The sequence below is a fragment of the Marmota flaviventris genome, chromosome 9 (assembly GCF_047511675.1).
Source record: "Marmota flaviventris isolate mMarFla1 chromosome 9, mMarFla1.hap1, whole genome shotgun sequence".
NCBI lineage: Eukaryota > Metazoa > Chordata > Mammalia > Rodentia > Sciuridae > Marmota > Marmota flaviventris.
Genome location: NC_092506.1, coordinates 17,605,977 through 17,678,065, shown reverse-complemented (window position 1 = coordinate 17,678,065; position 72,089 = coordinate 17,605,977). Strand labels below are relative to the sequence as shown.

The 72,089-nt window shown below is 35.2% G+C and overlaps 2 protein-coding genes and 3 pseudogenes across 2 annotated transcripts; 4 read left to right on the top strand and 1 right to left on the bottom strand.

Annotated features, from left to right (window-relative positions):
- Positions 1-1,123: 1,123 nt before the first annotated feature.
- LOC114084370 (olfactory receptor 4P4-like) lies at positions 1,124-2,040 on the top strand (annotated as a pseudogene).
- Positions 2,041-17,634: 15,594 nt separating this feature from the next.
- LOC139706971 (olfactory receptor 4P4-like) lies at positions 17,635-18,571 on the top strand (annotated as a pseudogene).
- Positions 18,572-31,178: 12,607 nt separating this feature from the next.
- LOC114093677 (olfactory receptor 4C11-like) lies at positions 31,179-32,111 on the top strand (annotated as a pseudogene).
- A 9,433-nt stretch (positions 32,112-41,544) lies between these two features.
- On the top strand, positions 41,545-42,477 carry LOC114093676 (olfactory receptor 4C16-like). Its single transcript, XM_027936548.2, has one exon. The coding sequence runs from the start codon at positions 41,545-41,547 to the stop codon at positions 42,475-42,477; it is 933 nt and encodes a 310-aa protein (XP_027792349.2).
- Positions 42,478-49,466: 6,989 nt separating this feature from the next.
- On the bottom strand, positions 49,467-50,402 carry LOC139706970 (olfactory receptor 4P4-like). Its single transcript, XM_071616952.1, has one exon. The coding sequence runs from the start codon at positions 50,400-50,402 to the stop codon at positions 49,467-49,469; it is 936 nt and encodes a 311-aa protein (XP_071473053.1).
- Between the last annotated feature and the right edge of the window lie 21,687 nt (positions 50,403-72,089).

Sequence of the window (72,089 nt, the reverse complement as noted above, 5' to 3'; positions counted from 1 at the left end):
GTACAGATGCCATATTTAATTTAGGAGTAAAGTAGAAAGACCACTTGGAAGCCATTTTATTCCTCTCCACTGAGGTGAGAAGGCAGAAGAAGCACATGCTATCTATAGTTCACTTTTCCATTGACTTTGTGATTCCAACCCTGATGTTACAGGGAATAAAATATGTGAATCCAATGAGTAAGCCAGGAAACACATAATAGCTGAGAACTTCCTGAACACAACTTGCATGAATATTGTGTAAAATATTTTATTAACTCTTTATGTCCAAAATTCATTATAGTAAAACAAATGAAATGTACAGACGTCAAATTACCTGTGAATTTAAAATAGCCTTTCTTGTGTATTTGCAGCATTAATATTAATAATGCTACAATTTAACTTAAGATATCTTGTTTTATACTAAATTTTAAATAAGGTATAAATTTTCTTATGATTTCTAAAAATGCAAGTCATTGAAAAAACCATATATCTTTGCTCTATTTTTATCTATTTGTTGTTGCTTTATATTTAGCAAATATTGCTATCTTATGTTTAATATACAGTGTCCCCAATCCCTAAGTCTTCATGGAGGATTCCAGAAATATTATCCATCAATCAAACAGCTCACAATTAAGGCAATTTTTACAATAAATGAAAATGTATTCCTTGATCATGTGTCTGTAGACAATTCAGAGAGCTGCTAGGGAAAGGGAATATTACCTAAAATGAAAACACAATCATGACTAAAGAACATAGTTAAAATTATACAACAGTTTTTTTTGTATTATACTAAATTCTTCTTTCCTGATTATAAATATTGTGAATGATTACAACTAAACATTTTATTATTCACAAAATAATATTATTCATCACAATTCAAAAACCAATAAAATATGTTCTTAGTATTACCAATATGACAAAATACTGAAAATATTTTTAGAAACTATTAGAGAAATAAGTTATAAAGACCAAGAAAAAATATAATTAATACATTGGTTTATGAATTAACTAACTTATGTAATTTGTTAGACTGGATCCCAGGACTTGATGATAGTGTTTACATGATTGTGATCCTATTGCAAAGGCTTTTCTCCAAATTCATTTTGCCACAGGTACTCAGATGTTTGCACAAAGCATGAAATATATGGAAAGTCAGAGAAACGTATCAGAATTCATTCTCATGGGCCTTTCTTTTGACCATAACATACAAATATTTTGTCTCGTGTTCTTCTTATTTTGTTATATTGCCATCTTGGTGGGAAACCTTCTGATCCTCATCTCTATTGGCTGCAGTTCTCTTTTTCACCAACCCATGTACTATTTCTTCAGTCACCTATCTTCTATGGACATCTACTATACGTCCTGTAGACACGCAAACTGATTGGTGACTAGCTAGTGGGAAGAAACACCATCTCCTATGGCAACTGCATGTTGCAGGTCTTTGCCATGCACTTCTTTGGACTGATTGAAATAGTCATCCTGACAGCCATGGCCTTTGATCGCTATGTTGCCATCTGCAAACCTCTGCACTACATGACTGTCATGAGAAGAACTAAGTGCAATTTCTTGATCTTGGCTGCTTGGGCTGGTAGAGCTGCCCACTCCTTTCCCCAGTTCTCTATGATAATTAGGTTACCCTTCTGTGGCCCCAATAAAATTGATCACTACTATTGTGACATTTTTCCTTTGCTGCGAGTTGCCTGTACTGACACCTACATCACTGGTGTTCTTATGGTTGCCAATTCAGGACTGATTCCCTTGGTAGTATTTGTTCTCTTGTTTGGGTCTTATATCATTATTTTATTAACACTAAGAAATCACTCAGCAGAGGGGAGACACAAAGCCCTCTCTACTTGTGGGTCTCATATCACTGTGGTTACTTTATTTTTTGGACCTTCTATATTTGCCTACCTTAGACCTCCTACCACTTTCCCTGCTCTGTTTTATACCACTATTGCTCCTATGTTCAATCCCCTCATCTAAACCTTGTGGAACACAGAGATGAAAAAGGTCATGAGAAAAGTTTGGTGTCAAAAGGCATTTTTAGAAGAAAACAATTGATTTGTACTATTTAATGTGCAACCAAATGTATGCAACCATAAACTTTTACTGTATTCAAGGGGCACTATTGGTTTTCAAATTATTGAAGAAAAAATCATTTGTTGATAAATGTCAAGAGATTAGAATCTGAAGTGATACCAACAAAAGGACAATTCTACCTGTAAGACTGAAATCAAGTAAGGAAATATATATACATACATATAGGTACACCTGCATGATATTCTAGTTTAAAGGAAGGGAGACTTTGTCATATAATCAATTCTGTTATCATTTTTTATATTTTGAGGTTAAAAGTGTTTTCAGAAATTAAAATAATTCTTATTATTGATTTATTATCTGATACAATGCCAATGCAATATTCCATGATGGCATTCTGAAATCAATTATGTAATGAAAGATACCAGAAAATTTCATATGAAATGTAAATAAGAAACAGTGGTTTGTGTTTCTCTTAAGTTACAATGCCTCTACTACAACCAAATATCATAGGCAGGGAAACATTTTAAAGAGTTAAATTTAGCACACATTAGAGATACATGCATATTCATGTTTATTCCATAACAATTGTCAATAGCCAAACTATGGAACCAGCCTAGGTGTCCATAAATTGATGAATGCCTAAAGAACATATGGTATGTACGTACAACAGAGTCTTACTGAACCATAAAGAAGACAAATTTGTGTAATATTCAGGAAAATTAATGGAATTGGAGACCATAATTTTGAGCAAAATATGCCAGACTCAGGAGAAAATTGTTGTGTGTTCCTTCATACGTATAGGTTGGAGGGAAAAAAACTGGAAGGAGAGTACTGTGAGAATAGATGTATGACCAGTATGGTGGAGTGAGGGGATTAGAAGAGGGAGGTCAAGATTATAGGGACAACAAATGGGCTTGAAATTGATTTAATTTTGTTTTATATATATGTTAACATGACACATGAAAACCATCATTCTGTATAATTGAGATGCACCAATTTAAAAAAAATCAGACCGATGAGCAGTAATTTTTACTTTATGTTGTTTACTAAATTAAATGTAGTTGAATATAGAAGGACAAGATGAATAATTAATAGATATTATCCCTTTCCAGTAGAGCTGCATTATTGAGTGGCTCCAAGACTCTTCATTTGGGGGAAGACTGCATGTCAGCTTCTCCTTATACAGAGACAAGAAACAAGAGAAATGGACTCAATTGCCATTGTAGATAAATAAAGACAAATGATATCAAATAAATTTTTCTGGAGCATAATTCTTTTTTGTATGTGTTTTTTCTTTCCTTTATATTTTAGAAAACCAATAACAAAAATACTGGGATATGAGACAGTAAAAACCTACCAATATGGATAAGGAGAAAAGATAACAATTGTAAATATTGTGAAAGGTAGACTTTGAAGAGAGATTTCCAAAAGAACCAGAGAAAAAGTAAAAATAATTTTTAAACTATCATAGAGAAAATATCTCTAAGTGAAATAGGAGAAGGTAAATAGCCAAAATATTAACAATTTATTTTTAAAATGTAATGATTATTTTAACATGTAAATGCAGTAAAATTTCAAAATATGATCAACAGTAATGCAGTTTAGAAGGAGAGGCAATGAAATAAACATGATATGGAAGGCACACTGTACCAATTTATATTGGAAAATAATTATATAAATTATATTTTTTCATAAATCATAAATAAAAATTTATATTTTCCAGATTAGATCATTCTCTAATACCAAACAGTAGAAGACAATATAACAATGCCTACAGGTTTCAGGATAAAAAGGCTGACAGCAAAATGTATTATTCTTAGTCCTTGTCTTATCTTTTATGAATTCAGAAAATGACACCTTCATATTCATTTTACTTCATAATTTACCCAACTCCATGTTCTTTTTGATCATAAATTCTCCATATTTTTCTCCTAAAAGCAATTTCAAAATAAATATGATGAATCTCTGTAAAATCTGAAGGGTCAGTTGAAACCCAGATGAATGAAACATTTCTTATTCATAATTATTTCTAAAGTGATATTTTTGGATATTGATCAACACAACTAGACATAATACTGTATTTATAGACATACTGTTTTGTGATTTTTCTTTTCAAAGTTCTTCTTCATCTATTTTTAAATTTGAAACCTAGAACTCTATGGAGGACAGTTATGTGTCACATTTTGGAGTGTGGAAGGAAAAAATAAAATGATGAGTTCCCATTTAAACTTGTCAGCTGAATCAGCTATAGAAACCTGTCATCTTCTCAAACTCCAGACTTTAGAAGGTCAGGAAATCATTCACAGTTTATACATGATCAACCACATGTGCGCAAAGAAAATGAAATGAAAAGTGAGGCCTGCATAGGAGCACAGTAAAGCCTTATGCTTGGTCTGGCAAACAAAGACAACTGGAGGTCCAAACCTGTGGTCAGGAAGGGTGTTTGTTTAGAAATCCTCCTGTTGAGAAGCAGGGGATTTGACTAGCAAATCTCAAAACTTCCTCCGACTTAAAAAAAAAATATTACAGTTCCAAAATTTCATTTTTTCTTGGAGTTAAATTTGCTGGACTGTGATTTTGATAACTTTTAAGAGTACTGATTTGCTAACACTAGCATTTAAATCAATTCAGGCATTAAAAACCTCTGGTTAAGGAAACACTGGGCATTTATTGATTTACTTGAGTTTCCCTAACAATTTTGTGACCCAGTTCAGGTTAGCTTCCCATTTTATCAGTGAGAAACTTTTATGCAAAAAATAAAGTAGTTTCTACACAAAAACACATTCTTTTAGTTTATTTATATACAACAGCAGAATGCATTACAATTCTTATTATAAATATAGAGCACAATTTTTCATATCTCAGGCTGTAATCATAGTAAACTCACACCAAATCATGTCTTCACACATGTACTTTGGATAATAATGACCATCACTTTCAACCATCATTAATTACCCCCTGCCCCCTCCCTTCCACTCCAACCCCCTCTACCCTATCTAGAGTTCCTCTATTCCTCCCATGCTCTCTCTCCATATCCCACTATAAATCAGCCTCCTTATATCAAAGGAGAAGATAATGCTAAGTGAAGTTAGTCAATCTCCAAAGACCAAAAGCACATTCTTAACATTATATAATAGAGCACAGGTGGCACTTAGCTTTCCTCACATAAACCTTTTTCCATATTAAAGGCATCAAAATAGGAAAAGAAGAATTTAAATTATCACTATTTGCAGATGACATGATTCTATAAATGCAGACCCAAAAGGGTCTACAAAGAAACTATTAGAGCTAATAAATGAATTCAGCAAAGTGGCAGGTTATAAAATCAACACGCATAAATCAAAGGCATTCCTGTATATCAGCGACAAATCCTCTGAAATGGAAATGAGGACAACCACTCCATTCACAATATCTTTAAAAAAAATAAAATACTTGGGAATCAACCTAACAAAAGAGGTGAAAGACTTATACAATGAAAACTACAGAACCCTAAAGAGAGAAATAGAAGAAGATCTTAGAAGATGGAAAAATATACCCTATTCATGGAGAGGCAGAACTAACATCATCAAAATGGCGATATTACCAAAAGTTCTCTATAGGTTTAATGCAATGCCAATCAAAATCCCAACGGCATTTCTTGTAGAAATAGAGAAAGCAATCATGAAATTCATATGGAAAAATAAAAGACCCAGAATAGCAAAAACAATGCTAAGCAGGAAGTGTGAATCAGGCGGTATAGCGATACCAGACTTCAAGCTATACTACAGAGCAATAGTAACAAAAACAGCATGGTACTGGTACCAAAACAGGCGGGTGGACCAATGGTACAGAATAGAGGACACAGAAACCAATCCACAAAACTACAACTATCTTATATTTGATAAAGGGGCTAAAAGCATGCAATGGAGGAAGGATAGCATCTTCAACAAATGGTGCTGGGAAAACTGGAAATCCATATGCAACAAAATGAAACTGAATCCCTTTCTCTCGCCATGCACAAAAGTGAATTCAAAATGGATCAAGGAGCTTGATATCAAATCAGAGACACGCCGTCTGATAGAAGTAAAAGTTGGCTATGATCTACATACTGTGGGGTCGGGCTCCAAATTCCTCAATAGGACAACCATAGCACAAAATTTAATAACTAGAATCAACAAATGGGACTTACTCAAACTAAAAAGTTTTTTTCTCAGCAAAAGAAACAATAAGAGAGGTAAATAGAGAGCCTACATCCTGGGAACAAATCTTTACTCCTCACACTTCAGATAGAGCCCTAATATCCAGAGTATACAAAGAACTCCAAAAATTAGACAATAAGAGAACAAACAACCCAATCAACAAATGGGCCAAGGACCTGAACAGACACTTCTCAGAGGAGGACATACAATCAATCAACAAGTACATGAAAAAATGCTCACCATCTCTAGCAGTCAGAGAAATGCAAATCAAAACCACCCTAAGATACCATCTCACTCCAGTTAGATTGGCAGTCATTATGAAGTCAAACAACAACAAGTGCTGGCGAGGATGTGGGGAAAAGGGTACACTTGTACATTGCTGGTGGGACTGCAAATTGGTGCAGCCAATTTGGAAAGCAGTATGGAGATTTCTTGGAAAGCTGGGAATGGAGCCACCATTTGACCCAGCTATTCCCCTTCTCGGTCTATTCCCTAAAGACCTAAAAAGAGCATGCTACAGGGACACTGCTACATCGATGTTCATAGCAGCACAATTCACAATAGCAAGACTGTGGAACCAACCTAGATGCCCTTCAATAGATGAATGGATAAAAAAAAATGTGGCATTTATACACAATGGAGTATTACTCTGCATTAAAAAATGACAAAATCATAGAATTGACAGGGAAATGGATGGCATTAGAGCAGATTATGCTAAGTGAAGCTAGCCAATCCCTAAAAAACAAATGCCAAATGTCTTCTTTGATATAAGAAGAGTAACTAAGAACAGAGTAGGGTCGAAGAGCATGAGAAGAAGATTAACATTAAACAGGGATGAGAGGTGGGAGAGAAAGGGAGAGAGAAGGGAAATTGCATGGAAATGGAAGGAGACCCTCAGAGTTATACAAAAGTACATACAAGAGGAAGTGAGGGGAAAGGGAAAAATAATACAAAGGGGACAAATGAATGTCAGTAGAGGGGGCAGAGAGAGAAGAGGGGAGGGGAGTGGAGGGGAGGGGGGATAGTAGAGGATAGGAAAGGCAGCAGAACACAACAGACACTAGTATGGCAATATGTAAATCAATGGATGTGTAACTGATGTGATTCTGCAATCTGTATATGGGGTAAAAATGGGAGCTCATAACCCACTTGAATCAAAGTGTGAAATATGATATATCAAGAACTATGTAATGTTTTGAACAGCCAACAATAAAAAATTTAAAAAAATAAAATATCAAAAATCTTGTTAACTGAAATATCAGGATTCATCATGAGGTTCAACAGGAGCAATAATGTGTACACATAGAAAGCAGAAATTCTGACTCTACTTTCAAATGGAGAAAAACTGAATTTTCTCAAAATCTTGTACTGTGTGAAGAACAAAACTATCCAGGTGAAACTGCATTTTGTTCCTTTCCTTTAGTTTTAATTATTGTTGTGTGGTTAATTTAACTATGCAATTGTCATTGAAGTGCCTGCAGAGGTAAACATATTTATGTTATAAATTTCTATCATTATTATCAAACATTTACTATAAAAACAAGAAAAAAAGTGAGAAAAAAATAAATTGCATGGACCTCTTACTGAAAGAATGAAGAGTATTTAACTTCTACTTCCATAAAGACTTATGCCTGTGTTTATATATATGTGTATATATAATATATACATGACATTAACTTTAAATTTTTATGTCTACATCACTGTAAAGTGATTTTTGAGGTAGAATATCTCCTTAAATTTTGGACCAGTATTGAAGTTTGCTTATGAAAAAAAGAATTGTGTCTGAGAAGTATTTTATTTTGACTTACGCTTGAATTATACTTTAATATTTAACAATATTTGAGTTTGTAAGGCTCAAAACTATTTCCTATGTAAGGACTCATTTGCATGATGGGAGATATTTGGCCAACTAATAATAATTTTCAATAACAATATTTGTATTGGTGCATTCTAATTATACCTAGTGTAGGATTGATTTTGCCATATTGGTACATGCACGTGACATAATTTGCTCAATCTCCTTCCTCAGTAACTTGCTTTTTTCTCCTTTCATGACCTACAGATCTACTCCATTGATCTCAACTCTCTATTATTTGTATTCTTGATGATTGCCATTCTGACTGAGTTGAGATGAAATTTCAGTGTTTTTTATTTATTTGTATTCCCCTGTTTACTAAGGATGTTGCACATTTTCTTAAACATATTTCATATGTTGCCATTTGCATTTCTTTTTTATTAGTTAACTTTAGTTATACATGCCAGTAGAATCCATTTGACCTGTTGGTAAAAGCAGGGAATATATCTTGTTCTTATTCAGTTCACAGTACCTCTGAATTCACCATTCAAAAAAAAAAAAATCAATTAAAAAAATAACTATGGGTAAATGGCCATTTGTGTTTCTTCTTTTGAGAAATGTCAGTGTAGTTCATTTGCTCATTTATTTATTTTTTGGGGTTAATTATGTTTAGTTCTTTATATATTCTGTATATTGATCCCTTGTTGGAAGAGTATCTGCAAAGATTTTCTCCCATTCTGTAAGCTCTCTTTTCATGCTCATAACTGCTTCCTTTTCTATGCAGAAGCTTTTTAAATCCGATGCCATATCACTTATTGATTCTTTAATTCTTGAGCTTTAGTCCTTTTATTAATGAAGATCAGTATGTTGGAGTGTTGACCCTAGTTTTGTTCTAGTAGTTGCAGTAGTTCTGGTTCAATTCCTAGGTTTTTGAACCACTTTGGGTTGATTTCTTTGCAGGGTTAGCGAGATCTACTTTGATTTTTATAATATGATTATCCAGTTTTCCTGCCCCATTTGTTAAAAAGTGTATCTTTTCTCCAACATATGCTTTTGACAATTTTAAATATCATTTTAATTTTTTGACTGTATGTATTTCTTTTTATCTGTGTCAAGATTTAAATGATGTTCCTGAAAGACAACCTTCTGAACTCATCCTAAGAATTATCCAAAATAAAAATGTAATAACACACTTTTATTAAAAATAAAATTTTCATTTTTTGAAACTTTGGAATCTTCTAAAGAAGGTTCCTTTCCTGATGTTAGTGTTATCATCCATACTCTCCTTGAAATTTCAGATATTGACTTATGTACTGTGTCTTTTCAGGTAGCTGTTATGTATTTTTCCTGATCTGGACCATGACTTATAGGAATAATGACATTGTTATTCTCCTGGGACTTTATCAAAATAGGAAAGTTGAGGTTCTCTGCTTTGTATTATTTTTATTTTGCTACCTTGCTATTTGGATGGGAAATGTGCTCAGAATGATTTCTATCTTATGCACTTAGCTCATCAACCCAATCCATGTGTTTTTTCCTTTATTACCTCTCACTCTCTGATCTTTGTTACATGCCCACAGTGACACCCAAACTAATGGCTGACTTACTTGCAGAAAGGAAGATGGTTCCCTATAATAACTGCATGATACAGCTCCTCATCATTCACTTCCCTGGAGGCATGGAGATTTTCATCCTGATGAGGATGGCCTATGACTGCTATATGGCCGTCTGCAAGTGCCTGCATTACGCTGCCATCACGAAATCATGGAAGGGAAGTAATTTTTATGAAAGACATTTTATAATTTTACTTTAGAGCTCAACTCTGAATCAGAAACATTATGGAATAAAAGCAAAATTACATGTAAATAGGAGGAATAAATTGTAGTGTACAATGATACAGTACAGTGACCATAATTTACAATTATTTACAGTACATTTTTAAATAACTAAAAGTGAGAATTTGATAACAAACATTCTAGGCATCGGATGTGTTAAGTACTCGTATTTAAACATCCCACATTGCATACATGTATTAAATCATTACACTGTACCCCAAAAATATGATTATATATACATATCAATTTTTAAAAAATCATTCTCATACAGTACATGCAAAACATGAGTCAAATTCAATCTTTACATAGTGTGCTCACACTTTTCTTTGTTGGACAATATTATATATATTTTGTGTGTTGCTTTTGCTCTATTTCCACATACTTGCTTTAAGTCCTCCTTAATGTGACATTTTATTTTGAATGCTTAATTATGTCTTTCCTCCTCTCCTCTTGGTTTCTAATAGATAGAAATGGCCTTTAGAAAAGTGGAGCAAGTGGCAGAGGCAAGAGAAGATGATGCTAATGTGGATCAACTAGGAAGCACTATTGGCAGAATGTAAACTGGTACAACCAACAACGAACTACTCTGAAACACTGCATGAAGGAACATGGCTGCACATGATAAATGACACTAATATACTGATTAATAAAAGACTGACAGAAAGAGTAAATAAAATATAACTGCATTTATACCAATTGAAAATATGTACAACTGATCTATGGTAACAGAAGTCAGGGTGGTGATTACCTCTGGAACCGAAAAGAAGGTAACCTCTGGGTGACTGCTGATATGCCCTGTCATAATCTGGATGGTAGTTTCATGGGAATGTTCCATTCTTGAAAACTCAGAGTATAATTTATTATTGTTCAATAAATTTAATAAAGTAATTGATCATCTGAAGAAAAATTCAAAGTTCTAAGTAGCTATGTTAAAATCAGTGTATGAAGTTAGAAGATGACCAATAGATTGTACAAAAGCAAGAAACAAATGAGTAAATGAACAAAATAGAAGAGAAACATTTAATGTTACTTTTCAGTGTAAAATACGAACAAATGCTGCAGATTCTTGTGTATAGAATTTCATACTGGCCATTCTGACCTATCATTAAGAAAAAAAACCTATCTGAAAATCATTATATCCATGTTGGTGGGAACACTTCACTAAAATAAACAAATGCTACTTACAAAATGTATGCATCTCTCTGAATGTGAATGTTCATGTATTTTGCTGTAGAAAATTTGCATGTGCGATTATAGAGGATTACTTAAGATTTTACTGGGGAATAATGCAAAATATACTCTATGTAACTCATAACATTATAAAATATGAAAAATTCTGTATTTATGACTATTTCAGGAACAATATGTATCATGAAAGAAATTAACAGATTTACAAGTAAAATTACAAGTACAACTAATGAAAATATTCAGATTCATACAAAATGAGGGAGAGTTACAAAGACACATAAAGTGATATTAAGGATTTAAGGTAGACATTAAAGATGCACAAACAAATGGAATAAGAAATCATATTGAAAATAAATCTATGAGCTTGTAAATAATATAAATTAAAACATATAATCAAAATATGAACCAAAATTTAAAAGAAACAAGAATGGTTCTGTCCATTTAAAATAAAATTAATTAGTTATTTAATATAAAACACTGGGTACAGAAACATTTAAAAGCAAACTTTACTAAACATTCTGGAAAATGACAATTCTAATTATATAAACTCTTATTCAGAAAATAAGGGTGGGAACTAAATTCATTTAATATTAATTGTGTAATCTTATCAAAAGCAAAAATAAAGGGTTTTAAATCCAATCACACACATAAACATTGAGGGGAACCCTAAACATATTATTAGAAAAATTTATCTAGAAATGTAGGAAATACTCTAACTCATCATAACTGATATTTGTTTACTCAGACTGCAATATATATGTATATATTTTAAATTAGTATGTGTTCATATATAAAAGGAGAAAACATATGTAATTATCTCAACAGAATTTTTTTTTTATATTTATTTTTTAGGTGTAGATGGACACAACACAATGCCTTTATTTTTATGTGGTGCTGAGGATTGAACCTGGGTTACACCCATGCTAGGCGAGCGCTCTACCACTGAGCCACAATCCCAGCCCCTCAACAAAATTTTTTAAAAACACAGTATAAATTCTTAGAAGATTAAAGCATTACAAGTGGTATAGGTTACATAAAAATGAGCAAAGAACATAATATTTAATGTTGAGAAGTGAAAATATTCCATTTAACAAAAGCAAGTCAAGGACCTCTGATATCTTTTCCATTTAATATTGTATTGTAGTTCCTAGTCAGTACACAATGATAAAAGCTTCAAGAATTAACATATGTGTGTATTTCATAAATGAAACTATCATTCACAATTTGCATGAATGTCTACATTTAAAAAAAAAAATGAGGTGCTTGTAATCCTAGCAACTTGGGAGGCTAAGGCAGGAAGATTGCAAGTTCCAGGCCAGCCTCAGCAATTCAATGAGGCCTTAAACAACTTAGGGAGACCCTGTCTCAAAATTTTAAAAATGGGGGATTGTGAATGTAATAAATATTTAAGCACACTGGGTTAAATCGCCAGTACCAAAAACAAACAAACAACAGCAAATATAAAAAAGCATTAAGGCATCATTTTATATTTTTTTGGTTTGTTTTCAGAATTATAACTAATAACAAATGTCAAATTCATTTCTACATGTTAGCAACTAGCAGAATTCTTAATTCACATAAATATAATTTTAAATAGCAAACAAACATATTAGGTACTCAGGAATAAATCTCAAAATTCCCACAAAATTATACACTTGTTTGGAAGACATTACAGAAGAATTTGCAAAATGGAGAGATGCTTGTTGTACAGGAAACACTTCCTCCTTAACTGGCATATAGAGTCTATGAATTGTAATTAATAGTTCAGAAGCATACATATATTTTCTGTGACTCAATTACTCAAATATTATTTATGTTAATCAGTGATATTCTTATATATTTCTACTGACAGCAACTTCTATAAGTGTTTGGATGATTTGTGTGAGTTAGCAGAAAAAGAACAGAAATCAATCATTCAAGGATAGAGGAATATATAAATCAATTTTATATTTTTCATACAACATTAAATAAAAAATGAATGGATAGACTCATTATTCCTATTTTAAATTTCAAAAAAAAAATACAATTTTGAGGTGACAGCATTATCATTCACAAAAGATTCAAGTTCCCAAGTTGGCAAAATCAGATAATACATTTTTTCAGGTCCTGTGTGTGTGTGTGTGTGTGTGTGTGTGTGTGTGTGTATACATTCTTACGAGGAAAAATGTAAAAATTTAGAGAATGTATGCCACAGTCTGGCTGGGCACAAAATCACGAGCCACTCAAGCAGGAACAAACTTTATTTTTTTGAATCTGCCGCCAATGTCCCATATGCGCCCGGGAAGATTGCTGATCCACGCACGCGGCATTCTCCCGGATCCCCACAGGAAGTTCCTCCTCCGGAATTCCCTCCTACTGCACTTCCCCAACCAATGGGAACTCTCAAGGAGTCCCATAGCAGGCCAAGGTGGACAGCAGGAGTCCAATATCCATATGAATGCAAATCTTAACATAATCATATCATCTCAATGGCTTGCTGGCATCACCTTTCAACCAAAAATGCCATGCATCATATTACTTGGCTGTGGCTCTTAGCAAATGTATTGGAGTGAAAATTAGTTTTTGTTTTCTGCACACATATACACATGTCTAGGTATATGTGAAACTGCTCCCTATAGTCTAGCCCTTGGGACTCCAGACGTCAACTTGATTCAGGGCCCAGCCCAGAGACCCTAGGGCTGGGCTAGTTCCCACACATATAAACCCCAAGATCACCTTTAAGACTTGGGTGCTAGGACAGAGGATTAAACTTCTGAAATTTTTTGTCACAGAAGGATTGAAGCAAGAGGTGGGTTTATTCAGATTTTTTAAACAACAATTTTTTTTTTTTTTTCTGGGATAAACAGTGCTGCAAAATCTGGTTCTCATTCCCTTGGCTGTAGGTTTACTTGGGACTTTTTTTATTTGCCTGTGCTCAGATCTTTGTTTCCTACTGTTTACTCAGAATTGGTTTCCACAGAGAACTCAGGCTTTAGGGCTTAATATTGAATGAAAGTGGACCCTTGGGTTGTCAGACTTCTCCTAGCATAAAGGATTGCTAACCATGGAATAACTATTTTTAAGGAACTGAGAGAAATTAAATTATTTTTAGCTGCACATTGCCCAGCTTTTCTTCTGGGAGATGTCTCATGACATAGAAAAATAAGAGAGGTTTTTGGTTATTCTTGCCCTGGAAATCCACTTTAAATGATACTTAGAAATATAAGTATAAATGCTAAGAATAATTTTGTTTCCTTTTGTTTAAAAAATCAGAGAATATTTTCTCTTGAAGAAAAACTGGAAAGTCCTATAACCAGGACACGTCATGTGGGCTGATTAATCACCTGGTAAGTAAAACCAAAATCAGATGATAGGAGATAAATGCTACTATGGAGAGAGAAAATTAAAAGTCCATACATATATGATGTATAAATGCATTTTTATTTATAAGTATACTATACATACATTTTCTCTTTAAGCATTTACAAACATTTATAAACCATTTATATTTAAGTCAAATGTATTGAATAATAGTTGTCATATTTCCTCAGCATCTGTACAAATTATGTGGCCATTATTTTTTGCAGTAATGGAACATGAAAGAAAAAAAAAAAAAAAACAATAGTATCCAGTGTTCCATATAGGATTTCTTAAAGAGAAGAAAAAGGCATTGACAGATAACTTAGTAACTTCAACTTTATGCAGAAAACACAAAGAAAAATCAATTCAGTTTAAAAAAAATTAAGAGAATGTATTGGAGTGAAAATTCATTTTTGTTTTCCTGCTGGTTTTATTATTTGTCATAAATATACTGTGTAAAATATTATATTTACAGTGTATACTGTGTAAAATATTATGTTTTAGAATACCAAAATATCAGAGAATCCTGAACATCAATGTGAATCAAATTAGATGTGTACAGATGATGATAAGATAAATCATAAGTGAGAAAAGGAAATAAATATAAAAACAAAAGAAATATAATTAATTCAGCTGAGATATTTTACTTTCTATAAAACTCCTGTGCTTTGGGGAAAATGTCAGTTTGACCTTGACTTTCTGAGTGAGAAAACTTGTTTGAAAGAAACAATTAATAGAACAGGAAAATATCCCTACAATAATTCTAACAATAGTTTGGACCTATCAACCACATTATTGATATCCAGACAGCAAGAATAATTAAAATATGTCAAAAATAATCGTTATTATCAGTCAGTTTTTACCCAAGGTATACATAATAGTTGCTTCCTTGCTTGCAAAATAGAGAAAGTAAAAAGATCACTGGGTATTTTTTGGGATCATTGACCCAATACATATGAAATAGTTAAAACTCCATCTTGAACACAGTCAGCACCAAATAACCATTAAGTATTATCATTTTTTCTTTTCTAGATCTGTGCAAGATCTAAATAATAATCCCCTTGATATGACTGGTAAATGCTTTTATTTTTTTCTTTTAAATTTGGTGGGTATTTTTGTTGATTCCTGTCTCCATTGTATGTTGGTTGTCTAATCATTGCATAATAATATGAGAAAAGTAAAATAAAAGAAAAAAAATTAGTATCTATAACCTAGTGAGCACCAGGTAATCCAGTCTGTGCAATCATGGGAGATTCCTAGTAGAAATGTTCATGTCAAAAAGGAGGAGAGGAGTGTCAGGAAATTTCATGCTATAGATCAAATGGCAAAATCTCTCATCTGGTCTCTCCTCTGAGTCCAAAATTTAAAATACACTGCCTAGGATTCCAAATCATCAAGGACTGGTCACCTGTCTGAAGAACATTCTTAAAAGAATTAAACAAGGACTAGCAACCTGCTACTCAAAATTAAATGTCAACAATGATATTAATAGAGTATTTTAGGCAGGATTAAGGAGATATAGATCTGCATAGTTTGAAAAGCCCAGAAAAACTTCCTGGAGGTAGAGGATAAAGTGATGTCTTTTGAGCATGAATGTAAAGAATGGAACCCAATTTTTATATTCAAAAGCATGGGATGTTGAATGAATTATAAGTGGGCAGAAGGCTATTTTAATAGAGATGGAATGTCTCTGTAACACTTGAGGAGGATGTCCCGGGAGCTGTTCTATGATGCCTTATTAATAGGAAGAGAAAGAACAGAGAGCAGGAGGATTCTGATGCACAACCCCTAACAGATGACTTAAATTACCTGTTTGTACAAAAAAAGCATGGGAAAAGCAGTCTGTTACCTTATGCATCCTTCAATCTTATTCTGGAAATTCAGTAATCAACTATTAGTGGAATTTATAGAGTTCTGGAAAAATTATGCCATTCTTATCTTTTAAGAAATAAGACTGTGTAGAGTCTAGAAAAGAACTGGAATCCAAAGCATATGAATTCATATAGCACAGTGTGTTTTCAAAGAACACTAACATAGGAGAAACAGGGGAAACAGTGAGTCATTTTATTATTTTCTTATTGTGTGGGTGCAGAATCCAGTTGAGAGAGAGAGAGAGAGAGAGAGAGAGAGAGAGAGAGAGAGAGAGAGAGAGGAAGAGGAAAAGAGGTTGATTTTCAAATCATCCTGCTTATTAAGTAATGAAATTTTTCTTAGTATATATCTTATCATTCCCATCCATACATGAATGATGTTATGCTTCAAAGTTATATGAGCAAAATATTAAAGCTGTCATAAACCCACGGAAAGAAATGACCCAACTTATACTTAGAATGATAAAAGCATATTGCCAAAGTAATGAGAAATAAATGTATCAATAATCTGAACTGTGACTCTTTTTTAAAAGATTTATTTCTGATTTTATAATTCTAAAAAATAAATGTGATATTCTAAAAAAATGTTCCAGGGGATGCAGTATTTACAAAATCATTATTTCTAAAATCAATAATCTATTCATATTTATAAAATAAAACTAAAATAATTTATCAATCAGGTAACCACGTATGTATCTTAAATAATGATTGAAGTCCTGTGTATGCTATGACTTTATATTATTATTGTTCCTGCCTCTAGAAGGCAGCACATATTTCTACGTATTTAATGAATACTACTTTTTAAATCTATCTGTGTAAGTCAAAAGAAGTGTCATAGCTACTTGGACCTCAAATTGTATCATATTTTCAGTCCTTACCATACTGTTGATAAATGTAAATATTTTCTAGCTAAGATCAGGGCTCAAAGGAGGCAAATGTAATTCTCACCTTGGGTGCAAACAATTTAATAAGTAAGATACAATATTTAAAGAATAAAAATTTACAGTAAAAATATTAAAATATTAAATAAAGATGGGATTCCACCTTGGGGTGCATGATGCCCCTCACTGACTGCACTGTTCTGAAATAGTGAGTAAGCAAGCTTTAGGACAGGACATGTGTCCTCATGAAGCTGACCTTTGCATAGCATGTGGAAAGAGACTGCACATCTTTGTTTATGCCTTGAGCAAATATAAACCTTAAAATAATTTCTTTTCAGTACAAAATACAACCTGAATGGGATGGTAAATTATATAGCTTGCCTATCCAGATGAATAAATTACTTTATAATAAGGGATAGGGTTAAATAAATGAGTACTAAAATTCATATTGTACTAAGTCAATATTTCCTATTTTGACTTATCTTTTTTTTTTCAGCTAAAACTATTGAACCTGAACTGCATTGGACCATGGAAAATATCAATAATGTCACAGATTTTATCTTGTTGGGACTTTCCCAGAACAAGAAAATTAAAAACTTGTGCTTTCTATTATTCTTATTTTGTTACATGGCTATTTGGATGGGAAATATACTAATAATGATTTCATTCACATGCAGTCAGCTGAGGGACCAACCCATGTATTTCTTCCTTAATTATCTTGCTCTCTCAGACCTTTGCTATACCTCCACAGTGACACCCAAGCTAATCACTGACTTGCTGGCAGAAAGGAACATGATTTCATATAACAACTGCATGGCCCAGCTCTTTACCATGCACTTCTTTGGGGGCACTGAGGTCTTCATCCTCACGGTGATGGCCTATGACCGATATGTGGCCATCTGCAAACCCTTGCACTACACCAGCATCATGAGCAGGCAGAGGTAATGATCTGGTCACTGTTTGCTGTGCTGGGGCATTTCTACATTCCTTTGTTCAGTGCCTCCTCACTGTCAATCTACCTTTCTGTGGCCCCAATGAAATTGACCACTATTTCTGTGATGTGTACCCTTTGCTGAAACTGGCCTGCACTGACACACACACAGTTGCAATCCTGGTGGTGGCCAACTCAGGTATGATGGGTTTGGTGACCTTTGTGGTTTTGATGCTGTCTTACTTTTTGATATTATGGACCATCAGGGCTTACCCTGCAGAATGCAGCAGCAAGGCTCTTTCCACTTGCAGTTCCCACCTGATGGTTGTGGTTTTGTTCTTCGTGCCTGTCCTCTTCATCTACATTAGACCAGCCACTACTTCTCCAGTAGACAAAGTGTTTGCTCTTTTCTACACCATCATCGCTCCCATGTTCAACCCTCTGATCTACACGCTGAGAAATATGGAGATGAAGAATGCCCTGAGGAAAATTTGGTGCCAGAAACCACTTTGGATTGGGAAGCATTTCATCTGAAACACAAATCCACCCCTCATTATGCAGACTGCTCTGGTGGCACTGGATCTATCTTGAGTTTATTCAAGCCTGGGCTTTCCTACAAAACTAAACTTAGCTTCTCATCTCACTCAGTGCATGATATTTGCAATTTACTTTATTTTATTTTTTGTTTAACATTTGCCTCCAATACTCGAGTTCTCATTTCCTTCACCAGTCCTGGTAATATGTGTTATATATTTCTTTCCTTTGGGTTTTTCCACAGGTTAGTACCTGGAGCTAAGCTTTCTTATCTCTCTTATGTTTGGTTCAGGAGTGAATCTCCAGCTATACATAACTGCACTCAACCCAATTGCATCTGTCCTAATGGCCTATTGACCTTGCCTCTGTGTTTCACATCAAAAGAATTTACAAAGCATGTTTTTTTTTTTTCTTTTGGTTAGAGGTATTTAATATCCATTTCAGAAATTTTAAAAGCAAAAATTATTTATGTAAGTTCTTAACGATACATTATTTGTGTCTGTAGCAATGCTTATATAAAAATGGGATGAGTTTTTTTTCTAAAATCATTTTAATGAGATTATTTTAAAATTCACCACATTTTATTAATGACAGAAATATTTGGCAAAAAATTCTCCTTTGTATTGTAATGAAACTGTGGTGTTGATATTAGGTATGGTAACCATGTAATTTATTTCCTAATTTGAATGAATAGGAAAAAAATTACAATTAAAGAGAAGACTAAAATCGGCACTGTGTTTGGAAAGCAGGATGTCTATGTACTAGCAAATGTATAGGGAGTATGGACATATTTGTCAAAAGAATAAGTGCAGAGATATTGTGGAAACTTCACTTATTACTTCATGTCATGAAATTGGGAACAGAATGCAAACGCTACTGTTGAAAGTCATCCCAGAGTATGCCTAAATTAAACTGTCCATTACCATCAAAATTAAATCTACATATTTCCAATTTCCTATAGAACTTTCATATATCTGGATATGCAGAAATGCCTACAGAATTAAGTTTTAATTTTCAGTGATTAAATGTTTCTTCTTTTTAAATTTCTGAATAAAATAGGATTTTTTTTTTCAGATGAGATGTGGTTCACTGGTAGAGCAATTAGCTACCATGCATAAGACCCTGTGTTCAATCCCCAGTACTGCAAAATTGAAAATAAAAATAAAAGAAATTGTTTGGCATTGTGAAGAAAACAAGACTATGTGAAGTGAGGTATCATATGATCTAGGTTAGGGAGAAAAAACAAACAGAGTCTGAACATTTAAATTAATATATAAGTGAAATTTAAAAAAATATTCATAGCACTGTGTGGGTAAAGTTTTACAGGTGTTCAAATGGAGAAAACTGGTTGGAGAATTAAAGAAAAGATATGTCTTTATAGATGCTAAAATTTAAATTTTTTTATTAGAGCAATTGACAGCATAGCTGAATCTTTAATGAAATTATTATGCAGAGTACACCATTATGCATGCTAATCTGCAGTAATTCATTCAGGGTAACCCTTGAACTAATGAGAAAACATTCAACAAAAAAGGAAGTCTTTTGAATAAATGGTGGAAGAATGCAGAAGGATAAAAACAGACTTCAATCTCTCTATATATAAAAAATCAACTTCAAGGGGCTGGGGTTGTGGCTCAGCAGCAAAGTACTCACGCTACAATGTGCGAAACCCTGGATTTCATACTCAGCACCACATAAAAATAAATAAATATAATAAAGTTATTGTGTCAACTAAAAAATACATAACTGAAAAAAATGAATATTTAAAACAAAATCAACTCAAAATGGATACCTAAATATGAGACCTGAAAATGTTTGATTTTTGAATATTTTATTTTGGGTTAACTTTTTAATTTTTTACTGAATAAAAAGATTTTATATAAACTGTTAAATTACGGAGAAAGTTTAATTAGTGATTATTATGATTAAAATTATTTCTTATGCTTAAAGTTAATAATAATCTAAAATTGGTAGCAACTGATATTTAAATATGAAGATGGACAGAATCTTCCTTGTTGAAGGCCTGCTATGTTTTCTTCCTCCATAAGATAGTGATAATAGTGACTACCTCATAGGGTAATAGAATAAAATTAAATAATAATGATGTTTACAGTAGAGACAGCTTAAAATTGTTTTATTACTGTAATTAGATCTATACGTCTATTTTGTTATACAAAATTTAGATTAAGAATTTTAACATGTATATTTCATTTGGATTTTTAAATCATCACAAAAGAGCTACAATTACAAGAGTTTTGTCCATATATGTTTAAGTAATTTTTAATAAAATACTATTTCAATCCAGAGAAGGCATTTATGAGGATTTTTTTTTTTCTTAAGGAGAGGACCCATAAACTCTAGTTCAAAATAATAATCTAGCTCTGTGCTTTATTCTACAGATTAGTAAAGTGAAACTCAATGGTATACAAATTTTCTCAGCATCAAGCTGTAATCTTGAGACAGTTAAGCTGTCAAGCTAAAAAGATTTTTAAACCTTATACAAATTTATGGCAACTTCTAAAGTTTTATTTCAAGGTTTCCAGCAAGTGGGAAATGTTCATGAATGATAGATCAAAAATTTTGTTGTTGAGATTGATATACAAAAGAGAAAAAATTGTAAAGTGGAATAGGATAGGATTTTTAGACCATATTAACACAGGATTGTCTGGTTACAAATATTAAGCAGACACATCATTGCACAAGTTGATTCACCTCTCTGAAGAGGCTCTTAATCACATTAAATTCCATCAGTGGATTACTCAAGTGTTTTTCTCCATCAAGGTCTCTAAAGATTGAGAAAACATCTTTCCATAAATATGAGTCAGAACTGTTTTCTTCTAGGTAATCTCCTTTTGAATGAGGTGTTTCTCATTGATGTTTGGTCAAGAAAAAGGTTTTCCTGCAGTGTGATTTTGTACTGAAAACATGAGATAATTCTTCCATTTGTATTCAATTTTAAAATTTGCATTTAAAATAGACTACTGTACATTTCAAACAAAACTAGTGGCAAGAGGATCACTGTTGCTTTCTCTCCTTCATCTTCCATAATTCTATTATCCATAAAGTATATGTCTCACAGAACATTGGGATAACAGTATGAACAGATTCTGTGGTGACTTTCCAGAGCAGTGGGCTCTGGGGACAATGGGCCTGGGCTGGCCTTAATTCCTACTCATTTCTGTATGTTCTCTTCATTTAGATGCAATAATCGTGACTCACAAACACACAGGACCCTCTGGCTATTTGGCCAAAAACTACAGGAATACAGGTATCAGGTCAACTTTACCTATGATTCCCTTCCAAATGGAGTTTTGCATAGGTGATTGTCTTTTCTCAGGCCTGGTTTTTACTGGCTTGGTGACTTTCATATTTTGCCATCAAGTAAGGAAATCTGGCTCATCTCCTTTAAGTTTATCTGTCTGTGCTTGCTGGTCACTCTTCCTCCCAGGACTTTCAATGTGTTAAAGATCTTGGCTTGCCCTTGACCATGTCAACTCTTTGACTGTCTCTCAGGCTAGGACTCAGTGACCTCTTCATGTCCAGAGAGGGTCTGAAAGCATTCTTTAAGGGATAAAGGCAGTCTGCATCCTTCTAGAATGAACATAGCAAACTAAATTAAGTGAAACTTGCCTTTATATAAAGTATTTCTTGCATAATCAAAGACAAAACGCTTTTTTATGTAATTATTCCTGGAAAAAAAAAAAATCACCCAGTATTGAAACTAAACAACCACTTTTCATCCAAAATAAATGGATCATATCATACTATCTACAGAATCAAGATGGAATCAATCATTCATACTAGTACAAATATGTGTACTTTGTTTACATTTGTAGATTTAATAGGAAGTTTAACCTAAAACCTTCTAGTGGAGTATAATTTTGCTATTTTACAGCTTAATCCACTGTAAAAATAGTCCTCCTAATTTTTGCAATAATATCTTAACCTTGAATGATTCATATTTTAACCTGTATTTCCTAGAAAACAAAGCCTGAAGCAATATTTATGTGCCAATACTTTATAAAGTAATGCAATTACAGGCAAAAAGGTATGAAGGAAAATGTAAATGAGGTAGAGATAGAAGAAAATCCAATACAAAACCAGGTATTACAGAGCTAACTACAACTTCAAATTAAATACAGATTCTTCATTGGGTTTAAAAAGACATGTTTAGAAAGGAATGTAAGAAAGTGCAAACATTCAGTCAGACATGGTGTTGCTGAACTATAATAATAGCTACTTAGGAGGCTGAGACAGGAGGATCACAAGTTCAAGGATACCCAGGACATTTTTTTTCCTTCACTTTTATGCCTCTTTCCTTTATATTTTTCATTAAGATTTACACATTTACTCTTTCAAAGCAATGTTGGGAGAGAGGAAATTAGAAAAATAAGTTTTAAAATGATGGAGACAGGATATAGGTGTGTGATACTGTGCGTGTACATGTGAAATAGAAAGGTAAGGGGTGAAGGACAAGGGCTGCAACAACATGCCTCCTACATGCAAGAAGTTTTATCTAATGATCACTGAGTAGCATGGACAGTTTGCTCATTGATTCTCAACTGAATAGATTAAACAAATTGGTTATGAAACACCTTCTGTACATGGATATTACCAATCAAAACAGGAGAGTACATTCATTACTAAGTAAATGCCTTGATAGTCAAGTCATAGCAGAAGTATAAAAAACTCCAAATGGTGGTCTGCTACCAAAAGGAGATACATGTGCTGGATTAACATGGAAGAATTATTTTCTTCTTTCTCTTCCTTGTCCTCCTTCTTCTTCTCCTTTGTCTACTCATTTTCCTCCTCCTCCTCCTCCTCCTCCTTCACCCTCTCCTTTCTCCTCCTTCTTCTCCTCCTTCTTCTTCTTCTCCTTCCTCTCCTCATCTCAACTGTGATGAATTAATAGAACATTAATTCTTTTACTTGGGATTCATAGAGATTTATAACGTGCATTCATAATCATACTGAACAGTGTAGCTTAATGTAAATTAGAGAGTCAATATATTGCATATTAAAGTCTGTAAATGAATGGTTTATTAAACACTTGAAACATTGCTTCTCCATTCCAGAGAAGTGCTACTGAAATTGTGTGTCACTCTCACTGGGGTGAGAATGGTACATATCCTCTTGGAATGAGATTAGCTCCTAGTCGAGAAGTCACGTGAGTATGAATTGTGTCTGTGTTTCTTCTGGTCCACCTCAATGTGTGTCATACATCTAAGATGGCTTGGTTGAAAGCTCAACAGTCTCAGATGTATGAGAAAGCTCCTTACATAAACAAATTTCTGATCTGACCCTAAATATCCATAGTCCCTAGGTTGGGAAAACTTGACCGACAATAACAAACTGTATATATTCAGTTTTAATCAGATGAAAAACAGCAAGTGCACATGGGATACACTTACTCTGTGGGAAGAAAATCAAGAAGTCCTTTGTGAAAAAGAAAGAGAATGATGACAAGTGAGATCAGAAATATACAGAGAAAGTCATTTGTGAATTTGTGGCTTGTGATTTTAAAAGATTCCTCTCCTCTTCTGAGTCTTAAGAGCAGAATCTGAGATAGTAATCAAGAGGATGCTGCAATAATCTAGAAAAGAGAATGGGATAGCAAGGGCCAGGTGAAAATCACTGCATATGGTGAGAAAAATTCCACTTGTAATTATGGTTTCCATGGTTGATGATAATGTAAAATGATATATTGAATAAAGTTCTGGTTTTTTTTTTTTTGTTGTTGTTGTTGTTGTTGTTTTGTACTGGGGATTGAACCCAGTGGCTCTCAAACACTGTGCCACATCCCCAGCCTTTTTTTATATTGTATTTAGAGACAGGGTTTCACTGAGATGCTTAGGGCCTCATTAAGTTCTTGAGGCTGACTTTCAACTCACAATCCTCCTGTCTCAGCCTCCTGAGCCTCTGGGATTACAGACATGCACCACCATGCCCAACTTCCAATAACGTTCTGACTGCTCATCAAGTAAGTAAATATGCACTTAAAATGCATCCTAACAATACAATTCCCAGCTGTTTATCCAAGCAATACAGTATGTTTATAAAATGACTGTACTGTACAATTTAGGCAGATTTGTGAATAATAGGCAAGAACAAGAAGAGACTCAAATGTCTATCAATAGAAAAAAAATGAAGACTCTGGTATATACATACAATGAAATACACCTCAGCAAGAAAAAGGAGAGAAGCACTGATATGCACAAGACCTGCAATGAATAGCAAAGTTTTCTCCTGAGTGAAAGAACCCATGTATAAAAGAGTGTATTACTTATGGTTTCATTTATATAAGTTTTTAGAAGAGGCAAAACTCATCTATGGTGTCAAAAACTTGAAAGCAGCAGAGTAGCAATGGTCTATTGGGATGAGGCGTGGTAATTATCTGAGCTGCAATTGCTCCTTCCTTTAATCTCCCTTCTATTTTCACATTTCCTTCCCTCACTTTCCCCCTTATTTTGCCTTAGCTTTTACATTAGTAAGAAAAGAGTCAACCCTTCACTCTGGGTATGGTTTATTTAACTTAGCATGAACTTCTGCAGTTCCATCCATTTGCCACCCAATAAAATAATTTCATTCTTCTTTCGGACTGAGTGAAGCTTCACTGTATATATGTACCATATTTTCCTTATCTATTCATCTTCTCATGGACGCCTAGACTGGTTCTATAACTTGGCTATTGTGAATTGCACTTCTATAAACATTTTTGTGCCTGTATCACTACAATATGCTGATTTAGTTCTTTTAAATAAATACCAATGAGTGGGAAAGCTAGATGTATGGTGATTCCACTTCTACTCTGTACAGGAATCTCCATTCTGCTTTCCAAAGTGACTGCACTAATTTGCAGTCAAATGCATTGTTCGAATGTACCTTTTCCCCTACACCCTTGTCAGCATCTATTATTATTGTATTCTTGATGATTGCCATTTGGACTGGAGTGAGATGAAATCTCAAAGGAGCTTTGATTTGCTTTTTCCTGCCTGCTAAAGATATTGAACATTTTTTCATGAATTTACTTTCCATTTGTATTTCTTCTGTTAAGAAGTATCTGTTTAGGTCTTTTGCTAATTTATTGATTGCATTTTTTCAAAACAAATGAATAAATATTAGTACATGATTATTAACTGAGATTCATATTTTATTCAGGTATCCTTATTTTTACATCCTGCCTTTCCCCCCGCCCCCAGAATCCTTTCCAGGATGACACATTGATTTAGTTATTATGTTTTAGACAATACAAATTGACAAGGACACTGTCTTTGTTTTCAACGACTTTGACACTTTTCAGGAATGCAAATCAAACATTGCGAGCAAACATCCTCAATTATCGCTTGCCTGTTATTTTTCAGGCCTTGAATTGGGACCTTTTGGAGGAAGGAATATTAAGGAAGTAGTTTCATTTTCAACACATCAGTGGGTATCTGCTACCAGTGTGACTTCACACTTGCTGGGAACTTGCCCACTTGACTGAGGCAGCATGGTCACATTCCTATCTGTAACCGCTCATCCCCATTCCATACTGTCTTGTTTGGAAGGAAGCCACTATGCACAGCCCACAAGAAGAGTCATGGGTGTTTTCTGAAACTTCCAGGACACCTTATTTCTGTAAGTACTTCAAATTTTTATTAGGAGTTTCTCTACTCCCCTCTATGTATTTAATTATTTATTCAATTATAGCACTGTGGACTCTTGATGGATATGTCATACTTCAGGTTATATTTCAGTATGGTTTACTTACTTGTGTTCCTGCTATATTTTTACAGTTTTGACAGCTCTAGGCTCTATCGATAGACCCCATGTCCCTATCTCACATACCCATCACTGTGTTTCAGTACATCCTCATTCTCTACCACTGTAAGACACTCCATTTGCTCTTGTGTATTCCCAGCCCAGATCTGGAAGCAGAAACACTTTCAAGAAGGCCCTTTCATTTTATTGGAGACAGTATTGGAACCATAGATCCAGTTCCTACATTTTTTTCCTAGTCAAAAGCATCATGTATCACCCAAATTCGTACCTTAATGGCAAGAATAAACACCCTCTTTGTCCCATAATCTGAAATAAATTGAAGATTAAGTTACTCATCATATATGACTCATTTTTCTCCTGAGGGGGAAGGAACACTTGAGGGAATTTCTTTCCACCACTCCTATGGTTTGCTTCATTCATTTGAAATACACCTCCAAGGTGGGCAAAAGGGAGGAAACTCCTAGTGAAAATCCTGTGTGGGGGTAGATTTCAGAAAGTGCTGAATAGATTTCCAGCCAATTTAATTTTCCTTTTAGCATGCAGGTGAGAACATAAACTTCTTGCTGAGGCCAAAGACATCCTGATTGCAGAATAATCAGGCATTGACTTAGAAGCACTTTTAAAATTCTCATTTGAATAGATAGACTCTAAATTACTTTATTTTTTTTTAATTTTTTATTGTGGGTTGTTCAAAACATTACAAATTTCTTGACATATCATATTCCACACTTTGATTCAAGTGGGTTATGAACTCCCACCTTCACCCCATACACAGGTTGCAGAATCACATCAGTTACACATCCATTGATTTACAAATTGCCATACTAGTGTCTGTTGTGCTCCACTGCCTTTCCCATCCTCCACCCTCCCCCCTCCCCACCTCTCCCCTCCCCTCCCCTCCTCTCTCTCTACCTCCTCCACTGTATAACCCTGAGGGTCTCCTTCCATTACCATGCAATTTTCCTTCTCTCTCCCTTTCCCTCCCACCTCTCATCCCTGTTAAATGTTAATCTTCTTCTCCTGTTCTTCGTCCCTACACTGTTCTTAGTTACTCTCCTTATATCAAAGAAGACATTTGGCATTTGTTTTTTAGGGATTGGCTAGCTTCACTTAGCATAATCTGCTCTAATGCCATCCATTTCCCTGTAAATTCTATGATTTTGTCATCTAAATTACTTTAGAAAGAGGGCAGATGAACATTCATTCTAACCTTGCATTCCAATCTTGCCGAAGTTGGTAAGGTGGGTATGATTTGTATTCCAACTTGCAGAAAATGAATCAGATTAATGGCAAAGCCAGTATTTAACACACTCCAGGGCTTTGTTGAAGCATAAGACCTTTAAGGTATTTTATAGGAATGCTTTACAATCTAAAGTGAGAACATGATTTAAAAAAAATGTTAGATTTATTCTACTGTTTTTCTATTCCTATCCTCCCTTCCTTACATTCTTTCCCCTTTGTCTAATCTACTGAGTTTTTCTTTTTCCTCTCCTCCCCTTTATTGTGATTTAGCTTCCACATATCAGAGAAAACATTCAACCTTTGGTTTTTGTGGACTGGATTTTTTTTTCACTTAGCATGATATTCTGAAAGACAGTAGAATAAATGTAACATAATTTTCCTAAGTGAACTTCACCATTGGGTCCATTCACAAAAATAGGGTCCTAATTAGAATAAGATATATCCTATTCTTGTATGATTTTATCAAAATGGATTCTACTGTCGTGTACAACTAAGTACCAAAAAAATAAAATTTAAAAAAAAGAAAAAAACAAAAAACAAACAAACAGATACTGTATATCCTGACAGAAATGGGTGCTAGTAAATATGATTGTTGATAGATGGGATTGTAAAATATAAATAAAAATAATATTTTTGATATTTTAGATGTTGCCATGGTTATTTTGGGCTGTAGAAATACCTTTTCTTCAATAGTAGGTAAGTATTGAATGGTATGGAAAAATACCTATCTTTACCTATAGAAAAATCTCTCAATTCTCTAATATTAGTTTTCTCCAATGTATATCATTCTTATGCCTCTAAAACACACACACACACACACACACACACACACAGTGCCATGTAAATGTGTTAGGATGCTTACCTATCTAAATCTATCTATCCATACAGATATGGAAGAAAAATAGACATATTGATATAGATGAACATATTTTATATTACTTTAATTCATAGAAGCCAAAAATATTCTCTTCATCTTTGTTTCCTAAAGAGCCTCTGTAAAGAATATATTTAGAAAATACCCAGTGAAAGTGAACCTGTAGTTAATGCATGTGGTGGTTTATGATGTTCCGAGTTTCACAATTACCTCTATACAGACTCACCATAGTAGTCCTGCTTCTGGAGCTCAGTGCTGTCTAAAATTAACACGTTCATCCTGTACACAGCAGAGGGCAGTTGTGATGGATCAATGACATGCTGATGCTAATAACACCCTCTCCTAAGGTAAGGTTTTTCCACTTTTTTTATTGTGGCATGATTATAATATATTTTCAAGCACTATTAAAGTGAGTAGTTTAAAAATATAACTTCCTCACATCATGAGTGAGAAGAAAGCAGTATCCCTTGTGCAAATATTTTTATAGTCTTTTAGATAATATTCATTTATATAAGGATGTACATATATGTAAGCATATTTTCTTGTTAATGAAGATTTTATCATCCTATGAGAATACCATGTTGAAATATTTTATTTTTTTGGGAGAGTAGCAGGAATGAAGCTTTAAACTCAAGGAAACTCAACTACTGAGCCACATCCCCAGTCCTATTTTGTATTTTATTTAAAGTCTCTCTGAGTTGCTTAGTGCCTCACTTTTGTTGAGGCTTGTTTTGAACTCGTGAACCTCCTTAGTCTCCTGAGCCACTGGAATTACAAGTTCGCACCATGGAGCCTGACCCCTGTTGAAATATTGAATTACAATTTACAGTATATTTTAGAAACAGTTGTGTATGTGTGCTTGAAAGTAGTTAGTATTTGCTTAATAGTAATTAGTATTTGCTTAATCATCCTTGATTACTTCATTGACACTTTGATGATTCTTGATGTTGCTTTTAACTACCACTGAAAGGTGCAGTACTAATCTTGTTCCCTGTTGCTTTGTTGGACTTATTTATCAGCTCTAAAATGATTTTTTTTTGTGTGCCTGAGTGGCTGTGTCTATGTAAAAGCAATTTCTGGATCAATGTCTGTATGCAGGCATGAGATTACAGGCTTTGAGATCACTATATAAGAGCTTGTAAGCCCTTAAATTCCCATCAAAGATAGCTGTAATTGACTGTTTCTCACACATTTCTACACATCTTTTGTTAAAATACAGTAATCAAAGTATTGCTTCATCGACCTGATATAGGCACAAAAGATATCCAATTGGAATTTTAATTTGAATGCATTAAACTCTGAATGAAATGGAGCATTGGTTCATATGCTCTCTCTATTAAATTGTGCTGTGGTTTTTAATACTGATCTGTGACCCATTTGTACTTGAAGAAATTGTGGTTTTATATGTCAAATATGTATATATATATATATCACACACCATTTTGCCATATCTTTTGCTGTTGATGGGGCTATTATTTGGAATATATGATATAAAGTAAAAAATCAATGTGTTCAGTGTTTAATGAATGAAAATTAATATTGATTCCCTTTTTGTATCTATCTTTTCTTATTGGAAGTCAGGGTATAGAATACTCAAGTGTTTACTTACTAAAAACTCCATTGGAAGTTTAATTTATAAATGAAATATCCAGAAATGATTTTTATAAACCCGTAGTGCCACTCATAAACTTGAAAATTAGAGGAATGTTTTTATTCATGTCAGCTGTTCTCCCTCTTTTTCTCCATAATGTTCTTAGTGTCTGTTTATATTATATGAAAACTTGCTGAGTACCTAGAAAAAAAATTTAAATGGGAAATTTTAACTTTGAACAAAAAGTATAATTAAAAAATGTTTTAAAATAAAGGCTTAAGTTGAATTGAAAAGAACTAGAACATTCAATAAGTAACTTTTAAGGACATAAAATTAGTTCAGGGTTAAAAGTGCTCAGTGCTGCTAGATCAGACTGATTGGATTGTCACACAATGCTAATCTTTTATGTTTATTCTTTCTTTCCTGCCCCCTTCCCCCACCTCTATGCTTAGATTCTATTAACCTATTATCTCCAATATTACATGTAGATTATCTATAAATACTTATATTTTGTAGGACACTTACAGAATTGCTCAATTCATCATTTTACAGGTGTCCTACATAAAGGACAAAGGAATATAATGGGTTAAGTAATATCAAATATTTAAACAATCATCACTGGAATATATATATATATATATATATATATATATATAAACACTAATATTATTTATATATATATATATATATATATATCTCACTATGTATTTTAATGGTTTCTCTAGGTTCCAATAATGTGAAAGGCTATTGAAGGAAACTAAGTTTTCTGTAGTTTTGCAATGCACCATCCTGATATTGATAAGTCCTTACTGAAAACCATTGAAACACATTTGGTTGGATATTTATCCTATGATAACAAGTTCAATAGAGTCATATTTACTTTTCTTGAGGAAGCCCTTGCTTTTTATTAGTTTGTTATTTCCTTATTTTCACATATAATTGGTAAATGCATTAAATAAATTTTAGAAATTCAATTTTATTCAGAAAAAAATAAAACCTTAAATGATAATCCCTTGGAAAATTTTATGTTTGATAATTTACGTTCAAAGCACATGTTTAGTATTTATTTTACATTTTCTTCTTTTCTCCTTTGCAGATTGAGGGTTTCCAATCCATGACACCCACAATCAACTGAGATGATGCAGCAAAAGAACAATGTGACTGAGTTTGTATTGCTAGGATTGACACAGGATACTCTGAGTCAGAAAATGGTGTTTTTAATCTTCTTAATTTTCTATATGGGGACTGTAGTGGGGAATATGCTCATTATTGTGACCATCAAGTGCAGCTGGACACTTGGAAGCCCCATGTACTTCTTCTTATTTTATCTGTCCTTTGTTGATTCCTGCTTTTCCACTTCCATAGCTCCTAGATTAATTGTGGATGCTATGCTGCAAAGAAAGTCATATCCTACAATGAGTACATGACACAGGTCTTTGCACCGTATTTGTTTGGCTGCATGGAGATCTTTGTCCTCATCGTCATGGCCGCTGATCGCTATGTGGCCATCTGTAAGCCTTTGCATTACCCAAGGATCATGAGGAGGTAGGTCTGTCACATCTTGATTGTCCTTGCCTGGATAGGGTCCTTTGTACATTCCATTTCTCAGATTATCCTGACCTTGAGATTGCCCTTCTGTGGACCCAACTTGATTGACCATTACTGCTGTGATCTGCAGCCCTTGTTAAAACTTGCCTGCATGGACACATATATGACCAATCTGCTGTTGGTGTCTAACAGTGGGGCAATTTGTTCCAGCAGTTTCATGATTTTGATGATCTCATATGTTGTCATCTTGCATTCATTGAGAAATCACAGTGCAGAAAGGAGGAAAAAAGCACTGTCCACTTGCACGTCTCACATCATGGTTGTTGTCTTGTCCTTTGGTCCCTGTATATTCATATATACACGCCCCCCAAGGATGTTCACCATGGACAAAATGGTGTCAGTTTTTTACACCATTGGTACACCCTTCCTCAACTCACTCATCTACACATTGAGGAATACAGATGTGAAAAGTGCCATAAGAAAGCTGGTGGCATGTTAAAACTGCATCAGAAAATACGGGATGAACTGAGGGCCACGTCTCATACTTATTCAGTTATGATTTGGTGATAAGTACAAATATTGAATGTAATCATGTCTGAATATTGTGGAAGTATCTTACTCTTATTGCGTAAGTTTTAAGGTTCTTAATCTTTTAAGTTAATATACCATATTAGTTCATGTTTATTTGTGTGTCAGAGCTAGAGTATTCAAATAATCTTGTTGCAATAGAATTTTTAGAGACATTTGTTTTCTACCATCCTGACTACCTCTTTGAATTGTAATATCATTACATTTAATTTCCTTACTTATGAGTTGTTCTCTTGACTCATAGACAGAAGCTTCCCCAAAATATTAATTCTGGCTCATAGTGTTTCTGAGAGCTCAGTTCTAGCCTTGGTGCCTGTGAGCTACATCTCATGACACTGTCTGCATACAAGTTTGGTAAGAAGGAAGACATTTATAAAATTAAAACCTGTTCAAACTTGTGAGCATCAACAATAATGTACAGTGATTTGTATTTAATTTCTTCTATATAACAGATTTCCAGCAAAGTACTGGGCTTCTTCATGAACGTTGTAGGGCAAAGGAATGGATTCAGTGTATCAAGACTTCACATTTCATCTCATGGCTAGTTTCTTTTTGAAAAATTACATTCTTTTTAGTCAGATGCTTTACTTATTACATTCTAAATTTGTTATTATTTATTGTTTCCTTTGGCTACTAAGATAAAACACTATATGAGATTTCTAAATGTGCTAGTGAAAAAATCTCGAGATATTCAGGTACAATTAGTACATTGAAGTTATAATAACAAAACTGTGTGACTCAAAAAATAGAAAGATATAACAATAGATGTTGCAAACTAAACTGAAAGTTTTTTGTTTGTTTGTTTTAACTATACTGAAGATACAACATAGTTTTAGAGACTGAAAAGCAAAGATATATAATCCAGTTGGAAAACAAAAATGGTATGATCTGTATTATTTAAAGTTAATCTGTATTATTTAAATCTGTATTATTTAAAGACAGGGTCTCACTAAGTTGCTTAGGGCCTTTCTAATTTTCTGAGGCTGGCTGTGAACTAGCAATCTTCCTTTCCTGGAACTCTCAAAATGCTGGGATTATAAGCATGCACCACCAGTTTATTTGTGCTATCTAAAAAGGGTTTGTAAAGATTATTCACAACTTACAATTGTTAATGGAATTGTCATGCTCCAGTGCGAGGAGCACTCAACAGCTCCATGGTAGTTTTGCAAGCCCTGGGCTGTATCATGATAAGTCAATACTCCTTAGTTTCAGTTATCATAATGCACCCAGCCACAGCTTTATTAAATGGGAAAATATGGCCAATTCAGACCATGTCTTCTGTCAGAGATAATTTTTTAACCTATTCACTTCCTAAAATGCAAAGATAATTGTAATTCATACTTTCTCTTTAGGTCAATCATGTTTAAGAATGCGTAGTCACTCCAAAATTGTGATTTGGATGGATATGGTGTCACAGAACTTTACAAAAAAATATATTTTTCTTCACTTTCACAGTTTTGGTTTGTTTGCTTTTATTTGTTCTAATTAGTTATACATGACAGTAGAATGCACTTTGATACATTGTTCATAAATGGAGTATAACTTATCAATCATCTGGTTGTACATGATGTAGAATCACACTGGTCATGTAATCATATATGCACATAAGGTAATAATGTCCAATTCCTTCCACTATCCTTTCTAACCTTATATTGCCCCCGACTCCCTTCTGCCTAATCAAGAGTAACTCTATTCTTCCCTAGCCCCCGCCCCCTTTTTATGAATCCACATATCAGAGAAAACATTCAGGTTTTGTTTTTTTGGAATTGGCTTATTTCGCTTATCATGACATTCTCCAGCTCCATCCATTTATCAGCAAAGGCCATCATTTCATTCTTCTTTATTGAAGAGTAGTATTCCATTGGATACATACCAAATTTTTTTTATTCATTCATCTGTTGAAGGGCACCTAGGTGATTCCCTTGTTTAGCTATTGTGTGTTGAGATGCTAAAAACATTGATGTGGCTATGTCACTGTAGTATGCTGTTTGTTTCTTAAGACAGGGTCTTTGTTGCCCAAGCAACAAATAACTACCTGGTCATTGTAGTTATTTCATTTCAACCTTCAGATGACCATGTTCTGTAGGCGTATGCCACAATGCCTAGCTTATTTCTCAGCTTTAATTTGACTACTAGTGCTTTTTATATTCAAAAACATCTTCCATTTTTCTTCTTTCCCTATGTGGCTTCTTCTTATTCTGTTTGTGTGTCCATTTTTGTTTGTTTGTTTCCTGAAGCATAATAAAGCCCAGTGCTCACATTGGTGTCCCACAATTGACACACCAGGCACAATGAGGGTCTCATATTTAATACAGCATGGGAATATGTGTCCATCATAGATTTGTTTAATCTTCTCCCTGCATAACACCAAGACACATGCACACACACACACACACATGCACATACACACACACACACATGCACAAGCACACATACTCCGTTACCCCACAGAGGATTTTTCAACTATGTCTCCTATCAAAGATAATTTTCAAACAAATTAAGTTCCTAAAATGCAAGGACAATTAGAATTCATAATTTCTCTTTAGATCAGTCATGTTGAAGTGTGGATAGCGACTCCAAAATTAAGCTTTGGCTGGAGATTGGTGTCAGTTTACATTTTAAAGGTGATTAACTTTTCCAATATCTCAAATGATTTCTCAGATGAACTCACTCAATATCATAATTTAAATTAGTATTTTAAAATAATTATTACGAAAACTAATTCTACAGCCCTGTCTGGGAATTCAAACTTTTAAAAAACCTTCGTCAGTCTTTAGGTCTTCATCTGTCAACTGAAACTTTTCTATTTGCATATCCCATGGATACCTGAATTTCAACATGACCTCAATAACTTACTATGGATTTTAAGGTCCACAACCTGAGGCCACATCACTCAGCCAATAGAAATGTGCTCTACAGCTTTCTAGAATTGTTTGTTTTTTGTTGTTGTTGTCTTTAACTGGTATAGAAAAATATATGGAAGAGCTAGGGCTATAGCTCAGTGGTAGAGTGCTTATCTTGCAGGTTTGAGACCCTGGGTTGATCCTCAGCACCACATAAAAATAAATAAACAAAGTTATTGTGTTCCATATGCAACTAAAAAATATTAAAAAAGAAAAATATGTGGAATATTAAAAACCATGGAGTGAGACTATCATTAGTGCAAATCTTGTTACTGAATTTACTAAGCATGTAAGCTGAGCAAGCAGCTTAACATCTATGAGCTTCATGTTTTTCTCATGAACTATTGTGGATCTATACCTTATGGAATGTGTATGTGAATTGAAAATACAACTTATACAAAGTGAAAAAAACATAATATAGCATACAAAAAAGTAGTCAATAAGTATTTGGTGAAATAAAGTCATTTCAACACAATTGTCTTTGTCATGGGGTGTCTTTTTACTCATAGGAGTTAACAAGACAAGTGGAAATTAATTTGAAAATTATTTTGCAGTCCATGCTCAAGGTACTTATTAATTAATCCTCAGAATATTTGTTATGAATTTGTTGTTTTGTAGTGGGGGATATCTGGATCCTACAGCATGGAACCTGTAATTTCAGAATGCAACACAGAACTTAGATTATACTTGCAAATGGAAAACTTGTCTTGTAGAGCAAGATGAGGCAACATAGGGCATTGGATAGGAGTAGAGTCCTGTCTTGATTATCCACTTCCTTTTTTGCTAATGATACAGTTCTCCTTCTCCTTCTCCTTCTCCTTCTTCTTTCACATCTCTTTTTTTCTACTTCTTTATCCATTGGTGATTTTTCCCTTTTATCCTGGACCTTTGTTCAGCCTGAAGTACTTAACATGTCAAAACCCTTGCTTGTATCTGACTTATTGTAAGGAAGTTTTGCTTACTATTCTTTATTGGGTACTATGGATTGAACTCAGGGGAACTTGGCCACTGAGCCACATCCCCAGACCTATTTTGTATTTTATTTAGAGACAGGGTCTCACTGAGTTTCTTAGTGCCTTGCTTTTGCTGAGGTTGGCTTTGAACTCTCAGTCCTCCTGTCTCAGCTTCCTGAGTTGCTGGGATTACAGACATGTGTCACTGTGCCAGCTGCTTGCTATCCTTATAGTCAAAGTAGAAGCCCAAAACTTGGAAGTGTATTGCAATTGAAATGCTGATGGGTAGCATAGCAAAGAAGCCTTGGGGAATAATACTCACTTGCATACTAATAACTTACATCACCTTGTTTTAAAATACCCCTCCCAAAATATAGAGAGGAGCTTTTCTTTCCAGTGTTCTACAAAAAGGGCATTATCAAAAATGGATGAGCATACCTGACATTAATTCAGAGATTCCTCCCACAGGTGAGAGATTATTATCTTTGTGGACAGACGTTAGAATAAACTAATCCAATATAACTTTCAAATTTAATTCTATAGGTCTCCTATAGAATTCTATATGACTATACTATTGACATATACTCTGGAAAGAAGGATTTTTTTTTTTAAACAGAACAACACAAAGTGGCTTCTTTTAGATTAATGTTAATATAGGAAAAAATTAATGAAAATAATTATTGGGAGAAAATGATTTTTTAAACTCAACCAATAATTTATGAGCATCGCATGTGAAAACCATCATTCTGTGGGGGAAAAGGATGCTGTCATTAAGATTTACCTCAATTCATTTAAATGGAAAGATGAAAAAGTCTGTTAATGTTTAAGTTTCTAGGCAGAATACATCCTCAGTAGTTATGTGGGTACAAGAAAATGAGAAGTGATTCTTTATGCATGGTCAGAACTCAGAGAAGTGGCTATTGGAAATAATGACTATGACAAGCTACTAAAGAATGCCTGCTTTTCCATCTCTGAGTGAGAGTCTTAAATACATATGGTTTATCACAGTACATGATTAAAGTTTCTTGCATGTTTTGTAAATGATATTATAAGAGCGTAGCTTGTACTTGACACATTTCTGATACTTACAAGTAAAATCATTATTGTTCAGAGTAAACATGATGATGTTTTATAGGCTAAACATTGGATAATGAAACTGAAAGATGATAGATAGACAGATAGATATATAGATAGATAGATGATAGATAGATCAATCGATCAAGCATGTGAGAGAGTGCCTGAAAATATTTTGGATTAAGAGCCTTTCCTTTTTCTCAATATTTACTCATGTCCACACTTGTTCCATGGGTTGTTCATTCTACCTTTGCTTCCCCACAATGCTCCTGCTGTCTCAAAATGCTTAGAAAGAGAAATAACTGTATATTGGTTTGATTATATTTGGGACAGCCAGATACACAATGCATGGGCAATGGTCCTGAATTTTATGATGAGCTCTGGACCACATGCCAAGCTGTTCTCCAGGGCATCTCTTGGTCAGTGAGCAGGAATCATTGTATTCAATTACATAAAGTAAGGAGTTCAAGGAGAGTAGATTATATTACTCTCAAATTTGGGTTATGGGGATAAACCATCATGGGAACATGTCAGCTTTCCCACAAAGAATGGGAAATTCTGAATAGAAATAAAGTGGGTGTAGAGATTTTCGAGATGTACTGGACTAAATCTGGGAAGGTTGGGTAGTTCTAGAGAGAGGCCTGAAGGAGCAGCAGAGTCCTCACTGCAGTCTTCCCTCTGTGGCATGGAATCATAGGAGACCCCTGGCGCTGTATTCCACCTGCCTCTGTTGTCTACACAAGGCTGCATCCCTTGCTTTCAGCAATTCTGGTATCCACCATGACAACAGGTTATCTGTTCATTAATCTCATTTTGACAAATTTTTCCATTCTGAATTTGGCTGGTTTTGTCTGAGGTTTTGAGGTGAGTACATTGGTTCTTAGATGATGTTTTTGTTTGTTTGTTTGTTTGTTTTGTTTTGTTTTTGATGCTTGTTTTTTATGATACTAGGGATTGAAGGCAGGAGCATTCTACATCTGAACTACATTCCAAGTCTTTTTTTTTTTTTTTTAACAAAATCTTGACATAGGGTCCCCCTAAGTTGCCCAAGCTGACCTCACACTTGCAGTCTTCCTGTCTCAGCCTCCCAAGTAGCAGGGATTAGAGGTGTGCACCTCTGTGCCAGGCATTAGGGGATGTGCCTAGCTCTAGTGACATTTTGTCTCCAAACCACACACATATACACATAGAAATATGAATTAATGTCAGGAGGACATGTATAACCTCTTCCTTTGACCTTAAGGGGAAAAGATTCATGAGAAACAAAACAAATCTAAAAACAATACACATTAAAATGATTGTTTGTGAGTTTTACATCCCCAATATTGTACATCCCAACATGGTGCTTTTCCAATTTAAGAATCTTCTAATTCAGGTTGCAGATATTTCAGACTTAAATATCAATCTTAGTTTTTTTTTTCTGTTTTTATAAATTAGCAGCATGTTTGTCTCTACATACAGGATAGATAGAAAGCCCCAGTATATTAATGATGTGGATGTGTTTGATAATCAGAGTAGTACTACAAAAGTGATAAATGCTATTGCATTTCAGAAGTGATAAAGAATGGTTGATTCAAAAACATTTGGAAGATATCTGCATTGTACAGGTGCTGGTTTGGGACTTGGCAAATAATATCCTGAGAACACAATATTTTTATCCTAGGAAGGAAGCTTGTGTGGTAAGTAGTAATATGTGATGTTATTTTACAAGTTGTAAAGAAAGCTTTTAAAGAGCACGAGTGAGAATTTCCTTCATCCTAATACAATTATTAAAAGCTGCTTTGGAAATCTTTCTCAGAATATAAATCCTGAAGTTAACCAGATAAATATTAAAAGGCACATCTGGAAAGGAGAGATCAAGATCAGCTTGAATACCCTAACTCTGTATTTTTAACGTTTGTATTCTTCATTTCCCCATCATAAACATCCAAGGAGATGTACATATTAACCGTCAATAGCTTCCAAGGCAGCTGAACCTAACACGATGATAATACACTTCAGTAAATATTTGGCAATTTAAGAACTATGTTCCCTATTATTTTGATTGAAGGATATTATAGATTACAAAATAAGCTGTGTTTAAGATTAAAAAAAAATCCTTGAAATGTACTTGCAGTCACAGAAAAAGGTTTTCAAAGATATTAAGAAATACATGTTGGATGTACTATGGTTTATGTGGAACATAAAATAATTCAAATTGGCTTCATGGCCACAGATGTTGCTAGAAACTTAATGTCATTCTGATACTATTGATTACATTTTTGAAGAGGAAAACTATTAAAAAGTTAAATAAATCATGTGTATTTATGATGCATAATTTATCTTAAAATATATGTACACATGTAAAATAGAAATAAGCTCTTCCTGAAAATGGATAGGCTAAATTTGAATGATGTTATATATGTAAAAATATATATTAAATATATAAAATAGTTTTATATATTTATGCACACACACACACACACACACACACACACATATTCACACACTGACAGAGGTGGCTAAAATCATGGAGTGACAGGCACTTTCACATTTTCTTGCTTCCAGTGCTTACTCTCTTTTCAATTGTCAACATTTGGGATGAATTTGTTTTGTGAATGGATAAAAGGGAAAATGAGCATACTGTAATTGTTACAAGGTCAGGATTCAGAGGCTTTTTAGTTAAGATCCTTGCCCAAGTTTATATAGTAAAAAGGGTTTTGTTTTCATCTAAAAATCACTACATCAGACACCTTCCCAATTGTGTTTTTAATTTAGAGAAAGGTGTATTTAAGTCTGTTGAAATTAAAATTTATCAGGGGAGAGAAAAAAATAAACAGAAGTAAAATTTTGGATCAATTTTGTTCATTATACTACGTGTTTTGATCAACTCATATCTTTCAAAATTATTTATCAGTATTATAAATGAGATATGGGGAAGACAATAGATTAAGTATGTGTTCTATATGTTATTTAAATACATAGCATTTCAGCTTATGTCTTTACAGAACATTTCTTCAAACATTTTTGACTAGATAGTTCATGATAATATTATTTTTCCAAATTCAGAAAAATAAATCTTTGTTAAAAGAAGTGTACATACATATTTGAATACGCCACAGTGAATTTCAACTTTCTGTATATCTAGAAAGCACTAATTTAAAAAATAGTAAATAAATAGAAGGAAGACCAATAGAGTGAAGGACAGAGGATGGGGGAGGGAGGAGAGGAGGAAAAGAAATATACCGAGGACTGAAATAGACCAAATTACATCCTATGCATGCATGATAGCATCAAAATGAACTCCGCTATTATGCACAACTATAATGTATTACTGAAAACTTTCTCTTAAAGTAACATCTGAAAGGTGAGTAAACATTGAATATGACAAGAATGGAAAGAAATTGAATGAAATCAGTTACTGACTACTGTGTCTCTTTTTTGAAGACACATCTGCTGTCATTTCTGCTTCTGTGGTGTGCTCCAGGAATGTGAGATTTGGGATGTGAAGATCATGATCCGATCCTAACCAAATAACTGGTAGTAACCACAACAAATAAACAATTTATATCTAAATTTTTTTAAAAATCCGAACCATGAAAACATTTAACTATCAAGTAGGATAACACACCCTTTTTGTTAGAATTATCTTTTGGGATCTCTGAGGGCTCTAAGATTGTTTTTTAGAAATGAGAGAAGTAAAAATAGAGTTGGGATTTTTAAGCTATAGCGAACCATAAAAAAAATCATTATAGTTTCTTTTATATGTCAAATAGTAAATGTCATAAAGATGCTTGAAGGTTGAACAAAACCATTGATAAGATCAAGTAGTTCTTACTCCTCAAGATGGTATATTGGGGAATATGCAGAGAAGTGGCACATATTATGTAGCTATAAATCACACACATTTTTTTTTGTAACTAAGGTTAACAAATATGTGATCTATTACACATACAGATAATTATATTAGTTTGAGAGTAGTACATGACTTTAGGTTTCTTTCATGGAAGGCAATCAAATGGTTCCTAAACTCTAAGTGTTGCACCATGCAAATATACTTTCAGGATTTTTTAATATGGAAAAAATGAAATAAATAACAACATGGAGTAATATCTAAGGAGAAAATCAATCAGAATCATGCCAAATATAAGAAAAAGTTGTATTGAAGAATTTTATAGGAAAGTATCATATTCATATTTTTACTTAAAAATAATATCCTACTAATTGTTCACTAAAAATTGAGGAATCAAGTGTTGAGATGACTCATCAAGATATCATATCTGGAAGGTACTTAGAAAGTAATGTTGTATTTGCTTTAAATACCTCATAATAACATACAACACCATGAACTATTTTTCTCGAAGTAGTCCATAACTTAACAGAACACACCATAAATAAAATCCATTCTCTTTTGCAGATAAAACATCTCACACTCACCCCTTCTCCTCATTTATGAAATCATGCAGCTAAACAACAATGTGACTGAGTTCATCCTACTTGGATTGACACAGGATCCATTTAGGAAGAAAATAGTCTTTGTCATATTTCTGCTTTTCTATTTGGGGACATTGCTGGGTAACTTGCTGATTATCACCACCATCAAGACCAGTCGGGCACTTGGCAGTCCAATGTACTTCTTCCTTTTCTACTTATCCTTATCTGACACCTGCTTCTCTACTTCCATAGCTCCTAGAACACTTGTGGATGCCCTTTCAGAGAAGACCACTATTTCTTTCAATGAGTGCATAATCCAAGTCTTTACATTCCATTTCTTTGGCTGCCTGGAAGTCTTAATCCTCATCCTCATGGCCATTGACCGCTATGTGGCCATCTGTAAGCCCCTGCACTACATGACTATCATGAGCCACCGGGTCTGCAGTGTGTTGGTGGCTGTGGCCTGGGTGGGGTCCTGTGTGCATTCTTTAGCTCAGATTTTTCTTGCCTTGAGTTTGCCTTTCTGTGGTCCCAATGTGATTGACCACTATTTCTGTGATTTGGAACCCTTGTTGAAGCTCGCCTGTGCAGACACCTATGTGACCAACCTCCTCCTGGTGTCCAACAGTGGGGCCCTTTGTACAGTGAGTTTTCTTGTGCTCATGTTCTCCTATGTCATCATCTTGCATTCGCTGAGAAACCACAGTGCAGAAGGGAGGAGAAAGGCCCTGTCCACCTGCATCTCCCACATCATCGTGGTCATCTTGTTCTTTGGACCTTGCATATTTATATACACACGGCCTGCAACCACCTTCCCCATGGATAAGATGATAGCTGTGTTTTACACCATCGGAACACCTTTGATTAACCCTCTGATTTACACACTGAGGAATGCAGAAGTGAAAAATGCCATGAGGAAGTTGTGGAGCAAGAAATTGGTCTCAGATGACAGCAGATGAATGGAGGTTTTGAATCCTTTTTAATTTGGATTAAACTAGAGAAGTAAATAGAAATATTTAACTTCTAATAACAGATTTAATAGAATAGTCCCTAGGAAAAGACGTGTACACGTAAACTGTCTTGTTTGAATTGGCTCTATGTAGAAAAGGAGACGGGATTAAGTGAAAACAGGAATGTCAGAGTTACTGCCTTAAATATTGTTTGCTTCTGTGTTTCTATCTGCTTAATCCTAATATATCTTTGGAATTTATCTAGTATTTTTCTTGCCTTTTTTCACATTAGTGCTTGGTTTGCTCTGTGTCTCATTACTGTTACACATGCTCAAATCCACAAACTGGCAGTTTCTCACTCTTCCAAATAGTCTTATTTATTAAAAAATTTAAACTTAATTATATCTGATTATGAACCTCAAGTTATTTCTTCTTTGTGACTCAGGAGAATGTATCATATGCAAACAATTATAAAGTGTCTTCTTACCATGGACATTATAGATAATCTAGGTAATTCCCAAACCAATATTTTAAGGTATATACTTTGGACTGGTACCATATGTTTACATAGAACCTTACAGAACAGGGACAGAATATGGGCAGGAATTTTACCCTTCTGGAAGATTGGTTAGATCTTATAAAGACTTTGTTGTTTTGTTTTTCTTTTGCTAATAAAATCATTCATTTTGTAAAATATACTTTATGTTACTAATTTGATTCCTTCTAGTTTGAGGGATTGACATCAAGTTTCTTTAAATTAGTTCAGTTGTGAAAATTTGCTCATAGTATAGAGTTGTTATGATAGTGGAACAGACCACCCAAATGAAAAATGATATTTTTACATGGACTAGAATCTAGGAAGATAAGCAGTTGAGTCAGATGTAGTGGTGCACCTCTGTAATCCCAATGACACAGGAGGCTGAGGCTGAAACCGGAAGATTACAAGTTCAAGACCAGCCTCCTCAACTTAGTGAGTCTCTATCTCAAACTTTTAAAAAGGACTATAAATGTAGCTCACTGGTAGAGCACCCATGATTCAGTCCTCATTACTGCAAAATAACAAAATATATATACAACCAGTTGATGTTAATGAACTTTAAAATATGAATGTATTTTAACAAAGTATGAAATACCAGAAAAGTGAATTTCAAGCTTTGTACTAAATATTTAATATAAGTATATTAATTATGAAATTTCCTTCTGAAAATGACAGAAATGAAGGTAGTAACACACAGTAAGTGGTTGCCAGGTGTTAAGGAAGAGAAGAAGAATGGGAAATAAGTGGAGAACATAACATTTTCAGAAAAGTGAAACTCTTCTTTATGGTGCTATAATGGTAGATAGATGACAACACAGTTGTCATAAAACTCTACAATACAAAGAATAAACAATCACATAATCTGTGCATTTCATTAAAAATTTATTAATACTGGTTTAAAAAATTATAACAATTCAGGAGGCCACAACAGGAACTGAAAGGGGCAGAGAACAGGTATTAAGGGATTCTCTTGTACTTTCTGTGTAACTTTCATGTGACCCCAAAACTGCTGTGAAATAAAGTATATTTTTAAGTTGTGCTTACAACAGAAAGACTAACTTTCCAATATAATACTTTAAAATGTTTTATGAGAATTTTTAATAAGGTTTTAGTATAAGTACATCTTTCATTAATACATTGATGTCCCCAAACCACCCAAAATTTTCCCTATTGTGCAACATAGATGACACTAGTACCATTATTAAACACACAATGCTATAATTTCTGTGTGCGATTATTTTAAATATTGAGAAGTATTAAATATTCACAAGCATTAATTTGAAAGTTGACACAAATCATGAATAACTTACATTAAAGTAATTTACATTCCATAGGAAGATTATAGTATGTTCAAATTTAGATAGCTAAAAATGCCTTTACTATGTTTGCCTTCTATTTTGCTTTTCTCTTCAAAAACACAACATTTTATGGATATTTTATTGTGATAAATGTAGATGAGAATAAATTTTATAAGTACTTGAAAACTGCAATAATAAAATGTGACATAAGAACCTGATGTTTATGAACCTATATAGACTGCAAAATATAAAAACTTCAAATCGTCAAATGTACAGAAGGCAAAATCATTTACTATTTGTCACCTATAGAACACTCAATTTAACAAGCCGAATAACATTATTTTCATCTGTCTACAAAATACAAATCAACATAGATTATGTGGTGAGACATAATGTTGGTCGATCAATTTTAAAGAATTTAAAATCATACACAATATGTTCTCTAATTAAAGTGTAAATAAACTAGAAATCAATGACAGAATGATAGTAGGGAGTCTCCAAAGGCTTGGTATTAAAGATACTTAGAAATACCCCTTAGATCAAAGAGAAACTCAAATTCCAAAGGAATATAGTGAATGAAAATGAAAATGCAGCATATCAAAACTTGTTGGACAGAGCTAAAGTAGGATTAGGAACACACACACACACACACACACACATACACACACACACACCGTAGGGATTGAACCCAAGGTTTCACACATTCTAGGCAAGTTTTCTACCACTGAGCTACAACCACAGTCCCAAGAAGGAAATTTGTACTTTAAATACATATATTAGAAAGAAAAAAAATCTGAAACAAGTAATAGTCAGAAGGTTTAACCAGCAAGACTTGGAAACTCAGAAGAAAGGATCAGTTAAAGATTCATCAAAAGAATATACACAGAAATAAATTATATTTTAAAATTTCAGAGCAAAATGTTTTTTAACACAGGAACTGTGACTTGATGAGTGACAAGTAGTAGGTCAATGTCAAATGACCTAATCTTATCATAAGTAGAGTCCTAAAAAGGAGAAAATGTATTTGAAGGAATATGTGAAATATTTCCATTTTTGATTATAAGTATCAGTGGTCTCCAAGAAGGAATACAAAAGTAAGTCATCCATAGGTACATCACATTGAAAAAAAGTATAAAGGACCAATGTTAAAATTAGAGACAAAAAGTCATATTGTACCATTATACACAAATGAACAAGGTGATGATGGTTAACTTCTATCAGAAACTGTGGTGTTGATGCACAAAAGAAAAGCATATTGAAAGTAAGGAAAAGCAGTGTCAATACAGAATCCTGTATTAAGTGAAGACACCCTGAAAAACCAGCTAAAACAATGATCTTTCCTGCTAAGCAAAAGCAGACACATGAACAGAGAACTACAATATGCTCAAGAAAAAACACATTATATGGAAATTCAAAACTCCAGGAAGAAATGGAGAGCACTAGAATATGTAATCACGTAATATTTTCCTTTCAAAATTCTTGAAATATAATTGACTACTTAAATCCAAAAAGTAAAGAATGCTTTGCAAATTTTAAATCACATAAAGTAGGAAAATATATGGCAATTAAATTAAAAAATCAATATAAATAAAATTATACCTTTTAATGTTCTTATATTATATATCCAGTAATTTTACTTTAATTCAAAATAAAGTTTAACAATATATTTTAGACAAAATGTACTTAATTTCTATTTATTATGTTATTTATTAACTAGTCACAATAATATTTTATTATAATGTCAGAGACTAAAACAAAAACTAATAACAACTGTAAGAGCAGGTGCCATTTTATAGCCAAAAGTGTTCTGGTATCCAGCTCAGCTTGAAACCATCTGGGAGTCCCGATTGTATCCTAACAAAGGTAAATATATGAATAATTTTAAAAGTCAGCTCTTCTTGGTTCCATAGGAGAAATGAGGTCAGAAAGCACACTACTACTCCAAAACTGGAAAGAGTAAAAGAAACGGAATCATAAGCTACTGGAGCAAAAACCTAGGGGTGGTAGAAAGCACTACGTTAACTGGTGCTGGGGCAGAAAAGCATCAACTGTTAACTGGCAAATATTGGGAGGCTCAGAGTAGACAAGAGATTAATGTCAGGGGCATCTCCTGTGAATTTTACCTGCTGGAACTCTATGCAGTTCCCACAGTAAGCATTTGCAGAAATTTTCTTGTCCTTGTATTAGAAAGATCAGATAAAGGAACCAGTTTGAAATACTGAAGTGCTTTCTGTCTTAAAAGGTGTGCCTTTAGGAAAACACTAGCTAACAGTATAACTTGCTAGGATGTTGTCAGAGCCAACTGGCCTAGAGTTGAAAAAATCCAACTCCAGTCCCCTCAGCCATCCTGTCCAACCTCAGAAGGGGGGACTATGAAGCACTTGTGAATCACAGTCCAGCGAACAGGCTCACTGCTACACTGAGAACTACCATGAGACTATAGTACGCTTCACCTTCTGACAACTCAACCCACAGTGCTAAAGAGCTATTTATATGCCTACAGTGAAATATTTACACAATATAATAAAAAGTAAAAGCAAAGAAAAACAAAGAACACAGTTTAAAAGACAACGTAGACAGTAGAACTAGAAGCAGATTGGCAGGGCTGTTAGTATTTTCAGACCAGGAATTAAACAAATATGATTGATATGCCAAGAACTTCTAGCCATTTAAACCTCTTAGAACAAATACACAAGACTAGGTGGCTCAAATATTTATTCCTCAGAGTTCTGGAGACTAGGAAGTTCATTATTAAGGTGCCAGTTGGTTTGGTTCCCTGGAAGGGCCTCTTGCTGGTTTTCAGATGTCCATCTTCTTCCCATGTCCTCTATGGCAGAAAGCAGAGAGGGAGGGGATAAAGGCCCCTTGTCTCTTGTTGTCAGGGCACTAATTCCACACATGAGGACTCTGCCTTCACTATTGAATTACCTCCTTCAGCTTCCATCTCCTAATGGCATTTCAGCTGGGGTTAGGATTCAACAAGTGAGTTGTGAATTCATGACATTCAGTCCCTACCAAGGCTCTCATGGATAAGTACAGAGACTGCAAGAACAGATGGGAAATGTAAGCAGGAATTGGGAGGCCCCACATCTAGGTCCATGATTTTTTTTCTTGAATCCAGGACCCACTGAGATGGGCCTCTTGATTATGTGCAGGGTGGATGGACTTCAGCCTATGTCCACAGGGGCCAGTCTAATCTCCAGGGGCTTCTAAGTACTGGATTAGACCTCATTCTTCCACCAATAAGATGAACCAATAAATAGCCTCTGTGCCTAGGACCTGGCCTGGAGACTGAATCTCCGTGAGCTTGTGAGTCTGTGATGACTGGTTTGGAGCCTGGGTTTATAGGGGTGATACTGGAATTTCAGTTCATGGGAAACATCCTGGCTTTGGGGTCTGCTGGAGTATACTTGGACCACTAAGGCTAGCCTGCATGTTGAGTATGGGGATGCTGATCAGGAAGCTAGTGCCCTTGGGGGAAAAGCTGGAACCTGGTTGAACAAGAATGGTTCAGAGCCCTGACATTGGGGGAGCTAGTCTAGCAATGGGGACTACTAGGAAAAGACTGGCCCCTTAATTTGTGTTGGTGTGACTGAAGGGTCTGGCCTTGAGTGTGAGGCCATGGTGACTAGTATGCTTCTGATTAGACAAGGAGCCTGTATCCAAAGCACCAGTCTGTGTCTGAGGTCAGGGAGGCTATCCTGGAACAGAAATGGGCCCAGAACCTGGGATAGCAGGATCCTATCTGACATGAGGGAGGGCTTGGAAGTTCAGACTATGGTACCATTCTGGAGTCTGTGTCTTCAGGCTTTGTCCTGGACTCTGATTCAGTGGTGCTGGCCTGATGAATAGGGTCACAGCAGCCAGCCTGGTGCTGGAGTGGGCCTGAATCCTGGTGCTGAGGGACAAGCTTGGATCTGGGGCTACAGAATCTAGCCTGGCATAGTGCAGACTTGGAAGTTCAGTCCATGGTTGCCAGCTTGGAGCTTATATCTGAAGGGTCTACTTGGAGACTGAGTTTGTGGGTACCAGCCTGAACTAGGGTTCTGGGACCATTCTAGTGCTTGGGGCCAAGATTAGTCATTTGGTGGAACTGGTCTAGAGCAGAGGGCTACTAGAGTTAGGCTACTGGAGAGTCAGGCCCAACGATCTTCCAGGCAGGCCTAGAGTCTGGGCCTCTGGTACCATGGTGAGCAAGAAGCTGAGTCTACAGGTACAGGGACTAGAATCTGGTGCTCTAAGAGTCTGCACAGCACTAGATTTCACTGAGGCAGGCCCTGCTTAGCAGTCTAGGGCAAAGTGCATTGCTCCCTTTCTTCTTCTTTCCTGACAGGGAAGGTATCTCTCTTCATGACTGGGGATGTGAAAATGGGTGACACCCATAAAGTAAAACTGTTCTTCCTGCCTTTTTCAGTTCATCTTTTCTAATGTCTGTGTTACACATTCAGGTGCTATAAACACTTACTTGGTTACTTTAATTCTTATGAAAGGATATTTCTACATTGACAGTTGTTCAAATTGATATTTCTATGGGAGGAGGTGCAACAGAAGTTTGTATTCCATCAATTTGATGATGACATTACCTCAATTTGAAACTTCCGATTAATAAACGTTTCACCTACAGGTTATTAAGGATGGCTTACAATAACTTCCATCATTTACAATGTGAGTAGGAAAATTACATTGTGTCACGCTATTTTCAAACCTTAATTTGTTACAGATCTAAAATATACAACAGATACATTTTTTTCACATTTCTTCATTTTTTTAATTGCAATGGAAACCTCAGAAAAGAAGTTCTTCATTCTCTGTATCTATAATAGATGTCTCAGTTGAGATACCCATTTCCTAAGACAGGGCACAACAGCTGAATCATGTAGTGTTTCTAATTTGCTTCAAGATCAGTAACATAATGTTCCTTTTGTCTTGGTTTATGAAGGACAAAATAACTTTTAGAATATCAGAGCTGGGAAGGACCTAGGGATCATCTGGTTCACTTCACTTGTGAACAGTCTCAGAAATGTAAAGCAACAGAAAGAAAGTGGCTAGGCGTCTTCTCCCTTCAAGGCTTGCAACTGTGGGTGACACACATCTCTCTTCACCTGATGTTTCCTGACATTGAAGAGAGCAAGACCAGGCAAGTGGCTCCAAAACCAGAGGCTTCAATTCTTTTCAAATAATTTTTTGGGGCCCCACACTTTCCTCATGGCATTCTTCATATCTGTGTTTCTCAGTGTGTAGATGAGAGGGTTGAACAAGGGGGCAATCATGGTGTAAAACAGAGCAAACACTTTGTCATCACTGACAGAATCGGCCATAGGGACATAGGTGAAGATGAGGGGCAAGAAGAACATGAACACAACAGTGATGTGGGAGCCACAGGTGGAGAGGGCTTTGTGGCGGCCCTCAGATGAGTGAGTCCTCAAAGTGAACAGGATGATGATGTAAGAAATTACCAAGGCAACAAAAGTCAAAATGGACAACACCCCTGTGGTGGTGACAATTATAATTTTCAAGAGCCTCGTGTCCATGCAGGCCAACTTCAACAAGGGGAAGACGTCACAGAAATAGTGGTCTATTTGATTGGGGCCACAGAAAGGAAGTTGAATAATAATTAATACCTGCATCAGTGAATGGGCAAAGGCTCCAATAACAGAAGCCATCACAAGAATATAGCACACCTGTCTGCTCATGATGACCATATAGTGAAGGGGTCTACAGATGGCTACATAGCGATCATAGGCCATGGCCACCAAGATAAAGATCTCAGTGGCTCCGAAGAAGTGGGCATAAAACATCTGGGACATGCAGCCACTGAAGGAGATGGTTTTCCACTGAACCAATAAGTCTATGATCAGTTTGGGGGCCACTGTGGAAGTAAAGCAGACATCCATGAAGGACAGGTAGCTGAGGAAAAAATACATGGGTTGCTCACCAAGGTGGCTTCCCTTGATGGTGAGAAGAACGGCCAGGTTTCCTGAAAGAATTGCAAGATAGCAAAGTGAAAATATCACAGAGCAGGTAGCCTTTGCATTCTCATTACTAAATAGTCCCAGGAGAATAAATTCAGTAATGTTTTCATATTCCATTGTTTCCATGGGTTTGATTATTTAAATGGAGAGGTCAATATACCTGAAACACTAGACCAGTGGAAATCATTGATTTATATTCAAAACCATGTGTTTGTTTAGTAAATGCATATATTGATTGTTTATTATGAATTATCCAGAATAATTGGCATTAGGGGTAGAGAGATGGATAATATACATAGAAAACTTACAAATGGAATGCAGTTCATTAAGGCAGACACACTGTCACAATAATAGCACAGAAAATAAATTAATTGTGATTGCAATTAATTTCAAACCCTCACACTTACCATGAACATCAGGGTGAATACTTTAAACACACAACACAGTTTTCCAGTTTAATTTTAAGGTAACATTTCAGTATTACAGTTTAATAGTAGCTTTCAAATCTCCAGGGAGTTTTAAAATCAAGAGTTGTCTATTCTTCAAAGGCATAATGGATATTCAGTTCTTTCATACTGATAAATTTAAACATTGATCATGTCTAGTGACACTATTCTTCAGTTAACTCATTATGTCAAATATTAACCTTCTGGATAACAATCTCATAAAGTGCCTTTATGAATTAAAATGAAAAAAACAACAACAACAACATTTTTTTCTTTTCTTTTCTTTCTTTTTTTTTTTTTTAAGTGGGAGAGGAAGAGAAACAAGCCAATATTCAGAGAAGAGGGTTAATCTCTTGTATGGCCTTCCAAAATTGCTGTTGCTTCCTAGACTTTAGCTTATTTCCAAGTTCATTTAACAGTGTCATCCAGGACTTCTCAATTTCTCACCATGTTTGTCGTGTTGTCAGATTTTCTAGCTTTTCTTTTTGCAATAGCTTACTTGCAGAGAAACTTACATTCAGAGATTTTTCTTCATTTCATATTTTTCAGTACCTTGGATCTCTGAATTCAATCACATTTTTTTAATTCACCAGGCTCACTATATGTTCATTGTCAAATCCTGGAATGTGCCAGTAAAAAAAAAAGAAAGAAAAAGAAAAAGAAAGAAATATTTATTTGATGCAAATTATCACACTACATCTCTTATTTCCTTTCTGCAACCTGGAGTAACCTTGACAAGCTTGACATTTTATGGACATGTGATTCAAAGCCCATTTATGAACCTTAACAGGTTCTGGTTTAATTTTTTTTTTTTTTTTTTTTGGTGGGGTGGCACTCTTTAGAAGTATTGCAAAAGTGCAATTGCAATGGACCTGAATTTTTTGAGTAAAAGCTTGAAAATTGTTAAACCTATACCATCCCTGAAAATGGAAAATTATCCTTGAACATGGAATTTTATTGGAAATATAAAAAGATGAAAACCAGTAAATATATTTGTGGTTTATGGTGGCGAAAGAATGTAGTAAAAAAAAGTTAGTTTGTCCCAAATTAACTGATACAGTCAATAATTAAAGCCAGAATTGTGACAAAATTTTTTAGTAAAATTTGAAAAGTATATTTCCAAAATTCAGCACGAGTCAATATTCAGCATAGATTAAGACATCTTTTCGAAAATTGAAGTGTATGAAAAATGTATGACAAGTAAAGAAGTGTTATTAAATACAGATGACAGAACTCAAACACAGGCAATAAACACTTAAATATATTAGATTTAATCTGTTTAAAGTAACATTTCAAAATACTGAATTGCTCTGTAATTAATATTTAACAAGAAAATTTGTAATAAAATATATAGTACTCCTAAATATAATATATGACAGAATTCCATCTGAAGAAATTATTTTAAAATGTAACAAAATGGTCTTGAACTTTTACTTAGTTATACATTATATTCCCTATTTGAGATCACAGTAGTCTTTACAACAAAAAATCTAACTTTGTGACCATTTTAAAAGAGCCAAAGTCTAGCCTGTTTTGGAGCCATTCTAACATGAAGTAAGGTGGGAGGCAGGGATCTTCACAAATCACATAATGCCACATTAAATCTGAGACATGAATCAAAGAAAGGCTAAGAGAGCTCTTAACTTTCTGTTTGTGGAAAAAGTGCCAGAATACTTCTATGTTTTACAGTGTCACCTTAAACAGCTCAGGCTCTCTGTATTATCTTCCAAAAATGCATTTGAATTCCAATTGCAATGTGAAGAGTAATGCAAAATTTGATGTATAACTTTTTATAACAGGTTACTTTATCTAGCTATAAAACGTCAAATGACAGGAATAAATGCCAACAAAATTTGCCATTTTTATACAAATCTGAAACTTTTGCAACACATAATTTTAGTTTAGAGAACACCAACTTGGCAAAGTCCTCTCCTAAACTTTACCTTTAACTAAGTTTAACTTTTAAAGTATAATTTAGAAACCAGAATGTACTATAACAATAATCACATGTCTTCTTGAGTTAACAAAATTCAAAATATAGCCTTAAATATTTTATACATTTATAAAACAATGTTAATGATCAGAAATTGACTTAGTCAAAGCAAACAGATGTAAGACAGGTCTTCAATTGACAATGTGGCCCTTCTTCGTAAGATGCGATGTATAAAAGACAGCACTTATTGGTTATCTCACCAGTGAAATTGCATCAACTTTTTAAAATAAACTTTTACATAACACATAGAAAAGGCTTAAACAGGTATAGTTCTCAGATCCATACATATACCTAATAACATATATTTAGCAGGTCAACTATATTGTTTTAACCTAAGTAACAGTTTAACCAGTTACAAAGTAATCATTTCAGACTTTGAAACAGGTACAAACCCTAGTTCCTTTAAAACTCACTTTCCCCCAACTAATAAAACCTAACAAATTCAAGAAAATTATCTTGATAAAAGCAGATCAATATTTTGATCTCATAGACTTATAAATCTTCCTAAGTTCCTACAATGATAAACTCAATCATTGATAAGGTTGTGAGTTACTGTCTTCATGGTTTCCAGAAACTGACTGAAATACTAATTTATTTTCTGCTAATTGTTTATAAAAAAAATAATGTTTTGCTGCTTTGTTTGTTGTCTTAGCATAATCCCTGTGCTATATATATGGCTTTTCTAGTCACCTGACATCTGCCACTGTGGCTCTACTAACTTCTCTAATGCTGAATGGCCTTCACTGTGCAGAGAACAAGCACTTTGGGTTACTTTCCCCAACTTCACCCTCTTTCAGCAGGAAGCAGTTTGGAGATGTCATCACCCATTATTCCATAAAAATGTAATGCAGAAATTGACAGTGGGGGAATGTAACAGTGGTCTACTTTATGCTTTGAATATAGCCCTTGCTGCTCTGCCACTGCAACTTACATTTAAAATGATCATGGTTCTTTATTTTCCTCTTTATGTGCCCTTCCCTAACCTTGCCCCCTCCTTAATCTCAGGGGCAGAAAGCATTACCCTTTTTCTCCATTCTAGGCAGTTATCTGTCCTCCAATACACAGCCACCATAGGAAGGAAATAATCCAGACTTTAGGGATGGTACCAGAAGATCTCAAAAATGACTATCTTCCAAATTAACCAGTAAATTATAACTCCAGGCAGAAAACACAGTGGCATATAATCTTTGAATTGCCTCTTTAAAAGCCCTGTTTCTGCTGATGGGCAGAATCACAGCCTTTGGGAGAGGAGTCTCCTGTGTTTCTCTTTTGCCAGAAAAGCAATAAACTTTCTTTTTTATTTTTTCAAAAAAAGTGACAAAATGTTAATAAATATCCATAACACTTTCATTTCTACAATATGAATCTAAGTCACTCACTTTTGTTAAAACAGCAAAATTTGAATGATGATCTACAGAAAGGAAATTATAATGGCATAATGACATATATAAAAATTCTCCCATTCATTAGAATCAGGGAAATGAAAATTAAATGACATTGAGATAATAGTCTCACTCATCAGCCTTGTAAAAATAAAATCTAAAAGCCTATTTATAAAAATGTGACAATGGTTTAGAGAATAAACATTTAACCTAGTGAATCTGCCTCACAAAGAATTCACAAGAATATTCACTGAAGCCTTGATCACTCTTAAAAAGGGAATTGATCTAAATACCTGCTAATAATAGAATGGAGAAAATAAGCTATGAAATATTTTATCATGTAATAACAGGTAGAAACTTAAATAAATGTCTTAAGTGGGTCTACACAGCACATACAACTGGGATAAAACATTAAGAGATACTATTGAGCAGAAAGCAAATAACATACACATATGTGGAAAAGATTATGATAACAATTGTGTTTCATGAAATCACAAAAAATACTAAGGAGTTTCAGTGAGCATCTGTGTGCTTATAAATAAATAGGAAAAAGTACAGAAGGAAACAGGTACATCTGAGGAATTAAGGGAGTGATGTTCCAAAGGGATTATAATCAAAATAAAGTATTTTGATTTCTTTATTAACAAACATTAAATTAATATATTGTTTCAATATTACTTTTACTGGAATTCAGTAAACCCTTACATAACTTGTTGCTAACTAGTTACCACATAGTTTCCTCAATTATGTAAATGAGCATAGATATAGATCAACTATATATGGATTTGATTTTATTATAAGCAAGAGTAAACTCTTGATATACTTTTAAATTCCTAGTAGGATTTTAATAATTCCATGGTTGTTCTCTGAAACTTAATAGCTGACATTGAGGAGTCAATTTATAATTTTTTTTTTATTTGACTTTTTTTTTGGTCAAACTAAAACTAACTGTTATCATAGTTTTAATTGCTGAATTCCCAGGGTGTATTACACATTCTGCAGCATGATATGTGTGCACTGAGGAGAAACATCATCATATTTAAACCATCACCAGTGCAATGTTTCATTGTTCTACAAAAGAATGAAAAAGGAAAAAAAATAATCTATAATGTTTACAGTTGTCTTGATTTCTTTTGTCTACAGAAATTGTCCTCTTAGGAAACAAGATTTACCTCTAACTCCTAAAACATAATTGGAAGCTTTATCTATGAGGGAGGGAGAGAGGTTATCATTGTGGGTGAGTGTGCTGCTTGATTTAGACTAAGTGGATTCCATTATATGGTCTACCTCTTAGTCACTGAATAATTAAGCAGTTTACATCACTCTTTGAGCATGGGTTCTATCATTTGTAAGAGACTGATAATATTATCTAACACACAGGATGCTTGTGAATAAAATCAAATAAAATTGTTCACATAAAATAGGTAAAAAATGTGAACTTAAAACACATTGTAATAACTAAAATCATCTCCTTTATTTTTAATTTTAAGAATATTAATGTTCTCTAAATTCTTAAGACTGAGAATCTCAGTATATAGATTATTTTCATTAGATTTGGCACACCGCTAAGTATAGATTCCACAGAAGTTTAAACTTACTTTTATAACTACTCTAGTGAATTTTAATTACCAGGATATTGGGTATATAATAGGATTTCTAATTTTACGAATGGATGAACTGAAATCAAGCTAACCCATTTATTTGAGAAGACTTCTAATATTTTAGAAGACTTCTAATATCTTTAGGTAATCTCTCTTTTATAAATAAGAATAATGTAATCAAAGACTTCCAGAAAATAATGTATCTATATTATACTTAGATTATTTCATAGTTTATATTCCTCTTCTGTTAGAGAAGTGATATATGTACATCATATATATATATATATATATATATATATATATATATATATATATATATCAATCATACATACATATTATCATACACACACACATTCTACTTTTGTTAGATGAATAGTCATTTATTATGCAATTAAAACTTCAATTGTGGCTACTGAAATTTTCTTCTATAACAACACCACATTAAACTTCAATTCCAAAACTTTATGGAATCTATGATATACTAAGACCAAGAACAGACACCACCTTCCTTTCATATCTCATACCCATTATTTAATTCAGGAAAGGCTTCTCCATCACAACTCTTTTCGAATCTATTTCTTCTTGAGAAAATAAGGAAGCAGTGGCTGGGGATGTGGCTCAGTGACAGAGCACTCACCTAGTATGTGCAAACCCAGGGTTCCATCTGCAGCCCCACAAAATAAATACAGAAAGAAAGTCAAATAATTCATCAATTAATCAAATCAATAGTTTCCATAATGTTCTTGTTTATATTCTACTTATTGCTCATTTTATTTAATTATTTGATAACACTTTTAAATGTTTATGAGTTTTAACATTCCTTTGCTATCTGAAACAGAACAGAAACATTCAATAGTTTAACTTCTTTTGCAGCCTCTGAGAGTTCCAAATTTGAAACTAGGATGTTGGTACACTCTTCTCATTGTCAAATTTCTGTTAGAACAGATTCCTTAAAATTTTCTGATAATCTACTAAAATGAAAAATGGTGACTTAAGCTAGAATAATCTACAAGTTACAAAAAAAATAGTTACCAATCAGCTATATTTTTAGAATATTTACCCATGGAAAAAATGTTCTTGTAAAACAGGAAAATAAGCATACTTGATGCTATGATTATTCAAAATGATAACTTTTACATAGACTCAGGCACGCAAGAAAAACAAAGCAGAGGAAGATGTAAAATGAGATGAAAATAATAAAAACTTACATTGTCTTCATTAAATTCCAATTAGTCTTTGAAGCAATATTTTTATTCTTGAATTCATAACATCAAAGGAAAAAAGTCTAAATTCTAATCCAAAATAAGAAGCAGATATCTTAAGCATAAACGCAGTGAAAAAGTCCTCATGTTTTATAGATATCATATTTAAATCATATTTAAAATAAAAATGTATCTTTAAAAAATCACTCTCTGTACTCAGAATAAAAATGAGAATTATATCACAATGCTGCAAGAGAAACATCAAATGCATATGGGACTTTTGATTTTGCTTCCTTCCTTACAATAATGAGCATCCAATACCAGTTCCCTAAATGCAGGAGTCTAGAGGCTCCTAAAGAAGCTGCACATAGAGTTGGGAGATGTATTTAAAGGCACTGGAGGGACCTGGGTACAAACCCAATAGCAATCCCTATGGTAATTCTTGGACAAATCTAGCAACAAGAAACTCTCATAACTTTTACTGTTATTTGGGTTTCCTAATGTGATTTTTAAATTGTTTTAAATATATAATTTTAAATATTTAGAATAGATTTTATGGTTAGTGGTCAATTTTTTTAAAAAAAGTAGTCTTGTCTGTTTATGCAGGAAATAAGTCTTTATGTATTAATTATAAGCATTAATAATATTCCTATTCTGCTATCAAGGCTCAAGATATATTAATAGTGAAGGGATTTTTCTTTTTCTTAACACAATTAAGGTCAAATTGAAATACCCCCCACATTTCCATGAAGCTTTTCCCTATTGCTTTTCCTAAAACCTTATTCAATAACTCAGGTAATTTCATTGCACTCCTAAAGATAAGCATCTCCAGATCACTTGATTGTTCTTTCATAGATAAGTTTTGTGTTTTCTTTTAATCAAACTGCTCTTCTTTTCTCTAATGACTATAAATCAAATGACATTAGGATCTACTCCTTCTTGACTTTCATCTATTTATTTTAAACGTTCTTTAAAATATGCTAGAAATTTTCAAAAGCACTATAAATTTATTTTTATTTTAACAGATATATTTTAATTTCATGCATGATATAGCATTGTTAATATTTCCACAGAAGCGCAAAGAGGTAATTTGGCAAGTTGACACAGGTAAGATGCTATAACACTACAGTAAGTATGGATGATCACACTTTATAAAGGTTAGACACGTAAGAAGTATTTGTGAGTTCACAGTATAAAATATGATAATGAAATAATGAGCTATGATTTCAAAGTCAGGTGTAAATTTTGAATTATATAGGTAGGATTTAAATAAAATTAAGACTTTCAAATAGAGTTTGCTGGTATTGAAGATATAAGTTATATATTTTCCACCAAATCATGTAGTCCATTTGTAGTAGAAGTTCAACAACAATGAAAAAAAAATTCTAAGAAAATCTGCATCATTTTATGTGATGATGGAAAAATAACTTATATTTAAAGGATTAATTTAAATTTTTTTTCTTAAGCTATGTCTAAAACTTACTGAGAACATAATGAGATTTGAAGATGATTTTTTTTCTTTTATTTCACATTGCAGCTTACTAATTATACTGAATAATGGGTTTTATAGTGACATACTTACATGTGCATATACTGTAATTTGGTTAATTTCACTATACAGCACCACCCCTTACTCTTCCCTCCTCCCTCCTTCCTCTGATCTCCTTCCTTTACTCTCTTGATCTCCCTTCTATTTTCATTTGTTTATTCTTGTATTTAACTCTTGGGCTATGGGCATCCTATTAAGGAATTTGGAGCCCGACCCCACAATATGTAGATCGGAGCCAACTTTTTCTTCTATCAGGCGCAGAGTCTCTGATTTGATATCAAGCTCTTTGATCCATTTTGAATTAACTTTTGTGCATGGCGAGAGAAAGGGGTTCAGCTTCATTTTGTTGCATATGGATTTCCAGTTTTCCCAGCACCATTTGTTGAAGATGCTATCCTTTCTCCATTGCATGCTTTTAGCCCCTTTATCAAATATAAGAAAGTTGTACTTTTGTGGGTTGGTCTGTGTTTCCTCTATTCTGTACCATTGGTCCACCTGCCTGTTTTGGTACCAGTACCATGCTGTTTTTGTTACTATTGTTCTGTAGTACAGTTTGAAATCTGGTATCGCTATACCTCCAGATTCACACTTCCTGCTTAGAATTGCCTTTGTTATTCTGGGTCTTTGGTTTTTCCATATGAATTTCATGATAGCTTTATCTATTTCTACAAGAAATGCCATTGGGATTTTGATTGGCATTGCGTTGAACCTGTAGAGAACTTTGGGTAATATTGCCATTTTGATGATGTTGGTTCTGATTATCCATGAACAGGGTACATTTTTTCCATCTTCTAAGATCTTCTTCTATCTCTCTCTTTAGGGTTCTGTAGTTTTCATTGTATAAATCTTTCACCTCTTTTGTTAGGTTGATTCCCAAGTATTTTTTTTTTGAGGATATTGTGAATGGGGTGGTTTTCCTCATTTCCATTTCAGAAGTTTTGTTGCTGATATACAGGAATGCCTTTGATTTATGTATGTTGATTTTATATCCTGACACTTTGCTGAATTCATTTATTAGTTCTAGTAGTTTCTTTGTAGACCCTTTTGGGTCTTCTAGGTATAGGATCATGTCGGCAGCAAATAGTGATATTTTAAGTTCTTCTTTTCCTATTTTTATGCCTTTAATTTCTTTTGTCTGTCTAATTGCTCTGGCTAGTATTTCAAGGACTAAATTAAATAGAAGTGGTGAGAGAGGGCATCAATGTCTTATTCCAGATTTTAGCGGGAATTCCTTCAGTTTTTCTCCATTTAGAATGATGCTAGCCTGAGGCTTAGCATATATAGCTTTTACAGTGTTGAGGTAAGTTCCTGTTATCCCTAGTTTTTCTAGTGTTTTGAACATAAAGGGATGCTGTACTTTGTTGAATGCTTTTTCTGCATCTATCAAGACGATCATATGGTTCTTATCTTTAAGTCTATTGATGTGGTGAATAACATTTATTGATTTCCGTATATTGAACCAACCTTGCATCCCAGGGATGAATCCTACTTGATCATGGTGCACAATTTTTTTGATATGCTTTTGTATTCGATTCGCCAGGATTTGATTGAGAATTTTTGCATCTATGTTCATCAGAGATATTGGTCTGTAGTTTTCTTTCTTTGAAGTGTCTTTGTCTGGTTTTGGGATCAGGGTGATGTTGGCCTCATAGAATAAATTTGGAAGAGCTCCTTCTTTTTCTATTTCTTGAAATAGCTTGAAAAATATTAGTATTAATTCTTCTTTGAAGGTTTTGTAAAACTCTGCTGTATACCCATCCGGTCCAGGGCTTTTCTTGGTTGGTATTCTTTTGATGGCTTCTTCTATTTCTTCCTTTGTTATTGGTCTGTTTAAATTGTGTGTGTCTTCCTGACTCAATCTGGGCAGATCATATGACTTAAGAAATTTATCGATATCTTCACTGTCTTCTATTTTATTAGAATATAGGGTTTCAAAATACTTTCTAATTATCTTCTGTATTTCTGTAGTGTCTGTTGTGATATTGCCTTTTTCATCCCGTGTGTTAGTAATTTGAGTTTTCTCTCTTCTTCTCTTCGTTAGCATGGCTAAGGTTCTGTCGATCTTATTTATTTTTTCAAAGAACCAACTTTTAGTTTTATCAATTTTTTCAATGTTTTTTTTTTGTTTGTTTCAATTTCGTTGATTTCTGCTCTGATTTTAATTATTTCTTGTCTTCTGCTATATTTGCTGTTGTTTTGCTCTTCCTTTTCTAGGGTTTTGAGATGTAGTGTGAGTTCATTTATTTGTTGTTTTTTTCTTTTTTTGAGGAATGAACTCCAGGAAATGAATTTCCCTCTTAAAACTGCTTTCATTGTGTCCCATAGATTCTGCTTAGGTTGTGTCTGAATTGTCATTTATCTCTAAGAATTTTTTGATTTCCTCCTTTATGTCTTCTGTAACCCATTGATCATTCAGTAACATATTGTTTATTTTCCATGTGATGCAGGATTTTTCCTTCCTTCTTTTATCATTTATTTCCAGTTTCATTCCATTATGATCAGATATGGTGCATGATATTATCTCCACACCTTTATATTTACAAAGAGTTGCCCTATGGCATAATATATGATCTATCTTTGAGTAAGATCCATGTGCTGCTGAGAAGAACGTGTATCCACTTGATGATGGTTGATATATTCTATATATGTCGGGTAAGTCTAGGTTATTGATTGTATTATTGAGTTCTATAGTTTCTTTATTCAGCTTTTGTCTGGAGGATCTGTCTAATGGCTAGAGAAGTGTGTTGAAGTCACCCATAATTATTGTGTATGGTCTATTTGACTCTTGAACTTGAGGAGAGTTTGTTTTATGAACGTTGCCGCACCATTGTTTGGTGCATACAAATTGATAATTGTTATGTCTTGTTGGTGGATGTTTCCTTTTAGCAGGATATAGTGTCCTTCTTTATCCCTTTTAATTAACTTAGGTTTGAAGTTGATTTTATTCAATATGAGTATGGCCACTCCTGCTTGCTTCTGAGGGCCATGTGAGTGGTATGATTTTTCCCAATCTTTCACCTTCAGCCTGTGTATGTCTTTTCCTATCATATGAGTCTCCTGAAGGCAGCATATTGTTAGATTTTTTTTTTTGATCCAGGTTACTAGCTTGTGTCTCTTGATTGGTGAGTTTAGTCCATTAACATTTAAGGTTACAATTGAAATATGATTTGTACTTCCAATCATGTTTATTTATTTATTTATTTTAGTTTGGCTAGTTTTTACTTTTTGGTTATTTTCCTCCCCCATTACTGAGATACCTCCCACTGTTAGTTTTGGGCACTATTTTTCCATTCCTCTTCTTGTAGAATTTTGCCCAAAATGCTTTGCAGTGCTGGTTTTCTGGCTGCGAATTCTTTTAGCTTTTGTTTATTGTGAAAGATTTTAATTTCATTGTCAAATCTGAAGCTTAATTTTGCTGGATACAGTATTCTTGGTTGGAATCCATTATTTTTCAGCGTTTGAAATACATTGTTCCAGGATCTTCTCGTTTTCAAAGTCTGTGATGAAAAATCAGTCGTTAACCTAATTGGTTTACCCCTGAATGTAATCTGCCTCTTTTCTCTCGTAGCTTTTAATATTCTCTCCTTGTTCTGTATGTTGGCTATCTTCATAATTATATGTCTTGGAGTTGGTCTATTATGGTTTTGGATGTTTGGGGTCCTGTAGGCTTCCAGGATTTGGCAATCCATTCTATCTTTCATCTCTGGGAAGTTTTCTAGGATTATTTCATTTAATAAGTTGTCCATTCCTTTGGTTTGAACCTCTGTGCCTTCTTCTATCCCGATGACTCTCAAATTTGGTTTTTTGATGAGATCCCATATATCTTGTATAGATTGCTCATGAGATTTAAGCGTCTTTTCTGCGTTGACTATATTCTTTTCAAGTTGATAGACTTTGTCTTCATTATCTGATGTTCTGACTTCTACTTGATATAGTCTATTTGTAATATTCTCGTTAGAGTTTTTAATCTGGTTTATGGTTTCTTGCATTTCTAGGATTACTGTTTGGTTTTCTTTTTTAAGATCTCTATCTCCTGGTAAAGCTCGTTCTTTGCAGTTTGAATTTGTTTGTTTAGTTCGTTTTCAAAATATACTTTCAATGCTTGGACTTGCTGTCTCATGTCTTCTCTAATATTCTGTTCCATCTGAGTTAGGTATGCCTTGATTTCTTTCCCTATCCATGTTTCTGATGCTTCTAGGTCCTCCTGTAGATTTAAGTTGTCCTGCAGTATCTGTAATCCTTTTTTCCCTTGTTTTTTCATGTTGTTCACGTTACTTTCCAGCTCTGTTTGACTGCTTTGTAACTGCTTTCTCCTATACATTTGTTTTGGCTTTGTATATCTCTGTTGTCTCTCCTTTGTGGTGGGAGATTATGCCTAGAGATGTTGGGCTTTATTGTACTTTAGAGCTGATTCATTCAATTTATAAAGGGCTTCCTGATTCTGTATGCATATAGTGATTTGTTGTTTGTTCTTTGGACTTTAGGTTAGGTGCTATGAAGGTATAAGGGTTAGTATGTCTTGGCTACTTTAGAAGGTTGCTCTACTGAAGAGGGATACTAACCGTCGATTGGAGCAGGGTGTTGGTAGTAGCTAGGTATTTAGGAGCCCTATAGATGGCCTCAAAACTTTCACCTATTTGCATTTAGACAATTACACGTAATGGAGGACGTAATGCTTGGGATGAAAGTTGGGGGGAAGGGGAAGGAAGGTGCTCTTGAAAAGAAAGAAGGAGAGGGAGATAGATAGCATAGAGGAGAATGGAAAGAACAATAAAACTTGAAAGGGGAAAGAAAGAGGGAAAAGGGGAGAGAAAAAATAAAATAAAATAAAATTAGGTCTTAGAGATCCATTTTCTTCTCTTCCCTTAGGCAGAGCTGTGCCCTCCGAGCTAAGTTTTGCCCTCAATGTGTCAACAGCAATCCCTGTAAGGCGGCTCCTGGGAGTCTCTCAATCCTGTTGGTCCAGAGCCGTTTCACTTCTATGGCCACTTGTCCCCTTCCTCCTGCCAGCCAGACAGGTCCTGCTCACCGGAGGTGGTTCCCCAAGGATCTGGTTACACTTTCAGCCCCACCGCATGCCCTATTTCCCGAACGACTGAGCACTCTCTCTCTCATTCATCAAAGTCCCAGTGTTGTGGAACTATGGTCTGGGAGTCCATAGTTTAATTTTTCCAGACCCCTTTGGTGGGCACGCCCTCGGAAGCTGGCAGCTAAGACCTTTGGTGTCGCCACTGGTGGTAATGGGAGTTGGGGGTCGAGGATCCCCTCTGCTTCCCTCAGCCCCTACAATCACTACCACTCCACTCGCAGTAGGAGGAGTTGGGGGTCTGGAGTGTCCTCTGTTTCCCTCCGCCCCTACTGTCACGCCCTCTCCATTGGCGGTTGGGGGAATTGGGGTTTGGGAGTCCCTTGGCCCTTACGATCACGCCCACGGAGAGATTTTTGAAGTTTCCCGGTTGTTTGTATCTGATGTGGGTGGGAGTAACACACCTGCTAAAGTAGATTCCGCTGGGAAGGAATCTCATTGGCCGAACTTTGGTGACTTCCCCTCTCTGCTATGGCGGGCCCCTGGCTCCTTGCCAGAGTGTCCGAAGGGAGGGATGGGACTGGCTTGTCTCTGGTCTGACTCAATCTCTGGTTTTAGTTCCCAGTTCGCTATTTCATAAAGGCTTGGTTAGAGTCCCTTCAAGTCGCTTCCTGAGCTGGGCAGGCGGGGCCTTTCGCCTTGCAGGCGGGGCTGTTCACAGACCTGGGAGGGTGGGGGCCGTTTGCCAGGCCGGGCGTGGACCCTTCTCGCCACGCCGGGCCGCGGGGGCCATTTGCAGAGCCCGGCAGGCGGCGGCCGGCAGGACTGGACCTCTGCGCCACGTGGCTGAGATTCTCCCGTCTGGGACAAGCTGTCACCTCTAATAAACTTACTAATTCCCGGCAGGTCTCCTTTTAGCGGAATTTTGCTAGAAATTCCTCAGCAGGTAGAATCTAGGCATATTAATGGGTCTTTCTGATCCCGTTCATGTGGAGATACTGAAAGTGTTGCTTCCTCGCCGGCCGCCATGTTGGGTCCCTCCCTTCTATTTTCATGAGGTTACTTGTTTCCCTTCTTCCCCTCTGACAGACACTTAGATGTCTTCCAAAAAGCTCATGTGTGAGACATTGCAAGATAGTGAAATATTTGATTTATGAGCCTTAACCCACTCAGTGCATTCACCCCCTGATAGGTATTAAGTGGCTGGTATGTAGGGTGTGGATGCAGGAAGTGGGTCTTGTGTGTGGGGGGGGTCTTTTAGGGTATATATTTTGTTCCTGGTGAGCTCCAGCTGCTTTCCTCTGCCACATTCTCTCACCATGATGTTCTGCCTCACCTTGAACTCTAAGGAATGGAGTCCACTGACTATGTACTGAGACCTCTGAAACCATGAACCTCAAAATAAGCTGGCAAAAAAGTTGTCTACATTTTCCCTATGTCCTGAGACTTTGTGGGCTGAATTTAAAGATGATGGACTTCTGAATCTGGTGGAAAAAAATTTCTAGGCTAATAATATTCAGGCAGTGGCAAGGATGTAAGGTCAGGCAGCAGCAACCAAAAGGAGGCAGATTTATAAAGGCTACTGAAGGAGGCTTTATTGAGATTTTGCTTCTGGGAGGAACTCTTAGATCCACAGAGTGGATAAGAAGAGGGTCTGAGGAGAAACTGTGCCAGGGCTGGACCAGACTGGAATTTTTTTATTTTTCCTTTTACCAGCCAGTTAATACCTTTTAAATTTTTCTTTGGGCTTAGGGCAGGAAGTGAGAGCTTGGGACAGGAAAGGGGGTTTTTAGAGTCCCTTGTGTTACTGGGGTAGGTCTGGGGTAGCTGGCTGAGATCCAGGATTGGCCAGGAGCCCCCAGCTCTTTGACAGGTGGTTCTGTAGGTGCCTGATTGGTGGTTCTTTCATAACAGTGGGTTACTTGGTGCTTTGTTCCTCAGCCAAATCCTAACAAAGGATATTGCTGGCAGCTTTTAGCCAAATTTATTGTGATAATCATGATAGCAAGCAAAGCACAAATATTTGAAAACCTTGCAGTTTGGGCTGAGAACTGCAACTAAAACAGAGCAAAGGAATATGTAGCTGTTAAAGACTTTATGGCCACTAAAGAAACACCAAAGACTTTGCTCAGAGACAAAAAGAAAGATGGCTTGAGAGCATCTCAGGAATTGATAAGACCACACACATCTCAAGGATGTAAAAGGAAAAATTCCCTTGTCCAGAGAGAAGTGGGGTACTCGCCTTGCACAAAGAGGACCTAGAAAGTTGTTTCACCATATTCAGCCACTTAGGCACTTGGAGGCTGCTGAAACCATGGTGTCTGGAAATTTGGCTACTGCTGGAGACGGGGGCAAACCTTGGCATCTACTATGTGGTGGTGCTGGTTCTTCAGGATTGCATTATGCTGGATGGGGTTTGGCAGTCATGGAGGCTTCCAACAAGATTTCAAAGGCCTGGGAGGCCAAGCAAAGTGCATCAGGCACAGGAACTGTTGAGACTATTAGGACTCTTGGAAATGGACTAAAGGTAACTTGCATTGCAAGATGGGCATGAGCTTTTGGGACTAGGGGTAGAATATTGTGATTTTGATATTTAGGTGTCCCCCAAGAGCTCCTGTGTTAGAGATGATTCAAGAAAGTTCAGAGGTGAAATTAATGGATTATGAAGGCCATAACTCAATCAGCATATTACTCTTCTGATAAGGATTAACTGGGTGGTAACTATCAGTAGTAGGATGTGAGTGGAGGATGTGGTCATTGGCGGGGTGTGTCCCTGATGATGAGGGGTCTCTATCTCTCTCTTTCTCTCTCTGTCTACCTTTCCTGGTGCCACACCCCCATCTCCAGCTGTTTTCCTCTTCCACACTCTTCCACCATGATATTCTCTCTCACCTTGAGTTCCAAAGAATGGAGCCAGCTCACTATGGACTGAGACCTGTGAAACCATGAGCCCCAAATGAACTTTTCCTCCTATTCAATTGTTCTTGTCAGGTCTTTTGGTCACAGCAACAAAAAAGCTGACCAAAACCAAGAGAAAACATAACATTTGTCTTTACAAGTCTGACTTATTTTACTTAATATAGTGTTTTGCATTTCCAAGCATGCAAATTGCACAATTTTATTCTTCTTTGTGACTTAATAAAACCCTACTCTGTGTGTGTGTGAGTGTCTGTGTGTAATTTTCTCTATCCATTCACCTGTTGCTTAAACACTCCTAAGCCTATTTCATAAATAGACTATTGAGAATTGTGCTACAGTAAAGATGAAAATACATGCATTTTTAAAATATATTGCCTTGATAAATTCTTAGGAGTGGTATATATCTGGATAATATAGTAGTTTCATTTTTATTTTTGAGAAACCTCCATAGTTATTTGCATAGTGGCTATACTAATTCACAAAACAGTACATAGAGGTTTCCCCCTCCTCCTCCTTCTTCTTCTTCTTCTTCTTCTCCTCCTCCTCCTCCTCCTCCTCCTCCTTCTTCTTCTTCTTCTTCTTCTTCTTATTATTATTATTATTATTATTATTATTAGGGCATACTGGGGATTTAACTTAGGGGCACTTGCCCACTGAGCCACATCCCCAGTCTTATTTTATATTTTATTTAGAAAGAGTGTCTTACTGAGTTGCTTAGTGCTTTACTTTTGCTGAAGCTGGCTTTGAACTCATGATCCTCCTGCCTCAGCCTCCTAATCCACTGGGATTACAGGTATGCTTCCCCATACCTGGTTATGAAAAACCAGCCTCTATCTCAGAGCAAAGCCTGTCCAAGGAAGGGACATGACCTTAGTCCTTGGAAAGACCCACAGAGCACTCCTAAGCACATTCCCACCCTGCTGAGTTGTTTACCTACAAATAACAGGAGAGATCTGCTGTGCTGGTTGTCCCTGACTCAGTCAGGCTAGGTGGGGATCCATAGCAGCCCCCTAACAGCCACCAATCAGCATGAGACAGGGAAATACCTGGGATGCCAGAGGTTTATGGTAATTGATAACAAGTTGGGAAACCATGTAGTTCAGCAGGTACACCCCTCTTGGCTCAAACCAATCAGTTCAAATGAATACCACTTTTGTACTGAACAATCACCCCTACCCAACTTGTTCCCGCCAGTGAATGTGCTAATCATGTTTTAGAGTTGTTATTTGATTTTCCTGCGGTGTGTGATGATTTGCTAAGGGATGCTATGATGTATGTAAAGTCCCTGCCCTCTCCAAAGAATGTATAAAACTGCTGCAAACCCTGGGCTCGGGGCCTCTCAGTGTCACCAGTTGTTGTATGTGCGTGAGGAGGACCAAGCTAGCTTGCAATAAACACCTCTTTGCTGCTTACATAGATCTTGGGTCTCTGGTGGTCTTTGGGGGTCCCGAATTTGAGCATAACAGTTATTATTTTTAGCAGTTGCAAAAATCTCTAATATTACCAATAAACATTCAAAAACACATTAAGAATATTTTTAAGCCCACTATCTCAGACACTTCTCTCTTTCCAAAAATGAGAGAAAATATTTCTCCAGCTGACACTTCCTCTTTGGCTCTTTTTGTCAGTGTGGAGTATCACATCATTTTCTATTTTAAACTTGTTTTCATGAGAATTTAGAAGGCAGAGGAAACACATTTTTTTTGTGGATAGTTTACCATGTTTCACAAATATTCCAATTCCTAAAGCATACATTTATTAGTTTTTTTTCACAGTACAATTAAATAAAAAGAAGAAAATAATAAAGCACATAATATCATCTCCAGATTATCTATTTGCATAAAATTATAAAGGACCACATTGCTGTAGAAGAATGGGGAACTGAAGCTCCAAACCTCTCTTCTTGTTTCACAGTGAGAGAAATTTTAATTTAATTTCAAGTCTGACAGTAAAGTGAAAGTAAAGTAAGTCTTGAGCAAAGAACGCTCAAGAGGCCAGGTAGTCTCCCAGCAGAGAACAACACAGGAAACAGAGATGCTTCCAGATTTATTACTGTTTGGTGTTTGTCAGGAGAACTGAGCTCCACCTTCTGTGGTGTTCAGCACAGATATTTATCTCCTTCTCTATGTTGGGCCAGGGAGTTTTTGACCCCTGCTGGTCCTTTAGGAACTGTCATGGTGGACATTCTATTCAGGAGTGCTTCATCTATATGTCAATCAATCCTATGTTTGTTAGGGTCTATAAACAAGTCTGGATGGCACCTGGCATTTTGCAGAGGGAGTGGTTTGTGAAGTAACACCAGTGAGCCACTAAGTGTGGAGATTCCTTATTGGTTGACTGCTGTATCTAGTTTATGTTAATTAAGATAAGCTGTGTGTAATGTATATATACCCCTCCTGTCCTACAATAAAGGGCTCCCACTCCTGCTGTATCACTGTACATAAATTGTTTGTCACTCCCCCCCCATTATTTTGCCCAGCCAGCTGGGTTGTGGCACATGTTAATATGGCTTCTGGGGTCCGTGGCCAGGTAAACATCATCCTGATGCATCTGAACTATTAATTAATTAAAGTTCAGAGACATAAAGAAACCTATGGCCATAAATCCAGACTTCACAATGACCTTAGTAGATCCTGTCAGGAGTTAGCCTCATTGATCTTTCCTTCTTGATATGTTTCCTAATTGCCCCCCCCCTTTGTTTCTCATTGTTTATTTTACTTGCTATTTTTTTCTGTTACTCAATCATTCATTATCCTTCAAAGCCATTTAAAGAAATCCTGTGACCCTGCCATACTATTGGTTTGTGTTCCACTGCTCATTCCTACTACCTTACAACATGCATAAGTTTTGAAAATTCAAACATTTAAAAAATGTGCCAAATGAAAAAGAATCTAATCAACATTTTTGTTCTTTGTTAACTTCTTAGAATTTCTCAATTATAAATAATATAATGCTGATATATACATATATATCTATTTCATAGGATGCTTAAATTGCAGAAAAAAATGACATAAATGCTGCTATATAACTTTCTCTTTTACAGAGTTAATACCTTGATTGTTCTCCCATAACAGCATTTACATATGAAGTTTCATGGTGTGAGCCCTCAGGAGTTGAGTGTTCTCAGCATAGAAATTAAAATGGAGACCACACCAGAAATTCATCTTTCAGGGAAGGTTAAAGCAGCTGGCAGTGTGAGAAGATGAGAGGAATGTGGTGATAGCCAATGGTGCAATTGAGCATGTGGCCAAAAGTTTGGGTGATAGTGAAGCCAGATTTAAAGTTAGGTAGTCAGTGTAGTTAGGTAAATAGGGTCTAATATCGAGTAAGATCCAAAATGGAGGCCATGTTGAGAATGAATTCCGGGAAAAGCTGAACAACTTTTGGAATGTTAATGAAGTCCAGAAACGCAGGATAACTCATTGAATGTTAATGTCCCCAAGGCCCAGAGCCCATCCCAAAGAAGTGTTAATGAAATAGCTCCCAGCAAACTTAAGATGCTGACTCAAAAGTCCTTCCTGCCCAGATTACTCCTTTGGCCCACCTGTGCCCCAAGCTTAATAGAACAAAGGACAGGAATGTGACAGGAATGCAAGAAGGCCTTAACTATAAAACAAACTGGGAGACAACTGCACTTCCCCGGATTCCATCTCTTGGGTCCCCTTCTTCCTCTGGGAGAAGTCTTTTCTGCTGTCTTTTAATAAACTTCTACTTTGCACTCTGACCTTGCCTCGGCGTGCTTCTCTGGTGTTATACTTCAACATTGGGGAAGCAAGGACTAGTCACCGGTCAACAGTGGTAACAATAGTAACTCAGAATACCCTTAGACTGTGACCAGTTTTCCCAAATGAGATGTAAAGAAGAACTCAAAACTTGGATACGTTCCTCACCATCATGGCAAATCTCAGAACCATAGATGACACAAAAGATTTCCTTCTTCTACCACCCATTCCAGATTTTTCCTTCATCCTTGCCAGCATTTCAATTGGTTTGGGTTATTTGCCTTGTGGGGTGTGAAAGGTTATAGAAAATAACATTTCTATAGAAGACAGTGGGTGGGGACAGATAAACAGTGCAGCTCAGGAGGAGGGAGGAGAAATTAGCCAAGCATTAACCTATCCCAATAACAATGGGCCTCAAACAATGGGCCCTGAAGGAAGGGGGCCATTGCTGAATGCTGAGCTCTGGACTTTGATTTTCTCTGTTACAAATTAGTCCTAAATGGAGACATAGTAAATATCAAAACTCTGGGAAACAATGAATCCCAGAGAAAAAAAAAAGCAATTGGGAGAGATTTGAGTATTCATCCCTCTCCAGGTAACAATGAATTTCAACCTTTTCAGTACTGCCTTCCTGAGTTCAAGTTGTAACTCTCATGATCAGCCCCTGACTGAATGGCACGTCCACAGTTTCCAATGATTAAATCACCCTCACTGTACTCTATAAAACTAAAATCCTCTCTGTAACCTCTGGCCATTTTAAAGTCCAGAGAAACATGGATAAACCTATGGCCTATGGCTTCTCAAAAAGCCTATAATCCTTTAAGCCACAGGTCTGGTAAACAAAAAGGATCAAAAGAATGTTCACTTTCAGTGCAGTAGAGCTTACTCAAGTTGACTCAACCTTCCATTCAATTATTGGGCTCTAGGTCTGAAAATTTATTTAATTCTTAAACCATTGTGGGAGTGTAAGTGTCCGGCGAATGTCGGAGGAAGAGACCACCAAGAGACCGCGGCTCATGCAACAGGAAAAGGGGTTTATTGAGGATCCAATCCAGCAAGCTGGGGCTCCGTGCTCACTCAAGAAAGGAGAGCAGCCCAGAGCCCAGAGCAGGGGCTGAGCACTGCTTAAGTACACTTTTGGGGGAGGGCGGGGACTTTACATACATCACAGTCTCCTTCAACAAATCATCATACACCGCGGGAAAATCAAACAACAACTCCTAAACATGATTAGTTCATTCATTGGCGGGAACAGGTTGGGCGGGAGTGATAGGTCAGTTCTAAGGTGGGAGGTACATTTAAACTGATTGGTTTAGGCCCTGTGATGTCTACGTGCAAGGTCACACAGAGGGTCCTAGGTTATCAAACAACCAGGCGATCAGGGGAAATATTTACTGGGTGGTTTCCAAGCATTGTCTTAACAGCTACAGGAATTTCAGGTTTTGCGTGTAGCCTAGGAACTTAACAATACTTGGTCCTTTACATTTTAACTCAGGCCTTGCAGCTTAGAAACTTTACAATGCCTTGTCTTTTACACTTTAACTTCAATTTCTTTTACCCTTACAGCAAGAACCAATATTTGCTAATCCTTCTTGCCTTACCCCCCAAATACTATGATCTATTTGTTATTATCTTAGAGCTCTTTTGGAAAAGGCACTTGATTGCATTTCAGTCTTTCTGTCATTACTATGATCATACCCACCTCAACTCTTGAGAAACTGATGTGACTCTATTTTTGAGAAAACAGCCTCTAGCTCCGAGCAAAGCCTGTCCAAAGAAGAGGGCGTGGACCTTGTCCTTGGAAAAACCCACAGAGCACTCCTAGGCACATACCCATTCTGCTGAGTTGTTTGTTTGCAAATAACAGGAGAGATCTCTGGTGCCAGGTGCCCCTAACTCAGTCAGGCTAGGTGAGGACCCATAGCAACCCCCTAGCAACCACCAATCAGCATGAGACAGAAAAATACCTGGGA

Bases quoted from the DNA above. Each gene is read 5' to 3' on its own strand.
- LOC114093676 (XM_027936548.2), top strand. From the start codon at position 41,545: ATGCAGCTAAACAACAATGTGACTGAGTTCATCCTACTTGGATTGACA.
- LOC139706970 (XM_071616952.1), bottom strand. From the start codon at position 50,402: ATGGAAACAATGGAATATGAAAACATTACTGAATTTATTCTCCTGGGA.